This window comes from Juglans microcarpa x Juglans regia, chromosome 3D (assembly GCF_004785595.1).
Source record: "Juglans microcarpa x Juglans regia isolate MS1-56 chromosome 3D, Jm3101_v1.0, whole genome shotgun sequence".
NCBI classification, from domain to species: domain Eukaryota; kingdom Viridiplantae; phylum Streptophyta; class Magnoliopsida; order Fagales; family Juglandaceae; genus Juglans; species Juglans microcarpa x Juglans regia.
The window spans coordinates 33965505-34026452 of NC_054598.1; the positions used below are offsets into that span (position 1 = coordinate 33965505).

The 60948-nt window shown below is 35.0% G+C and overlaps 3 protein-coding genes and 1 pseudogene across 7 annotated transcripts; 1 reads left to right on the top strand and 3 right to left on the bottom strand.

The window, feature by feature from the left end:
- The window catches only part of LOC121254333, a 3431-nt pseudogene extending 1163 nt beyond the window's left edge, over positions 1–2268 (top strand).
- Positions 2269–14509: 12241 nt separating this feature from the next.
- Positions 14510–16344, bottom strand: LOC121256466. Its single transcript, XM_041157270.1, has 2 exons — positions 15936–16344; positions 14510–15045 (listed from the first exon to the last, which is right to left on the bottom strand). Exons 1-2 carry the CDS (start codon positions 16237–16239, stop codon positions 14690–14692), a joined length of 660 nt encoding a protein of 219 aa, XP_041013204.1. The 5' UTR covers positions 16240–16344; the 3' UTR covers positions 14510–14689.
- A 3149-nt stretch (positions 16345–19493) lies between these two features.
- Positions 19494–31900, bottom strand: LOC121254462 (long chain acyl-CoA synthetase 9, chloroplastic-like). 2 transcript variants are annotated; one of them, XM_041154506.1, is made up of 12 exons: positions 31580–31899; positions 29552–30040; positions 29218–29298; positions 26399–26668; positions 25126–25257; positions 24777–24950; positions 24376–24605; positions 22365–22482; positions 20690–20821; positions 20483–20617; positions 20203–20409; positions 19494–19872 (listed from the first exon to the last, which is right to left on the bottom strand). In XM_041154506.1, the coding sequence occupies exons 2-12, from the start codon at positions 29996–29998 to the stop codon at positions 19705–19707; spliced, it is 2094 nt and encodes a 697-aa protein (XP_041010440.1). In that variant the 5' UTR covers positions 29999–30040; positions 31580–31899; the 3' UTR covers positions 19494–19704. The 2 variants fall into 2 exon arrangements, with proteins under 2 accessions (XP_041010440.1, XP_041010441.1); XM_041154507.1 differs by lacking the exon at positions 25126–25257 and having other exon boundaries at positions 31580–31900.
- Positions 31901–33449: 1549 nt separating this feature from the next.
- LOC121254460 (sister chromatid cohesion protein PDS5 homolog A) lies at positions 33450–56075 on the bottom strand. 4 transcript variants are annotated; one of them, XM_041154503.1, is made up of 28 exons: positions 55795–56073; positions 53483–53713; positions 53155–53336; positions 52560–52680; positions 49588–49809; positions 49239–49455; positions 48980–49125; positions 48745–48902; positions 48511–48660; positions 48201–48249; positions 47357–47545; positions 44886–45065; positions 43984–44123; positions 43653–43779; positions 42404–42544; positions 42235–42303; positions 41494–41630; positions 40633–40750; positions 39422–39556; positions 39149–39345; positions 38880–39027; positions 38580–38693; positions 38389–38475; positions 37801–38265; positions 36341–36384; positions 35253–35362; positions 34705–34772; positions 33450–33775 (listed from the first exon to the last, which is right to left on the bottom strand). In XM_041154503.1, the coding sequence occupies exons 1-28, from the start codon at positions 55888–55890 to the stop codon at positions 33743–33745; spliced, it is 4074 nt and encodes a 1357-aa protein (XP_041010437.1). In that variant the 5' UTR covers positions 55891–56073; the 3' UTR covers positions 33450–33742. The 4 variants fall into 4 exon arrangements, 3 of the variants coding, with proteins under 3 accessions (XP_041010437.1, XP_041010439.1, XP_041010438.1); XM_041154505.1 differs by lacking the exons at positions 52560–52680; positions 53155–53336; positions 53483–53713; positions 55795–56073 and adding an exon at positions 50606–51036; XM_041154504.1 differs by lacking the exons at positions 52560–52680; positions 53155–53336; positions 53483–53713; positions 55795–56073 and adding an exon at positions 50583–51036.
- Between the last annotated feature and the right edge of the window lie 4873 nt (positions 56076–60948).

Consider the following 60948-nt stretch of genomic DNA (forward strand, 5'->3'; position numbering starts at 1 on the left):
AGATGAGTTAGGCTCATAAATCTCTTCATGGTATCAGAGCTTGCCACAGGATGAATGGGGCCCACACTACTTATCCCGTGATAAGAACCAGAAAAAAATACTGGACAGCACGTGAGGGAAGATGTTAAGGAATAATCTCACATTACCTCTAGATAAAGTCTTGGACATATTTATAAGAAATGAAGAATCTTCTTTTATAGAACCGATTTTATGAAATGAGTAAGGCTCATAAATTTCTTCACTCAAGAGAATGAGGGGCATGTATTTATTGGACATTGATTAATCCCATCAGCCGTTCTTACACGTGGACCTCACATGATACCCAGTGGAAGTAGGCCGGGCACATTGGAGTTTTGACCGAGTACTGTCCAAACTTCCAAGTCCAACAGTAGTAGTATGGACAGAATGCTGAGTACTAGATTAACTTAATTCCCATTATCTTACATGATATGAATTCTCATGGTTACAGCAATGGGTGTTGGTCTTCCATATCTGAGTGCATACCTTGATTCCTTGGGAACTAACTTCACACACGGTGCAAACTTTGCCACGGCTTCATCCACAATCAGACTACCATCCAGAATTATACCTGCAGCAGGTGGATTTAGTCCCTTCTACCTCGATATCCAATACTCACAATTTGAGCAGTTCAAAGAAAGATCACAGATTATAAGACGACAAGGTAAAATGGGTACCCCACTACTTGTTTTGTTCCTTAATCTAATTGGTTTTTTGAGAGTGCTTATAAAATATCTGCATCATATCATCAACAACTACCTTTATGCTGCTTTCTCTTGTTGTAGGAGGAATATATGCACATTTGATGCCCAAGAAGGATTATTTTCCGAAAGCTTTATACACATTTGATATTGGTCAGAATGATCTTAGTGCGGGATTCTTTGGTAACATGACTGTAGAGCAAGTCAATGCTTCTATCCCCGATATTCTTGACAAGTTCTCTCTTAATGTTAAGGTAAAAATTAAGACTATAATGGATGGTTTTATTGTATCCGTCACACTTAAAAGGTTTTACGTCAATCAATGTGATTAAGGATGACAAAATTTAATATAAAAGAATGATGCTACATACAGTCATGAGTGCGTAAACGCCGTACATTCATTTTGAAAAAGAGTAGGGTTCACTATTAAAAAATTAATTTTTTTTTATCTGAATCTCATATTTATTCATTTTTTTCAAAATCATTACACGGTGCTTGAACACTCATGACTGCAACTATCATTACTCGTAATGAGCTAGCTAAGGCTAGCCCACTACTCTCAACGGAAAATACCCACTTCCTCATCCCAAAAGAAAAGAAAGAAGAAAAACCGGTAACCTAGTTTTGTTTTTTGTTGATGCTAATCAAGTGAAGTTCATGATATTGATGCAGAATATATATAAGTTGGGAGCTAGATCATTTTGGATCCACAATAATGGACCGATTGGTTGCCTTCCTTATATTTTGACCAATTTTCCATCAGCTCAAAGGGACAGCCATGGCTGTGCAAAGCCTTATAATGATGTAGCTCAGTCTTTCAATCACAAGTTGAAGGAGGCCATTGTTCAACTCAGGATCGATCTTCCTTCAGCTGCAATCACATATGTAGATACCTACTCTGTCAGGTACTCTCTTTATAGGGAACCACAGAAATACGGTAAGCCTTATTATATTGCAAAAAGTTTATATTTCTTTATGTCATTTACTTCCCCCAAATTAAAATCTAGCTTTGGATATAATAAGAACGGTCGTTTCTGTTCTCAATGTTTATTATCTTTCAAACTACTACAAATATAAAGAGATCATACAAAATAAACTTACAAATTAATGTGATTTTATAAAATTCTTTAAATTTACTTTATAATAAAAGTAACTTCATAATCTAATGTATCATATCAAGACACATTAATTTATAAATTTATTTTTATAATTTTTTTATGATTAAAGTATTTGTCTCTTATCTTGAAGATCATCTTCATGTTTGGGTTGAAAAATGTGCATGCAGGATTTGAGCTTCCACTTGTTGCTTGTTGTGGGTATGGAGGAAAGTACAACTACAGCAGTAGTGTTGGGTGTGGAGGAACAGTGACTGTGAATGGAAGCAAAATATTTGTTGGTTCATGTGAGCGCCCTCTGTCAGAGTAAACTGGGATGGAATTCACTATACTGAGGCTGCCAACAAGTTTGTCTTTTCTCAGATTTCAACTGGAGCGTTTTCAGATCCACCTGTATCCTTGAAAATGGCATGTCACCAAGTTTAAATTTCTATTCACACAATAATTTTTATATATATATATATATATTTGTATATGTAAATAAAAGGAGAAATGTTTGTATAAGTTTCAAATAAATAAGTATGTGTAAGTATTTATAAAAAGGTAGACCCATCTTTAAAAAGTATAATTCTTTTTTTTTTTTAGTGAGATCTATCATTTTATAAAGAGTTTACGCAAGATTTATCTATTTGAAATTTATACTTAACATTACTTAAATAAAAATAAGCCTACAGGGGTGTTTCGTGGTAGGCCATATTATTTAATAAAATGACTGTTTATTATGATGTTTTTTGTTCCTAATGAGACGATGTCTTTCAATTTTCCTCTTCCTCTCCCTCTCTATTTTGTGCTCAAACTGGGATTAATGGATAACCGATTTCATATGTTCCAGTTTCCGGCTTTCGAAAACGAACGCAGCAGTCCTTGACCGCAAGCCAATACCGTCCATTTGGATGCTCTTGCTAATTAGGTTTCAACTGATCAAGGTGCTGAAATTTCTCCTTTTCCCATAGAAAATCCTAAACATGATTTTTTCGAACTCCTATATATTATTGGTCTTCGATCCCATCCAAAGTCCTCTTTCTGCCACGACAAGCACTGGGTTCTAACGTGGGTTTGGCTTTCTTGGGAGAGAAATGCTTTTCGGTGGAAGGCCACTTTTTCTTCGTCTTCTTTCTAATCTGTTTCTAGCGTAGGTTGCTAACGTGGGTGTTCGAGTTCTTTTTCAATTTTTTATAAATATATTAAAATTTATCTTAACATATAAATATATTTAAACTCATCTTAAGTAAACTTTATAAAACTCACTTTACCATCTCAACTCACTACTATTTATAAAGAGTTCAACTCAGCTCAACATCCAAACATAATCTAAGACTATGACTATATTTAATAACAGTAGTAAAAGCTCACTTCAGTCGAGATCATGGCATAGGTTTGAAATCCATTTCGTACTGGCCGATACAGTTGAAATATGTCGTATCAGCCAGGTAGCCGATACAGATAGGTACATTGTTTTGTACAGGTCAAAATTTCGGCCGTATCGACCTATACCGACCGATATATCGGTATGAACCGGCTTGTGCCATCCGATATATCGGATTTCGGTTGAGATACATATTTTGGCCTTTACACTTTTGTTTTTTTTTTTTTTTTTCATTTCTTCAAATTACAAGCTCATTTTTGGACCCCTTCAATTTAGACAAGACTATTTATAATTTATATACATTTATATATATATATATAATTTATTCATATATAGACTATTCTAAAACGGTATCGGTATCGAAATATCTTGTTTCAATATCTCGACCGAAATGGTCACCGAAACGATATTCAAAACATTGGATCATGGCCGAAACTTTGTAAAGTACACATAGCAATAGACATATATAATTACTATAATGAAGAAATCATAAACCAATTTCAGGGAAATAAGAACTTTTATTTGATGTTATGAGTTAAAGCTTCGGTATTTATAAAGAATAATGCTACTCATCATCCCAACTTGCATCATCTTCCCATCATTTCATGATGTGTCATTAGATGATTGGAGATTATTTATTAAATTTTACTTATAAATCTATTATTTAATGGTACATCATAAAATGATGGGAGGATGATAAAAGTTAAGATGATGAATAGATTTTTTCATTTATAAATGATCAATTAGAATGTATTGAATGGCAAAGAAGATAATGGAATCAATTCCTAACTCCCCATGAAAAGTTTTTTTCCTCAAGGCTCTCCAAACCTTTTGGTAAAAGTGCCTTAGAATCCATGCATCGGCCCTCGTCAAAGTTAAAGTCATCAATGATCTTTAATAAATTGATTCCATGTAAAAAGGTAATGCATATGGATTCCATAGAAATAATTGCTTTATTATATCTTTTAACGGTTCAAAAACAATCTCAACAGACTTTTCTAAAGAGGAATTATTGGTTTGCACCAAAAGTTTACACAACGGAATTTATAAATTGGTATCACTTTATGTAACGTGAGTAGCTAGATATACGTTATAATAAAAATTAGAATTTTATAATTTGACGAATAACATTAAGTCAATTTATAATTGTTTTTTTTTAGTAAAATTTCTGCTTATACCTAGCATTTCTTCTATCCCGTTTGGATATAAAAATAATTTCATCTCATCTCATCTTATCATTACAACTTTTTTCAAATTTTTACACAAAATATAATAAACAATTCAACTTTTTCAAATCTTAAAATAATAACAATATTAAAAAATAATATTTTAATAATATTTTATTCAACTTAATTTTTATCTAAAGTCATCTTATCCCACTATTCAAACGAAGCCTAAGGGTGCCTTGTTTGGTTGCAAGATTCAACTAAAATCAACTCAGTCCAATCTAACTTTAAACTGAATCTAACATCCGAACACTCAACTCTCAAATTACTAAACTCATCTCAAATCAAAATCTCATTACATGTGAGACTCATAACCTTTTTTAACTCAACACATCTTTATACATTGGACCTACAATCCTTTTTAATTTCTCATAAATAGTACTAAATTCATCTTAACATCTAAAAATATCTAAACTCATTTTAGATGGGTCTCACATAATTCACTCGACCTACTCAACTCACTGTTATTCATAAAGAGCTCAACTCAATATATAAAGGTATCCTAAATGTATGCTCTGAGTTACTTTGACTTCTCTTTACCATCTACATCCACTACAACAAATACTGATTTTTCTCAGAAGTGACAGTCGTGGAAAAAAGTATATCCTTAGTGGGAAAAAAAATTTTTCACCAATTTGTTCCATGGGAGACTTGCGGCATATAAGTGGTGAAAAAAGAGTCTTTTTCCACAAAACCATAAGTTCATGGAAAAAACATTCTTGTTCCCATGACATTTGTGGGTGTTAAATTTTTTTTTTCTTCATGGCAAATAAGGTCTCATCTGGTATAATGTGGTGGGAAATAACATCATTCTCTATAGAAAGATATTGTGGCAAAAAGTGTTTACCCATGACATATCTTTGTGGAAAAAAGTTGTCGTTGGTATTTCCGATAAAATACTTTCCTGGGAAATATATATTTTCCATAAAGTATATTGTCGGAAATACTTATATATGAAGAAATTTTATCGTGGGAAATAATTACTTCAGCCAAAAAAAAAAGTATTTGCCACGAGTTTCATTCACGACAAATGTTAAGAGATTTTAGGAAAAAAAAATTGTCAAATAAAAAAATGAGACTCAGCCAAAAATAATCATAACAAATAATCTAATATAGGCTATAATTATTATATCCGAACCAATGACAGATTATAACTAACCCAAACAACTACATTTAATTAAAAAACTTTATAATTAAAATACCTTTAATTTAATTAACCAATGAAAAAATGCATAAGTTTATTAAACTAAGCCCCATCACACAATCCATTGTTAATGCATAGCACACTCAACATAATCAAATCTGTCCAATTCTTGGACTTCAAGTTCTTCATGTAAATTCAAATCCGTAAACCATTGCATTTAAGTAAAATCTAACATATTTGCCACCCGTACACATACTCAATTCATCAATTATAAAACTTTCTAACATATTTGCTGCCCATCTACATCAATCCAACACAATTACAAATTTTAAAATTTTAATAAACTTCATTCATGGCTCCATACAATTCTCAACCTTCACATCATTTTTCTTGGTTCATTGAAACCAACACATTCAATGTATAAATCTACTCATATTATTTATACACCAACCCCAAACACAATCATAAAGATTTATAAGCTTCATTCATGGCTCAAATCAATTCCAACCTAATATAACACAACTTGCCTATGTCCAAGCATTCAAATACAAGATCATTTAATCAAGTGTGCTTATTAGTCTAAGAGATAGGAAAATAGAGGTTATACCAAAACTCTTGGGGCTAAGAATGTCTTGGATGGTTGGTGGTGAAACTGCCCATAGGCTTGAGACAGGAAAAGTAGCTGCAAGAACAATTAATCGTAAGAAAGAAAAAGTCCAGCAATGTTAAGATCTAATAAATTGAAACAATTAATCAAATTCAAAGTATGTTGGAAGATTAATAGAATGGCACAAAATTTTGTTATTGTGGCAATTCATTAATTCTCAACATCAAATCTCTAATCTTCAGAGGCCCGACATACTCTTCGAAGCACGTACATGACAAAGGCAACAATAATTATTTTTCACTCCAACAACACAAGTAAAGCCACTCCATTCCATCCACTCCATTGCAATTCAAATAGGCTATCGCCCAACCAACAAACCAAAAACATACAGCATGTTTGCTGCCCGAAGAAATTTTAATTCATTTATCACTTTGTTCAGTCCAACCTAAATCCACCACACAATCCATTGTTCATGCAGAATACACTCAACATATTTAAACCTGTCAAATTCTTGAACCTTATGGTCCTCAAATAAATTACAATTTATAAACCATTGTACTTAGTAAAATCTAACCAACTCTTCAACTAAATCAATATACACATATAAATTAAATCCATTATCCATTTAAACTCAATATCCAACAAACCCAAATAATTGCATAGCTTTACAAATCTCAAACCAATAGATTCATCAACACATATTAAAGGTGAAAGAGGCATAATAGTTTAAGATTTTCAAACAAATCATAGGTAAGGAGAAGTGAGAACAATGGAAACATAAATGTCTGTCATACCTCAGCCCATATTTGTTGTAGTGAGTGAAGCCACTCCATTCCATCAATACATAACACACTTGGCTCCTTAGCACCAAAGTCACAAATTCCTCTACACACTTCCATATACATAATTCAACCAATAAAACATACAGCATGCTTGCTGCCAATGTAATTTAATCTAGCAAAATTACACTTACTCCATCCATCTAGCACTTGAGTTCAACACAAACCCCTTATACAACAATAGCCATAAGTTTACACAACAATATCCATTAATTCATTTATTTTTTTTTCTCATTTTCAGAAAATATTGCTACCAATCAAAGTTTTATAAAACTATTTTGGGCGAGGGGGGAGGGAAAAGAATAAGTACATGAGAAAAATAGAAGGCGTGCCAAACTCCAAACAAAGAATGTGAGTTGAAATGCATTCTGCAGATCACAAAGAGAACAGAAGCAAAAGGCCAATGTTAGAATATTCTACATATAAAGACTAGTGTCATGCATCATGCATGCATATATATACGTGCAAGTTATTAAACTACCTTTGTTCAACCCAAAGCCAAGGTGGCGATGCAGTTGAGCACATGAGAAACGGCTAAGATGAAGATGAATATATGGAGCTGGTGAATCGCATATGCAGACATAAAGGCAACTGACGATGTTGAAAAAAATATAACGAATAAAGTTTAGAAAACCTTCATTCTTTTCTGTGAAAGAAATATCCTCATCAATAATAAGGGTTTAGGCTTATTGGACCACGTACATACAATAATATGACATGCACAATTAATCATTTACTCTTAATACTAACCTATGCTATAAATCTAGTGATACAAGTATAATAATTAGCTTAGTTAACATACACTATTTAATTAAACATAACATAGAGAATAGCAAGAATAACCCATTAAGTAAACTTAAAAATCTTTAAACACTAAAGTTTATAGATTAATCATTTAATACCTTTTAAAAGCAAGTTTATAGGATTACATTCAACCACAATAAATCTGTAAAACTGAACATCTCTAGCATCCTAAGACAAAACACATAGTATAACCTCAAAACAAAACACACGGCACCAACATACATACACAAAATCATACTAAAGTCACCTATGGTTAAACCAAGCTCATTAGCAAAATACCAAATTCGAAACATAGGAAATCATATAGTAAAATAACTCCATCGTCATTCGGTTAGGACCAAAATAGAGCATTTATAATATTTTGCAACATAGAGAAATAAACAAAACCCAAGACACAAGCTTTTTATCACAAAAGAATTCGGTTGGCTTCAAAATAATACTCAAATCGAATGGAGTCAAGTTAGGATTTTTACCTTAGTTCTTAGCTCCTTAAGATGTAAAATAGAGGACCAAATAATGCTATAGGCATGTAGAGGAAAGAACACATGTGATAACACTGAAAAACCCCAAACCGAAACATCAATGGGTAACCTTTCTTGAAGAAATCGAAACTCATTTGAAACCATAATAGAAAGTGAATCAAAATGGTCTTACCTTCAAGGTTTTCCTTTTGGAAAGATGAGAACAAGACTTTAAATCAAACTTAGAAAGAAACTAAAATGGGTAGAGGGATGAGGGCATCACATGGCTTGGGCGGAAGAAAACCATTTGCCTAGTTGCTATGGTCACACGGCTTGGAGGAAGAGATATGCGGGAGCTGGGGTGGAGTGATAGTTGGTGACTAGAGGAGCCGTAGGTGGCTGAGAGTGGCGATGGCCATGGTTGGAGACGGCGGAGGTGCATGGATCTACAGGGATCCGAGGGAGAGAGAGAGGGAGAGTCGGTGAGAGGGCAAGGGGCTGAGGGAGAAGACTCCCGGTGGCTTGACTGCCAAGGGAGCCTTTCGTGGTGGCGCAGTGGGGAGGAGAGCCTCGACAGTCGCAAGGAGAGAGAGAGAGAGAGAGCGAGAGAGAGAAAGAGATAGTATCGCAAGGGTTGGGGGAAAAGAAATGAAGAAGAGTTTAAAATTTTATTACTATTTGCAGCAAGTTGTTGCAAAAGGTACTTAGTCACCGCAAATACCAATACCCGAATTACAAAAAAAGTTTGGCAGGTAAGTTTATTTATGGCGATAAATAATCACCGCAAAAAACTATTAATATTGTCGCAAAAAACTATTAACTCACGAGGGCAAAATATTTCTGGTAAGATTATTTTCGGCGATACAAAGTCGTTGCAAAAAACTAAAAACCTTGTCGCAAAAACTATTTACCCACGAAAGTAAAATAATTCTAATAAATTTATTTTCAGCGACCTGTTATCGCCGCAAAAAAATGTTAATTTTGTGGCAAAAAAATTTTGTCCACAAAGTTTTACTTACCGACGTGATTTCGTGGCAAAAGACATGTCTTTTTTCTCACAAATAGTTTCCATGTCATCGGTCCACTATTTGCCACATCATATATCGTGGGAAAAGAATTCGTAGAAAAAGCTCATATTTTTTGTAGTGATCCTAATACGTGTCTTACTTTTCATACTCCTTTATTTATAAATTTATTAATTTCTTTCCCACGAAGCCATTGTAATTACTTTTCTTTCCCTATTACTAGTGTCATTTGAAAAATAACTCTATCACCAACTCTTAATTAGAAGCATATTTGACATTTGACAACCGATCAATATAAGTCATTTTTATTTTTTATTTTTCCTTAAAATTTTGAATTTTCTTAAATGAAAACTTCAAATTTGCTCTTTTCATTTAAGAAACGTCAAAATTTTGAAAAAAAAAATGAAAAATGTGATTTTTGTTAATAATTGGCAAATATGATTGTCAAATGAAGTGCTTTCTAGAAGGACGCAATAAGAAAGTGCGTACTTTATTCAGACCAGATCTCCTACAGTACGTACTGTTTTGGACTCGAATACACATACACTTAGTACTCGTTTGAAAACAGATTTCATCTCAAAATTTTTATCTCATCTTATTTTTTTTAAAACATAATTTAAATACAAAATTTTTAAACTAATTATTACAATTTTTTCAAACTAATCATTATAACTTTCCAAAACTTTTAAATAAAAATTAAAAAATAATTGAATTTTTTCAAATTCTCAAACAAAAATAATATTCAACTCAATCTATCTCACTACTATTCACAAACTTTAAATAAATTTAAATTTTTATTCAAATTTTTCTCTCTCATTTCCCAAAATTTTAAAAATATTCAACTCAAACTATCTTACGATTATTTACAAATTATCTTATTATTATTCATAAAATTCTTAACTCATCTACGGATAGTATATATGAATCCAACATGATTAAATATTGTAGAGTTCAAATTTTAGGTCTTTCTCTAAATTGTAAAAAGTAGTTAGAGAAGATAATTAATTGTATGGAATCCTCGTAAATTTTTACATATGTGTGCAAAGGATTGATTAGTCCCAAATTTTGTGAAGAATATTTAGGTCTTTCGTGGACAAGTTTATATGTTGTGTCAAATCATAGCCCTAAGACTATGGGCCAACCTTAAAACAACTTGTTTAATTAAATCCCGTTTAATTAGATTGAGAAGTGATCTCAACTCATCTTATCCCATATTATCATTACAATTTTTTTAAATTTTTACACAAAATATAATAAACAATTAAAACATTTTTTTCAAATCTCAAAACAATAATAATATTAAAAAATAATATTTTAACAATATTTTATTCAATTCATCTAAAATCATCTCATCTCATCTCTCAATCCAAACGGAGCATTAATAATCAAACTGATCCTCAATTTTATCAAGACCTATTTAAGTAACGAATGCATGACGTACATAAATGTATAATCCGTTCAATATTTAAATCATGGGGGGTTGATTTTAATACCATCGACCTAATTAACAAGTTTTCGTAGTTTTAAGAATGAATTACTAATGAAAAATGTCTTTTATAAGCATAAAATACATGAATTATACACATCATGATCCACGATTCTACAATGGCAATTTATATTTGATGCTCAATATATATAACACTCTAATTAGTAAACATATCCCGAACACTTCGTTTGATTACACAGATAAAATATAATGAGATAAAAGCTGAATAAAGTATTGTTAGAATATAATTTTTTTCATATTATTTTTGTTTTAAAATTTGAAAAAGTTGAATTATTTTTTATATTTTATTCGGAAGTTAAAAAAAATTATAATGATTAGATTAAATGAGATCATGAGATGGTTTGTGAAAACAAACCAGACAATATATATCTAATAAAAACTATCAGCTAATTATGAGTTGACCTGCAATTAACCTAATTATTTATCGTGTCTTATTTAGTGGGTTTGAAATCGATAACTTTCAATCCTATTTAAACTTATAATTTTGTGTCAAATTCATATCGGATTTGCAAATCTTATCAAACATTGCCACTCTTACCTCACTTTATTCTTTATTAAACATCATGAGTACCATAGGAAAGTGCATAGTTTCACATGGACTCTTCTTTATTCATCTTAACGCAACCGCCTTACTTCAAGTTATCTTACCCTAGGAGCTCATGCATTCATATTGCTTAATTTTAAGCTACATTTAGGTAGTGAAGTGATCTCAGATGATCTGCGATTAGTAATAAAAAGGTAGTGAAAATCAATGATAAATATTAAATAGTAGTGGAGTGTATCATATCACAACCTTGCATGTCTTCTTGTTCGAATCATGGTAATTAACTATATTTATCAATGCTAAAATTGTAATCCAATATAACATATATAGGGGCTTAGGGGGGAAGTTGGACGGAGTCATATTCCAAACACACCGATCGATCAGTGTCGAGTCCCATCATGGGTTGCAGGTCGGACGTTGGATCCTTCCACTCGAGAAAAAAATGAACTTGATCCAATGACCTTTTCCACGTCGCTAGATCTATATATGTCTCATGACTCATGTCTTTTTCTTGTTGGGAGGGCGGGAAGTTCTTAATTGGACACTTTTACAGGCTCCATTTGTTTCCCTAATATTGTCTACGCGCGTACACTGTACAGTACTAGCATTAGAGGAGGAGATTCCATTGCTTTACACACGAAAAAAATGCATAATTTTCATATATTATGGTTGCAGGACGGTGCATGAATGTGTGTCGTGTGTATTTCCTTGCAAGTTTTACGTACAGATCGGAAAAGATTGGTATTCGCCACGATTTCAACTTTTCATGGGTTATAATACCTTTTTCGGCAAGTTTTATCTCACCAGCATCCCATAACAAAATTACAAAATTTTGTGAGAATAGAATTTTTCTCGTAAAAAGTTTATTTTTTGCTACAAAACTCATTCATAGGAAATTGCAATTTTTAATATAGATATTGATATAGGGATGGCTCTACAGCCACCGCTCTCACTGTTAGTCTTAGGATTTGTTTATTTTTGTTTATTTTTATTTTTTATATATGTATTTTTTAACATTTTTAAATATTTATTTAAAAAATAAAAAATCATAATATTATTAAAAAAACACATTCTTACTTATTAAGTAAAAAAAAAATATTAAAAAAATAAAAAATAGGAGCGAGAGCTACCAGCAATAATTCCAACGGAAAGTGTATCATTTCCTATTGATATAATTTGTTTGCATAAACAAGAGGCGAAATTGGAAAGGAACACTTCTTATTAAGTGAATTACAAGATAGAGAACAGATGGATCATGTCATATGTATTTGCCGGGATTCTCTCCGAAGAAAAGAATGATGGGAAAGGAGATCATAGACGATCTGAGGAAAAAGAAGAGAGGAAAATTTTTAGTTCAGTAGTCATGAGTTATGAGGTGTGACCAAAGCAACCTGCCTCTCTCTCTCTCTCTAAGGGATCAGCTTTGACTAGATTCATGAGCTACTCAAAGAAGCTGATCATGTTTTATCTTTGAACAAAAAGCGACTAGTTAAATTAAAGCTGCTGCCCTTTATTCTTCTGACTCCATCTGTTCACTTCATTTTTGGTGGATGAGAGGTTGGCGGGGTCCTCACCCCCGCTCCTCTCTCTCTCTCTCTCTCTCTCTCTCTACATGAACATACACATAATGAAAACAAGCATTTAATGTTACATGTGAAAGAAGATGTAAACAAGCAACCACTTTTGTACTGACATGTTAAACATTATTAATCTTTCTTCTTTCTATATTGGCTTATGGTCCTCTTATCTGATTTTCCGGTTCCCTCCCATGAGGGAAAAAAATCTGTGTTAACTGTGAGAATTTAATGTCGCGCTTACATAGATATTTAAAAAAAAATAAAAAATAAAAAAACTTATAAATCTACATGGCTTAAAAGAAACAGACCTGTTTGAATTCAGAAGAATTGATGTAAGTTGAGATGATTTTAGATGAAAAAAATAAAGTATTGTTAAAATATTATTTTTAATATTATTATTATTTGAGATTTGAAAAAGTTAAATTGTTAATTATATTTTGTGTAAAAATTTAAAAAAGTTGAAATTATGAAATAAGATGAGTTAAAGTGAATTTCAAATCGGATGTAGCTGATGTATCCCCACACAATCCACCTCATGATCCCTTTGACGCCTTATCACCAACTCATGTCTAAGAATAATTCTTCTCATAAACTATTATTTACTGTACACATCACGCATCTTATAAAAAAATATAAAAAAAATTATCAGGTGTGAAGTATAGAGGTGAATAGTAACTGATGCATAGCAAAACGGAAAAATGTCAATTTATATCACCAAGAGGGTTCTTAGTAAGTTTAGACTCTTGAATGTTTGAAAGAGTAACAAATCCAGAAAATAAAAAAATAAAAAAGGAAAAAGAAAGAATTTTCTATGGTGCAATGAAACAAATGGAGAAAGACACCGGACCGTCTTGTTGTACAGTTGTTGATGAAGTTGGGTGAAGATTCATGTCCTGTCATTTTCGTTCACTCCATGAGAAGCTTTTTCCAACCTCCACTGCGGTCCTATAGCAATTCAATGGTCCCAAGGCTAGCTAAGGGCCAGGGCCATGCATGCATGCATGCATGTACTTAGGACAAACGGTCCCTGTAAGTAAGGGGTAGTGTTGCGAATTAAACAGGTTACTTTTGCCTGATTGGCTGGCCATTCGCACATGCAAGATGGCTCACACCTTTGGGGAGAATATTTAAGCCCTTGACGACCATTTAATGACACATTATCATGAGATGATGAGTAAAAAGATGATGACTAACCTTACTCTCTTTTCAATTAATTCATGAAACAGCAATTGATATTGCTCTGATCATCTGCAGTAGCAGTGCAGTTCCATTTTTAGTGTTCTGAGAAGAAGGAACAACATATTTTCCCACCAAGACAATGATACGGCAACTTTTCTGGCACTGTGTTTATGGGCCATTGTGCTTCACTGTTTCCCACTAATTTGTCACATCTAACATGATGCTTGGACATGGAAAATAAGTTACCAAGTGCTTGCTTTTTTCAATATCTATACCGTTTTGGTCATGGGATTTTGAAACCAGAGCAACATTTCCAGCAACATTTCCATTACAGACTGTATATATGCATAAAAAATTTGGAAAAAGAGAAAGTGGGAAAGTACAAGAACCCAAAGATTTCAAAGCAAATAAAGCACATTTTTGAGAGTGATAAAGCTATATTTGACTTTACCATCTCTATAATATATAGCTTTACAGTCACAATGTTAAGCACCAACCCCATTAAATTGGTATTATATATGGAAGAGTGAAAAGATTTGTGGACTTGTGTCATCACTTGGTGTATCCAACTTTAAATTATTCCATTGTGGTCTTTCTCTTTGTCAGAGTCCTTATCCAACCTTTCCTCACCTTGACTCCTTCCACCTTGCTGCTCACATGGCACACATTACCCTTGTTGGACTTTTTCAATCTCATGACCTGGAACAGATGCCCAATCCGCTTCCGCCACCTAAGCGATGCACGCGGTTTCCCATGCTCTATTACAGTCTTGTTCTCCTTTGTCTCCTTGGCTTCTTTAGTCAATTCTTGGGTCAAGCTGTTATTCCAGGACATGTTGCAGTTCTCTAGAGATACCTTGGACACTGTGTTCTTCTCCCAAGAAGCTACGCCGTTGTCTCCAAACTTGATTGATATAAATGAGTCCTCAAAGGCTAAAATATTGCGTGCCAAAATCAAAATGGGTACCAAAAAATATCAAAACATGGAAAATAAACATTAGAAAAAACTCCAATTTAATATGTACTTGATGTACCCAGATGTGGAAAATCAAAACCAGAACTGTACAAATTAATCCTATTTTTTTTTTACAAATCCAAATAAATGCATACATATTGTGCAGTATGGACACCCAAAACATCATTTATCCTTTACTCTAAATGCATTTATAGGCCTCTTAGGGCCTTGACTAGTGGAAATGAAATGATCAAAGGGATATGGGTCGTGATCCGAGGAATCCCTCATAGATTTACACTCATAATTACAGAAAATATAGAATGTTGTTGCTTCTTTATATACAATTTTGTTATGAACACTTGAGTATTTCTTTCTTGAAGTGCATGAAAGATTTCATATATGCTTGTACAGACAAGTCTATGGCCATGAGGTTTGCATTTTCGAGATATAGGATATGATAGTTTTTTCAAAGTTTGTTAAACTAACCATGATTTTTCAAATATCTTGCATAATTAATGCATGCTAACATAAATTCAAACCCAAATTAGTCTTGTCTATGACAAACACAATGTCATTCAAATAATAATAATAATAATAGAAAAAAAAAAAAGATCATATATTTCCTGTTTGCCACACTCTATGCAGCTATACTTTGACCTTAATTTTGTCATCATACCAAAAAAACAAAAAAAAAAAAAAAAAAGGAAAAGAATTATTAGCATATACAGACACAGTATATGAACAAGATGTGACATTTGAGGCTCCTTTACGGTAATGGAAATTTACGGCCACAAGTTAATAATAGCAGTAAAATGGCAATGATGTGAAGAGTAATAGTAGTAGTAACAGTAAGTAATATTATATATACCTCCTTCTGGACTGATGGAGGCAATATCATGATCGGAGTTGCCGGAATATTTCCAATGCCGGAACTCGAGACGACTGAGAAAAGAGCCTCCGAGAGCAAAGATCTTTGGAAGAGTGATGGGTGGCTTTTTGTGCTTGGAGGAGGTCTGGCCTCTTCGGACGCTGCTTCTAGAGGAGGAAAAGTGGTCTTGGTTTGAGGCCAAGATTAAGAGCCTCTCGTTCAGGCACAAGGGGCAGACCCCAACAACCATTTGTTTGGGATGGAAATGGCAGAAGGAGTTGTCTTCTGATCTGCGGCCATTCATGTTATGGGGTTGAGAAGAAGAAGAAGAAGAAGAAGAAGAAGAAAGAAGGAAAAAAGTAGTGTTGGGAAAAGAAACTTGAGAAAGTGTGGATTTATATAAAGGTGAATAATTTATATGGAGGAGGTCATTTATAGTATGGAGAATGTAGAACATAGAATGAATGCATGGCCCACAAAAACATATATCAATATCTGAATAATGTAACAGACTACTTGTATTGCTCTTAAGTCATTTCTGAAATTCTAACTGCCTCTTTATTTTCAGAATAAAAATAAAAAACTGTATGATGTACTTTCTGAAACCTTTTTCTTGTAATGATTCGAAAAACCACTTCTTCTAATCTTTGATTTTTTTTTTTTAAGTAGATAGAAAGCTTTTTGTTTACTCATCTCAAAAATATCTCCACTGTTACCTTATAAAAACAAATATGAGAAAATAAATATCACTACTCCATAGTCCATATACCTTTGCTTACCTTTGCTTGATTGGTAATTAAAAAAATAGAAAATTTTATACACTATACTATCATCTATTTGCTTACCTTTGTATACTATCATCTCCACCCCATGTTTTTGGGGTACTGGCCAGCCAGATTCTACCAGATCAGACCACATGGACATAGGATGTATCCAAATTCAACATGGGTGAGTTTTCCGACCACTACTTAGAGTGGCGGCCAAGGTCGACCGGTGGTCGGAATGGTAACTAGAAGCTTTCTTAAGAATAATTAACATTAGGAGTTTTAGAAGTTTAGAACTTATATCTTAGGGTTTTTATTTTTTGTCTTTCGAAACATTTGTGGTTTATCTCACTGTAAAATTCATAAGATAGGTCGGTTGGTAACTGTAAATTTCATTTCTTTTATAAATTAAATATTTGCATGAGAATTTCTCAAGCGGCCATCGACTTCGTAATTGGCTCCCTCTCAAGGAGGGGAGGAGGGATATTTTCAAGGAATAATGATATTATTATAAATTTTTTTAGCTAATATTCTTTTTATTTTTTTTCATAATGAGATTTTTTATATATAAAATATCAAAAATTTTATGTACAGATATTTTTACGTATTTCTTGTACATTTTATTAATGTGGTTGATGACGTTACTTTTTTTTAATATAAAATAATTATTTTGACTAATTACATCGATAAAGTAACATTAATTATAAAATATAGGGTTAAGCATTAGCATTGGATTGGCCATCTTATTCTTCAAATTTTGACTAATATATAGTTTTTTTCACTTTTAGCTAATCATTCAAAACTTGAAGTCTACATTAAATTAGCCATCACACTCTATAATAATAAAATATTTTTATTTTATTTTTATATTTTTTAATTATTTTTTATTTTATTTTCATAATCTTCAATAACCCCCAACAATCATATTCATATTCATTTTCACAATCTAACAATCTATAATATAATAATCTCATATGTATATAGATGGTAAAATCTCATATGTAAATAAAAATCTCATATCTATAATATAATAATCTCAAAAAATACTTTTAGACTTACTATAATTCTTTTCATATTTAAAAAGAAGAATAAATTTACTGTAACTTATATTTTGGATGAAAATAATTTGATTAATTTAATATAAAGTAAATATGGATGATATTTATTAAATTTAAAGATGAAAAATTATTTGACTAATTTAATGCCAATGAAAATAAAAATAAAAATAAAAAACATCTAGAAAGCCATAGTCCTATTCATGCAAGAAAAGAAAAGGTACGTATTAGTGGGCAATGGGGCATTGTTGGCTAGGTCAAAATTTTCGACTCCCACTTGATTATAAAGCTAAAAACCGTAGGCTATAATCACCATAGATAGCTATTGGAGTTTCCTGAAGCATCTGAAAAGCTGTGAGAAAGTAGCTGTTCAGGGCTGCCTGCTTTCTTCACTGTTATGTTCATGAAGCCTAGCACATGTACCTTTATGATTTTCTTTGTTATTTTAGAAAGAAAAATAATATTTTCAGTTTTAATAAAAGATAACTATTTCAAAATAATAATTTTTTTAATGAGTAAAAAGAATGTTTATTTAATAAGCTTGGCTGCTAATAGATAATTTCACAAATAGGTTTTAAAATTACAAATCTTCACCTGCGTTTAAAACATGGCATTTAAATTAGATATAAAAGAGATAATGTTTGAACAAATTCCTAGTATAAATGCATTGCTAGTACATGGAGTCAGATGGTCTCCGTTGTCTGTGGGGACAATTGTCATGGCAGAAGGGAACTGCTGTAGTCAGATACATCCTCTAATTATACCTCCACCATCCATCATTAGAGGTAGTTTGGCTTCTTGTTGGGGACTTGAATTCTATCAGAAAATATGGCAAGGGAGAGACTTGGGGGCTGGAATGAGTTGCTCATAAATAAAGCCTTGGATTCACCAGCGCTCATCGTTCATGTATCATCATACACTTGCAATCACAGGTCCAACAAATAATCTGAAATCCTGAGCTACCATTACAAGTAATTTACCCAGAGAAATTCAATCTATCATGTGGACCTATATTACAATGTAGGATTTTCTGGCAGAGTTCACCCCCACCTAAACATTTATGCTGTCTGTTGTCTCTCTACATTGGAGCATCCAAATCCATCTTACAATTCATTTGAGAATAGAACATTATCTCAATGATCCTTATACTCCCTACTGATCTCATCTGCACATCTTAAAAGTGTATCTAGTATTACTCTTTTACATTTTCCTTTCTCCTTTCAAAGCTTGTGCTCCACACAAGGTTTTCACTCGTACACACACTACCTCTCATATACACATTCTGTAAGTGTGCCTAGAGAGAGAGAGAGAGAGAGGTAATATATTATGGGAAAAGTAGAAAAGGAAGGCAAAAGGCAACGAGGGTTGTCCTTGAAACATGTAGAAAAGGCTTAAAAGGTGATGGAAACAAAGAAGCTGCGGTCACATGGGAGGAGGGCGTGGGGCTTATTACAATGGGGTTTGCTTGAAGTCAGGCTCACATGGGAGGAGGGCGTGAGGCTTTTTCATGGACCAGAGTTGGATGTGGGTCTCCTTCCTGCCACCTAATTGTGTGGTCTTCTCCAGACTCAACCCCTTTCTCCCAACCATCCCCACATCCTTGGGTCCTCTGTTTCCTTGTACCTTAATCTTCGTTCCTCTAAACTTTTTAAGTCAACAAGTGCTTGGAAAAGAAACGACTTAATTGAGCAAATGAGGGAATGTATCCAGAGCATTTAGGTGTGACCACACTTAGCAGATAATAATAATTCATCAGGAAATATATATATATATATATATATATATTTAAATGTAGACAAAAATGTTTTTTATTTCTAAGCATGCAAGATCTATACATCTCGACTTTTCCTAGCAATAATTCCCAGCAAAAGTATTAATGCAAGACATAAAACGAAAATAGAGTAGGAAAAAAAAGAGCTACAACCAAACTCGCCCAAGTTTTGCCAAGTATCAGGAAGCGTATAAATTAGAGAGTTCTTCAGAGAAAGCCTTTCTGATGATATCTCTCTTGATCTTGAAAGCTGCCGTGACTAGGCCAGATTCAGGAGTCCATGGTTCTGAAAGCAATTTGATTTTCACTGGAATCTCAAACTTCTCCAATCGTGCCCTCTTTGCTTCCTGTAATTGTACAAAAGATACCCCCCAACCCAAAAACAGAGAGGAAAGTTAAAGCAAGTTGAACCAGATGGATGTCCCAGACTAACTTTTAGTTAACAACTTAGCATCCGGTTCCCAAACTAGTGCCTTGGCCGACTCAACTTTTTCATTATCTCTTTTGATTCTTGAACACCAAAGGCATAATTCCCAAAGTTTCAAATGTCTACCTTGGATGCTGGAAGTAAATTCCATCCCAAAAGTTGATTTGAAGAATTGAATCTCAAATGCATCAAATGTAAAAATGAGAACGAAGCTCATAATAACCACAGAAATTTGATCTGCCATAGATACCTTTTGGATTGATGCAAGAACTTCTTTCTTTGTTTCTGCTTTCTCACACAAGTCTGCAAAGTCAGTAAAAGGAATTCCTTGCTTTTCAGCCCAATCTTCCACCGTATGCTGAGAAGCCACCACAAGAGCCACACAGTAACTATGAAAGGGATTAGCATGCAACATGATATTGTCGATGTAGGGGCTAACAAGGAGAGTGGCTTCAACCTGTAGGAAAAACTTTTAGTCCCCGAGGAAGATTTGATGAAAAATTTTACATTTCAGTTTGTAGCATTCAAACCTTTCCCAGGGAGACATACTCTCCATGCTGAAGTTTGACTATGTCTTTTTTGCGGTCAATTATCTCAAGGCAACCATCAGCATGAAACTGTCCTATGTCACCCGTATAGAACCACCTCATTCCTCTCTCATCAACCTTCCACAACAAAAAGGGAATTAAAATTAAAAGTATAATTACTACCAACTAACGGAAACTTGGGAACTCTACCTTGTATAATTCTTTTGTTTTTTCTTCATTTTTAAAATATCCAACTGTAACATTCGGACCACCAACTACTATTTCCCCACGTGGCTTTGGTGAATCACTGGTTAGATATCCACCTTCAGGCCAATCAATTAACTGAGATAGAGAAGACCAGATGTTAATATGATCAACTTGAAATGAGAGAGATGGCAGGGAGCGGGTGGTTGCTGATAGCAGCAATACCGCAAAGTATATAATTGAACCCCAAAGAGGGGTGAGATTGGGTAGTATTGCAGTTATTATTCTCGTCAACTTAGAAGCTTCATGATGAGTGAAAAAAAGGTTGAACCCGAATGAATGGCCATGCAAGCTACGTTAGCCATAATATATTAAGGTATCACTTCTACATGAAAATCTACAGGCGGATATTGACAAGTATTTTCTAAAAAGGGGAAAAAAGAGAGAGAGAGAGAGAGAGAGAGAGAGAGAGAGCAATTAAATCAAAGATATCATAATAAGCAGAGAAAGGTAAATCTTGAAAAAAAAACACAAAAGTGGATAAATCACATAAAACACTAGCGTATTAGAACAAAGTATTGACTTTTGAGAACTTGCCTCAGCATACGAGAGGCATATGCTCTACAGCATTGCTATAGTTAGCTTCTTCAACCTTTTATATCGTTTAATCATCCATCATGACAAAGTCAACCATAACTGTATTTGTTTAGTTTTGTTATGTCATCCACAATTGTATTATTTAGCAACAAAACTGATACACTAACTAGTAGGAGTAAGGGATATGTATTTCAACCACTTGTAAAAAAGGGTATGCGTTTCAACTGTCAGCAACAGACGAACTCCATTCCAAAGCCTCGATCCTTTTCATCAATAGAGCTCTGAACTTCAGGAACCAGGCACGCCCATTTCAAGGGTTGTTTCCAAAAACTTTCCAGGGCATTTCTCAGTTTGCGAGTTTATAAAGTTGGTTCTGTTCATCTGTGCATCTCTAGGGTAAGTAATTCCCAATGAAAAAGGGGCAACTTTCTTATAGTCCGTAATTAGATGTAACTGTTAAGATTTTTTCCACCAAACAAATTTTCCTTATTTGCGTGTTTATGAAGTTCATTTTGTTCCTCTGTGCATCTCTGTGAAAGGTAAATCCCCATGAGAAGGGTAAACTTATGTGCAGGTTATGATTGAATGTAACTTCATCATTTTCTCTCAGAAAAATCTTTTTCTCAATAGATTTCTTTTGTTCCTCAAACTTCAGAGAATGTGGCTTGTGTAATTGTAAGTTCTCTCTTCCTAACATTTTCTGACAGTAGAGAACCCAAAAATATTGACTGAATTCCTAATTTCCTTGCCCCACCACGAGTTGAGAGGGAAGGTTGTTTTTAATCAAGTCTTAATCCTAGACGCAAGTACACACTGACAGTCATTCTAAAAGAATAAAAATGAGAAAAGACAAGTATTATAGGCTTCCATGCATCGAGGCTCATGTCTCGGAGTCTTGGGCTGCAAAGCTTCTGTCCAGTATTTGCTACTAAAAACATGAAAGGCGGATACCAACACTAGATGGAAATGAATAAATGAATTTGTCTAGCATATCAGTAGCCACAGCTGGAATTCACACAAACTTATGAAAAAGTTGCAAGCTCATTTATGCAGATATGGTAAAGTACTTTCAGTCATTCATTACCTTAATGAATGAGCAAGGCAGTGGAGCTCCAACACGACCGACAGATGTATCATCGACCTCGGAGAATGTTGAACCAGCAGAAGTCTCAGTAAGACCATAACCTTGACCTATTGGAGCACTGTAAATAGTCATCTAATTAGAATGTTATATTAAACGTAAAAATAAGACAGATGTCCGAGAGCAGATCTAGTGTTACTAGCTTTTCCTTGAAAGAATTAGAGTGGGCGAGTATTCTTAAATGATCAAATATAAACCTTCCAAGCAAAGTATCTAATAGCATACAATGCATTCTTTTACTACACCTTTTCCCCCATTGAGGATGTGAATAGGGATTCTTTCTGCATAAATCTTTCCTATGTATAAAATACATAGTTGGTAAAATCCTAAAAAAATATCCAACATAGCTGAAACCTCTATTCACAAGTATCAATACCAAGATGGATCTTAGCAAATGTCCTGTGAGATCCGTAAGCAAGGATAGGAAACCATTTGCCTTAGCTTTAACATTTAGGCATCCCATTTAGATGTCATCTCCTCATGGAAAAAATCCACAGGAATCCAATCACAAGATGCAATGATCGCTGATTACTATAGGCATCAAAGGAGTGGACAAAGGAACTGAGCTCTAGTATATTCAAGCCAGGAGAATCAAACATCTTTTTCTTTTACACTCACCTAGATAGTCAAATTGCACAAAACTCAAAAGAAGGGGAGCAGCCCAAGTACAAAGGAGGAGATCCAAAAAAGAGGCCCTCTAAGCTGCACCCCATCAACACCTATATATAAAATCCATATAAGAAAAGCAGAGACAAACGATTCAAGGTACCATGCAAAAAACTCGGGAAAAGCCAGTATAAGCTTATTTAGTGGAATTCAAGACCTTCAGCTGTACAAGATATTCACTTACTCCATCCAAAGTATGACATCATTAATCATTAAGTTCCAGAAGTATAACAGCATTAAGCCATCTAGTTGCTGGAAAAGTGACCGAGCAGGGCCCTATTGATAAATGAAAGAGAAAAACACACTTTTCCATCAACAAATTGAGGGGCTTCACATGACACAATCGGGAAGCTCAAGATTTAGACACTTTCCCCATTCAGAGTTGATAAGTGCTACAGGACGTTCCATTATCAACTACTCTGTCTTAAAAAGTCTAAGTGACAAGAATTAAGAATGAGGAACTACCTTAAATAGAATTTTGTTTACTTATTAAAGCATGAGGATAGTTCAGGAAAATATCAGAGCAATTGTTCCCACTTGTAAAAAGTAAACATTTGCTTTGGGTTATCATAAAAGGAAAGAAAAATATTTAAATCACCACGATGGAGTATAAACATTAATATATAATAAAAATATACAAATTATAGATCTTGTTTTCTATCATTCTTATATAAAGTGGCATTAACCATGATGGGTTAATCTTGATCTCAAACAATCTTACGTAAAATGGTCATACATGGAGCTAACAATTAAAAAGGTCAACCTGATGGTCTAATTCCAATAAGGACAACTACAGGTTCTTCCAGCAGCTTCAAGTAATAATGAGAAAGTCTGTAAATATGCATTTATGATGTGTTTATAACCATCAGATAGAACATGTATTATCACATCCTCTTCTTATTCGAACCCAGAAATTAGTCCTGTTCCAAGATTTTCAAGTATTTTGGAGGATCAAATCGAAGCAAATGAGGGGCCCAAGATCTAAGCTGTGTGCAATAATCAACTATGTGGCCAACTAGAAATGAAGGTTTAACCAATTCTATGGTGATTTACTTATGTTTGTGAGATGTGCTCCTCTATGCCTATGTGTAGTGCATGAAAAAGAGAGTGCTTAGCCTAATACCCTGGAAGGAAGTAGCAAGTTCTACAACTAAGTTGATATCAAAATTACTTTTGCGCTTGTTAATTTGTGGCAAGTTTTAATATTAGCAGCATGATATACAATTTATACAGAGGTTCATGACTTAAATTATATGTAATGATAACTTGACCTTGGTAGGATACTCACCCAAGACAAATGTTGATGAATCTCTGAGTATCACCAGAGAGAGGAGCACCTCCAGACAGCACAAAGCGTATACGACCTCCCAGAATTGCTCGGACCTTTCTGAACACAAGAAAATTCCAAAGAGCCTTTTCCAGGCCCCAAGCCCCAAACCAATTGCCATTAACCGCAGACAACCTACGAGCATATGCCAAGTCAAACAATTTCTTCGATAATCCGCCTTTTGTATTCACCTAAAGTATTGGGAAGATCAGTACTGGCAGAAGTCACCTAAAGTTTGCAAAGGTTTCACCAAATCTAACAAGCAGATATGCAGATGCATACAAACACACACAAGCACAAGTTTATTCTTTGTATATGCATATATTCATCTAGGTACCATACGCACGTCAAAATTGACAAACCTTCCTCAGCACCCCATCACGAACACGATCTAAAATTGCTGGGACAGCTGTCATTAAAGTTGGCAACAGCACCGTGGCATCCCCCTTTGTTCCCTTTTTTATCTTGCTTGATGTATCAGTAAGCGTCAAAGGTGATCCATATCCTATAGCACTTCCCACGGCAGCGATCACATTCTACACCAAAAAAAGCAAAGTAGTTGAAAGACACGTTAGAAAAGAAAAGTAAGAATATAATAACCTTTGTTTTTTTGGTAAAGTAGAATGTGATAACCTATTGTAACAATTGGATATAAAATGCCAATTGAGCTACAGTAGTAATTAATAAAACCATTTTATAGAATCACTGAACCTCAGCTGCTAATTCAAGGATATGGGCCATGGGTAGGTATGCCATGTAAACATCCTTGCTTCCCAGGTCAGGAACAATTGTCATGACAGCGGAAACTGTAGCTAGTACATTGGCATGTGTCATCATTACACCCTATATAAAGTGAAAAGGCCAAGGTGAATTAGTACTACATAAAACTCTGATCTGGCTCAATTAACCACACTTAAAGTGTTGAGCTTGTAACTATCATGTAAATAGGAATTTCTGAACATGAGCAAGTTTAAGAAAACTATGCATCTATTGTAAATAGAATTCTTTAAAAGACAAGAATATATGTGACCAAAGCACACAAGAAGTACATGAGGAACACGATTTACAAAGACACAAAAAAAGGGAAAGACGAAAGAAGAGAAAACTAGAAATGCAAGGCCTAAATAATATAAGGAGAGAAATCAACCCTACAAAGATATAGGGAGAACATATAAGTAGCTTTTGAATTCATAGTATAATGGAGAATTCTCCAATCCAAACTAAGTTATATGAGGATCAGCAAAAATGTTCACCAGCAAGTTGTTTAGAACCACCACCACATTAAAATATTAACAAAGACCACCATTGCCCTCTAATATCTTAAAACACATTTTCTGTGGACCAGCCACTTGAATTGTGAAAACCAGCAAACTGCCTCAGATTAACCGGTTTTACCACCAGTTATGTGGCATGTGTCTTTTACACTTCATTTAATAGAACACCTAAAACATTTTGATCAGTAATAGAACACCTAAAACTTATCAAGAATGTTCATTATTTTCTAGTTACAAACGTTTAATTCATAATCTACATTGCCTATTTCTATGAATACAATATCTTTGATTACCTATCAAAAAAAAAATTCATTATCTACATTCTATCTTAGGTTTTGTACTACTTCTATTCTATATTATACTGCTGGCACTAGCATGGTGGGCCATGCCACATTTATAATCAACCGCTCAAACTCGCAAATACAGAACCGGCCCCACTTGTGAGGGGATTCTTATTGTATTGAATTTAACTATAAACCATACTGAGGAAAGTCATAATCCCCCATACACCTGGAGATAGATGATATATGGAGAGAGAGAGAGGGGGAAAAGTGCAATAGACAGAACAATGTTGCTATAAAATGCTACCTACGCCCAACGTCCTGCTGAAAATAAACCATTCAGAAACCGACTGGGATAATTAATGAGGTGTGGAGGTGAACAAACTTTCCAGAAACTACGAGAACTATGACTCATCAGACACTTCTGACCTTAGGCAATCCAGTACTCCCACTTGTGTACATGATAACTGCAATATCAGCTGAAAGAGGTAAGTCGGTATCAACGGGTTTTTCACTGCCAAGTCTCTCCACATCTGCAAATGAGGTAATTGTCCAGCTTTTGCTATTCTCAACATATGAGGCATTAGAAGGGATCTCATCATCCATACATATTACACATCGCACCGTGTCAAGTTGTCCACTTATCTCTATGATTTTCTTGAGTTCTTTGTGCCCACATATCACGGTAGTAACCTCTGTCTGGATCAAACAAATAAAAGTTAAATCAAAAACAGTATTGAGCAACAATGAGAGCAAGAGGCAAGAAACTGGAACTTAAACTAGCATATTAACTCCAGATATATTTTTTTCTAGTGAATACAATTTGCTTTAAAAAGCAGAGGGGCACAATCAAAGTATACAAAAGGAAAAATTTAACAAGCAACAAGAAGAAAAAAAGAAAAAAGCAAAGTTATTCATTGTATCAGGTATGCAATAGCCAACCATATAAAATTGGAAGATAAACTAATTGATTAGTAACTTGTTAATTGCCTAACCCATCTTCTAAGTTGTTGATCACCAATCTCCACTTTTTTTTTTATTAGTAAGATAAAATTTTATTCATAGCAAACAAAAAGAAGCAAACACAACATCAGGGTATACAGGGAGTATATACCAACTCCGACATAGGGACACTACCTAGGACACCACTACAAAATAAAGTACTCAAACGATCATGAGACAGATGACCCTAAACCAGAAACCAGAATGCATGCGAAGCCAAAGATTGCATAGCTTGTTCTGATTCCAATTGATCCATTTGGAGCTTACATTTTCCTACTAAAGATTCATTTTATCAGGTTAGGTTATTTATCTAAGGCTCAAGGGCTAAAAATGACGCTACCTACTATACTAATGGAGCAAAGCTATTTCCATACACTATCATTTAACTCAGAATGGTTTTGGATCAAGTTCCACATGCACTTAGAACGAGTGCTAGTCAATGTTCCTAACAAGAGCGGGAAAAGAGCTCGGAAAACTCCTGAATACTAAAGTTAGAAATGCAAAGGTGGGGCTGCCATCCAATGGTAAAGGGTAATAAAACTAAACCTCAAGCTCTTCCACTCTCCTCGAGTTATCTTAAAAGATGCAATAATTTATTTCCCTGCATACACCAAATCACACAAATTGGGATCATTTTCCATAATGTTTCCTTGTGAGGATTCTCAATCCGTCCTTTCCAGCACGTTAATAGATCCACCACCAGTCGCGGCATCACTCACATTAGCCCATGTTGGTTAAGAACTGCTTGCCCCAAAGCAGTGGCTACCTCACAGTGAAGTAAGAGGTGATCCGCCGAATCCGCATCCCTCTTACACATACAGCACCATGTAACCACCATAATATGTCTTCCTCATTGTTCAAGTAGGGATCTTCCCCAATGCAGTCATCCATACAAAGAAAGCTGCTTTTGGGGGAGCCTTACTTCTCCAGATTGTCTTCCATGGAAAAGACATGATCACGGGGGACTTGCACTCTACAAAACGACTAGATATTAAACACCCCTTGTTTGGATAAGCTCCGCCGTAGTTTATTTCCACCATTCTGTCTCTTCAGGAACCCATATAGCTGAGCATAGAAAGAGGCACAAAATTGTGATACCCCATATGATTAAGAGGATATGATAGGCAGTGTGTGGGATCCCACATTGCTTGGGAAGGAAAAGTTTTTGCTCTTTATAATGTTCCAATGGGGCTCTAATTATATTATTAACTAGTCCTTTTATAATATAGGCCGTGTGGCTTGGGCCTTCCATTAAGGTGTTACAACAATCCACATCCGAATCTTGTGCCGCACGTGTAAACTCTTCTTCCCACTGGGAAGAATCATTTGGCTTTAATTTGCCTCTCAATGATGCTTCCTCCACCATAGACACTCTTTTAAGTAGGTATGCACAAAAGAAAGTACAACTTAACAAAGGGATTTGCAGAACTTTCTACAAAAATGTTTGAAATGCATCTTTGGAATAAATTAGGCCGACAAAACTTACCTATCTTCTTCATAAGAACAGAACAGTACCACCTTCAGATATGTTGTCAGTAACAAGTTACGTGATGGTGTCTTTGGATAGAGAGAAATGGTTGGTGTTTAAAATACCGGGAGCATTCCTTGGATGAGGTTAAGAGATTTTTTTTCAACCGCTATTATCTTGGGCTTTTGGCATTGATTGTAACGGGACTAGTTTTCATGATTTGCTTGTATCAATTTCTAGTTCCTATTTACTTGGGCTACACCTACTTTTCTATCAATAAAACTTTATTTTACCTATAAAAATAAAACAAGTTTTATGACAATCAGTGCTTGGACACAGAAAAGAAAGTAATTTTTTTGCTTCTTCTGGGATGATTAAGAAAGGAAAATCAAAAGTGAAAACATATAGCATCTCTATTAATCTGGGAGACATACTTTGCACAAAGAGAAGTGCATAGGCCGTGAGATTAATTTTCAACTAAAGATCCACTTAGTTTACAATTAAACTCCTGAAATTCCCATAATCTTCTCAAGGAAGATCTACTCTTGTAAAATGCCAAATATGAGACATAGTATTAGGAATATGAAGAAATCTAACATTTAAAATATAAAGTTAAAGTATTACACGAGGAATGAGACCACGCAAAGGTTAGTCTTTTAAATAAACTAAAATTCTCTGATGGAAATACAAGCAGGGACTTGATGTGCCTAAAAAGGCATTCCACCTAGGTAACACAATATAATAAACTAGCAGGATGAGAGAGAGAAAGAGAGAGAACCTCGTTTAATGAGTGACATAAAGCCTCCTCCCCCAAAGATGCATATATAGTCACAACAGTGACATTACACCTAAAGCAGCCCTGATATAGAGAACTATATCAGTTATATCAAACAACTGCAAAAGCATAGGGACTCTAAAAAGTTAAAACTCAGATAAATTAAAACCCAATCATATGTGCAATAGAGCATAATTTTCATTCTTACATCCAGAAAATATAGTCAGGAAGAGATACATAAATCATTGGAGAGAAGGGAAATACATTTTGAATGGTGAAAATAAGGACCATTAAGTTTGATCTGTTTTAAATGTTACCGGACACATAAGAAGAGTACCTGTAATGCAATGAACCATTCTTCTCTTGTGTCTGCAAAGATTGCAGCACGTTCTTCCTTTTTGTGCCCAAGTTGAGCCAATCCAGAAGCAAAGTTGCACACAGCTTCAAATGCTCTCCCATAGGTTAGCCACTCATAGTCTCCCAAATGAAGCTTCTCGAAAGACCTTCCATCTTCAGTCACTTCAATCTCCCTTGAAATCAACTTCCTAGTTCCAAGGAAGTTTCTATCTTGGTGCTGCTTGCATGAATGCTCAAAAAGTTCTGCAATAGTTGAGATGCCATCCCATGCTGTTTGCACTGGCGAAGTGAACCGACAATTCCGAATAGCATACCCTGGTTCCCCACCGACATCAACAAGCAACCCCCGTTTCTTTGAATTCTTGGAATTCCGAAGTAGAAGAGTAACAACAATAGGAACAAGTACACCAACAATATAGGCACTCATCTTCAACCACTAAATGCCCCCAACAGACTATCAATTTAAATTCTGCAACACAGTTATATCCACTCAATGATAACTTCAACACAAAAAGCAAAGTCCAGGGCAGAAATAAAACCAAGTCTCACAAGTAGAGTACCTAACCGATCTGTGCAATCAGAAATTATATATGTGGTACACTATACAGCCTTTCATACGAACTAATGAGCATTTCCTTTCAAATATACTAAATCATGTCAAACTGATTTAGTCATAGAAAGGGAATATCTTAATTATGGAACTCGTAATTAAAGCAACTATTAGATTAAATCGAAAGTCATTTGGAGGAACAATGTGCTGTTAGGGGTAGCATTCTTCGTATATATGGCAGCCTTAGGGAAGATATTAATGGTGGATAAATTGAGGAAGAGAAAAGTCGTGGTATTACATTGGTGTTGTATTTGTAAGCACGATGGATGGAAAAGCGTAGATCATCTGTTACTTCACTGTGAGATGGCTAAGGAGTTCTGGGCATTGGTATTCCATACCTTTGGGATTAAGTAGGTCATGTGCCAGCAGGTAATGGACTTGATGGTTTTTGGGCAAAATCAACTAGGTAATCATAGCAATTTAGAGGTTTGGATGATGGTTATTTGGTGGGAACATGATGCTCGTACCTTCAAAAGAGGGAGAGGACGGTGTTCAAATCAAGAGTCATTATGATAAATTCTCTTCAAGTTTGGATGACTAGGTACAATACCGTTTCTCTACTTTTCTAGATATTGTGCAATTTTGTTCTTTCCCTTTTTCCCCTTAGTTGGGTTTTTTCTATCGTATATTCCCTATGTACTTGGGTTAAATCCTTCTACACTTTAATTAAGGTTGCCTTATCAAACTAATAATAATTGATAAGTCATGAATCAATGTTGAGAGGGAGACGTATTCAGATGTCACAATTAACTAATGAATGGTAAGTCAACTACGGAAAATCAATATGCTTTGATGCACTCGTTATAGAGATATACAAAGGTCCACATAAGGACAGAGGGACTGACGTAAAAGAAAATCAGTTGGACATTTGGTTAACTTAGACTCCACTTTTCTTTAGTTCAATGGTTTGCTGCTATTGTATTAAAGGGATGGAATGTTCATGAGTTCTTGCTTTCTTTTCAGCTTTCTAGAATGTAATTAGGTGTCTCTTTTGTATACTTTTTGTGTACATGGGCAGTGCCTAGTTTCATTCAATCAATAACGTTTCTTACTTATAAAAAAAAAAAAAAAAAAAAAAAAAAAAAAAAAACAACCGTAGACTCCACAATATCAGGTGAAAATCACCAAGTACTCCAAGATTCCATTGGGTACTGAATGAACTTAATAACAAAGAAAACGGATAATCAAAGCAAGCAATACCATAGAAAAAATCACATTTTCACACACTAATCAATTACAACATTAACTTGAAATTAAAAACGATAATCAACTTCAATACACGAAAATTAAATGTAACGCTTAAAAAACAGCCAAAATTAAAGAAGCGCGAGTTACATGAAACGAAGAAAAAAAATGACAAGCCCATTTCAGAAAACGGATTAGCTAACCAGAAAGTACCTTCGGTTTTCGGACTCTGAATTAAGCGGAAGAGCTGAAAACGAAAACGGATTTCAAGTGATCAGCATTGCGAGGATTCAAGCAATGAACCGGAAACCAGGACTTGGTTTAGAATTATAAAGGTCCGGAGAATAGAAAAAGGTGAGGTTCAGCTCTTGGACTTGGACTAGGGCTGGTAACGGGTAGCTGAGGCGGACAGATCAAGAGGAAGAAGGTTTGGAGTTTCAGAAGGCGTTTTGTGTTGACAGTTTTCGTTTCCAACATTCAACACGCACATACATACGGCACATACATTCGGATGCATGTAAGCTTGAGAGAGAGTGGCAAAAGTGTAAAGAGTAATATTATATACAAGTTTTAAAGAGATAAATTTTATATAAATTTTTTATAAAATAATAGATCTCATTAATAAAGAATAATTTCTTTTATATTTTTTTAAAGTGAAGTTTATTTTTTTACAAAAATTTATATAAAATTTATCTATTTGAAATATGTACAAATCATTTCTCAAGTGTAAATTAGGGATTTTGTTTTGGGTCCGAAGGATGCATGCATACGTGGCGATTGGGCTATGTATTGGAGGATCTGGACCGTCCATCCAATCAGGGTGATGGGAAGTGTAGGACGTGGTGCATGTGGCCCAGATGGCATGTAGATTTCAATCATAGCCGTTCAGTTTTAGATAATTTGAAAATATAATAAAAGAATGCAAATTGTGGAATTTTTTCATGTGTTTTATTGTGAGTGTAATAAAGACAAAAACGTATAAATGTCTTTAGTTTGGAAGAGTTTTCTTTTAATACAATGGGGAAGAAATTTTCAAAGATGGCTTAGATAAAATAATGAAAGTATTTGAAAGAATGGATTATTTATTACTATAAAATATAAAGAGAAATATTTTAATCACAAAAATAAACTCACAAACTGATGTAACTTGATATAATACTTTAAATTATAATGTTATTTTTATTATAATGTAAATCTAAAGAATTACATGAATCTATGTCAATTTGTAAGTATATTTTTATAAAAAATACTAGTCTTCTCGTTGGGGTCCCGCTAGGTATTTTTTTTTATTTTGTGATTAAAAAAATATTTTTTAATGAAGTTATGAACTTTTTTAAAAAATATTTAAAAGTATTAAAAAATATGTGAAGAAAAAAAACATACAAAGGTTGCATAACGGTGACAGTAGAACCATCCTATTTTTATATAATATCTTTACGTACGGAGAACTTTTCAAAATATAAATGAAAATAGGTAGTAGGTGGATGATATGCGTTGAAAATTGAAATAGATAAAGCTGTTGAGCTATACCTACAATGGGCAACGGAGGAATGGAAACTTGAGATTCAAGGAAATCAAATTAATCATTTTTTATTTTAGGATATCATATTGAAGGAAACTTTGAGATTGAAGAAACTTTCACAATATTGATATCTGAATTTCAAAAGTCTTGGCAATTAACTATCATTTGGAAGAAAACTAAAAGAGAAGCCATTTGGATGAGGAGCTCTGCCATTGGCCAAAATTTTTTTTAATGGTTTCTTGATTTTTCGTCTCTTCAAAAGGCATTTTCGAGCCATTCTGCTTCTTGTGAGTTAAGATAATCAAAAGTCAAATCTAAATTCGGTCTCAAAAGCAAATTCTCGTAATAAATGACAATATGATTTCAGGTTGATTGGAGGAAGTTACCCAATCTACCATCAAATCTCTATAGCATTGCTTGTCTTATGCAAAGTAGCCCAACCAGTGAATCAGTGATCCAGCGAAACAACTTAATTAGTGCATTTATCTCCTCACTTTAACAATAAAGGCTCTCCATTTTTCGCCTCCAAAATATTTCATACCCTTTCAACAAGACTGATAATAGTAATAAAAATAATGCTGACCCACTCTTTCTTCATTTTCCGGTAACTTTGTCATAAAACTCTTCCTATAATTCACAGCATTTTGTTCTGAAGTTGATGACTCAGAGAATATACACATCAATATATACATTTGAAGAGATTTCTTCTTCTTTTTCGCAACCATTAGACCTTGCTAATCCGGCGAAGTGAGAGTCCTCGCGAGTAATTTTACTAATCTAGTCATTATCTTAAGTGACAGAATCCATTGTTTTCCAAACACTATCTATTATTTGCCTGCAACAAGTAGGAAAAGTTAAAATTTTCGCCTCCTAGCTCCTTTGACAACCTGAAACAAGCAAAACCAACCATTCAAAGAACTAAGATCTACATCTGCAAAGGCACAATTAACGCATTCTTATACCCTTAAGAAAGAGAGGGAAAAAAAACAAGTAAATAACCTAAAAAGATAGATTTCATATCCTTCTTTCATACCCTTAAGTCATTTGTGGCTCTTTCTAGATAATCATCCTTTTCTAACTTCAAATCCTGTATACTTGGAGTTCACATATATACTTGATTCAATAAATATTTATTTTACCCATCAAAAAATGATTATTCATAAATTGAAACCCACATATGTACAAAACGCGATGTAGTAAAACATTAATGATTTAAAAATAAAATGAATACAGTTCTTTCTAGCTATGTTTTCTTGCAAAATTAAAGCAATACATTTTTTGTAAGTAATCAAAAGATTTTATCAATAACCGCTAAAAGCGTAGCCCAAACTCATGATAAGTATAAAAAAATGCAATAATTATAACTGTTACAACATCTAATTTAAATGATTAAATTCAAATTTTCTAATCAGCATAACATTTTGAGATAAACAATGATTTAAAATGGTATCAGAGTGATTAACCTAAGTTCAAACCCTTTTGGAATGGTATCGGGTCCCGCAACCTCCTGTGGATTTTTAGGACCTTGTTCCATTTCATTTTTGCAAAATTACGCAGTGCAAATCTTGCTAATGATACCCAATAATACCCAGCCAAGATGGCATATTAAGTTGCAACTTATTGTCGTTCGAGTAGCACCCCAATAAATCCAAAAATTCTTGGGACTTTTCAGATTAATGTGTTTGGGAAGAAATTCCCATTCTCATTAAGCTGCTCTTTAGATTATATGCGGATATAGTAGCCATCTTGATTTTGTCATTGATTCCATCAATTAATAAGAGCACAATGTGAAGAGGAAAAGAGTGGTAAGGCTTACGGCATCCTCGTTCAGATTGGTAACTTCTGATGTATCTATAGAAGCTTTCTGTCCCTTCCTTGCCTTCACTGCATCCAGATTATACAAAATGTTAATATTTGTAACAGGTGTGTGTGAAGGATATAGAGTGCAACTTCTGATGCTCAAAACAAAAACAAAAAAGGAGGGGAGGGGGGCATCACAATTTCTGTCCAGCTAATAATTTCTATACAACTTAATATAAGCTAAATTGGTGGAGATTTAAACATATATATAATAAAATGAGGTGATTATTAGAACGAGGGAAGAATATTTTAAACTAGAGTTGAAAAAGTGCAGCAAGTAAAACCAAAAAACAAGGGTGTTACTTCAACTTCCAACATAATCTCCACTCGACACCAACTGAATTTGCAAGCTAACAACATAGGATTCATTCACATACTACAACAGTTTGAAATGTGGCACGATATATGTGATGATAAGTCGGAAGTGTAAAAAAAGAAAAGACAAACCAAAAGAAAGAAAAATTCAAGAACTTGCAACACTTGGACAAAATTATGGAACATTACCACCCGGGAGAGTAGTTCTCTTAGGAAACTTTTGACATTTCTCAATTGGTAGGACTTTTTGTTGTTGGGCAGCAACATCTCCGATTGTATCAACATTTCTCTTTAGATTGCTGTGAGAAGAATGAATGACATATAAGCTTCACAGATCTATATGGTCAAGTGCTAACTTTTATTCATGCATTATATAACAGCATCATTCTGTTAGGTAAGAAACTATACCAAGCATGGCAAAAAAGACCCAGAGTTTTTGTTGGAGGAAAGAGAAGCGCTCCAGGCCACAGGAACTTGTATGGCAAGAGGCACTAGTTTCCATTAAGATATTGTGATAATTTATACAAAAGCTACAGATGTCTTCCATTAAGATATTGTGATAATTTATACAAAAGCTACAAATGTCAACTGGTCATTGGTCTATAAGCTGACAATGCTCATTACTTCAAAAGTGTTAGGGGAGCTAATATTGCAATCTTGAGAGTAACTGGTTGATTCCTTAATAGGCACTTTATTGTCCATGACATAAAGCATAAAGTTCTGCATTTCCTCGTGTATCTAGATCGACTTGAAACCAATTGATATAATGCCAAAAACTCTGCCAACCACACATTACATATGCAACAACAAACATTATCCTACATATGCACACATTACATATGCAACAACAAACATTATCCTACATATGCAAGAACGGGCAATATTAACAAAAAGTATCCCACAAACATGGAAAGTGCTTTTTTATCTTTCATTTGGCAGATCATTCCATGAACATATTGAAACTCCTTCCATTTTCCTTCATCATAAGTTAGATTCAAACCAACGATGTTCTCCATGGTGTTATATATGCAAGCTTTTTGCTTTTTTCTTTTTTTAAATCAAACTAAAATCTCACATATGTATAGACTTGAACAAAGTTAATGCTTACAATTACTCAACAATAAAAAAAGAATGAATAAAAAGCTTAATTAAGAATCACACCGGATTCCATGGAGGGTCACAGCTTGCATGAAAATATTCCCCCCTTAAGAATGCAATGACAATGTAAACTTTACTACCACACCAAACACATAAATTTAAAACTATTAGCGACTCACTTGTGCTGCAACTGAAAGGTGTTTGACTCCTCAGGCAAGACAACCTCCTTGTAGGGAAAAGTCAACATAACAAATCCATAAGGAACATAATTAACAAGGAAAAAATAAATCAGGATAAGCAGCAATATCAGACATTGTGAAAGAAAAGGGACATTTTCAAAACAGTATACTCTGTGGACACATGTTAAAACAAAGGACTTGGGTTAAAAATAAATGACTGACTTAATGAAGGATTTTTGTAATTATACAGAATGGTGTACTGCCATCTTTAACTTTTAGCAGATTGAAGTTTAGGGCATAAATTTCATTTATAGTCCATAGGATAAAAGGATATCAAACAAAAGGACACGGTTCTTAGAAGTCGAAATATAAAGAAATAAGTATGCCTAGATATTTAATCGATGGATAAAGAAAGGATCTAAATTGATAGAATATGCATCGTAAAGATCAATTAGTGAGGTTTTGGGCGACTCAAGTCCAAACCATTAGGACCCCTTAGGGGTTCTAACCAAGGAGCATGCAAATCCCAAAAAACGCATAGTTTCTCCCCAAAAGATGACTTCTCCAGTTGGCAAACGTATTAGATATTTACCTAAACTGGTAGGTCCTTGGGCAGATCCCACGTTATTTCTAGATACTTGCACCAAATCAATGGATTTTTTTTATTACATAGAAACGGTATTGCACTCTCCAGCTTCTAGCAGATTGAATTTCAGCAAGGGCCACAAGGTCATGTCCAAATACAGTCATCCAAAAATTAAGAATAGGTTTTCCAATCAAACAATTTTCATTTTCCTTCAACCTTCAACCTTCAACCTTCAACCTTCAAAACAAACATGTCATCACCCCAAAGTACCTTTTCATCTCCAACTAAAATCATCTAATCATTAGTGAACCCCACCACATTCACGAAAAATCAAAAAATCAAAACCACTTTTACAAAAAATTAAACACTCACAACTTTTATACTTTCAAGTGGACCCCACCACTTTCACAAACACCAAAAACATACATCTCAATCATTTTCTTCCCAAATATCTTTTCGACGGACACCACATGTCTCACAAATGCAAACAAACACACCAAAACTTTTTAAATTCTCATTTTTTTATTTTTTTTTAAACAGAATATAAGCATCAATTCACCTTATGAATAAAGTTTTGAGAACCATGATTCATAACCGTCCACCAAGCAGGGATAGGAACTGACAAATAAAAGACCAATATTGCAATAAAGAGCTACAAAAGATACACCGCAATTTATGTACTTTAAGTGAAATCCTCATTGTCTACTGATTGATTTGATTTACTGCCCAGTTAAAACCACATTCCTACTATTAGTTTCCAACACAATTCATCAAATCTGATTACTTAGAATATTTATCATGAGTAAGAATGAGACTGAAGTGAAGATGAGTTAAACAACATCAAGGTACATTCTCACTTTCGTTTCATACTTACATTTAAGCTGCACGGGTCTTTGAGCTTGGCTCTGGAATATTTGGAATGTTCAGCAGTAATTGTGCCACCAGCTCTGACATTTTCTTTAAAAGACGAGGAATTTCTTTCTGGAATTTGAATCGAAACATGTGATTCAGCCAGAGAGGATCTCAGAGTAACAGAATCACAAGAAGATGAAAATTGTTTATTCTCTAGAATTTTTTCAGACTTTTTAGATGCCCCGTGTTGGTTATTGATAGTTGAACACTCGTGCAATCCAACTGATTCAGAAGCAGGTGACACTGCCTGTCTTCGTCTCTGTCCCACACTAATATCCTGCCTCACATTTGTTTGAGTTTCTGTTCCAGTTCTAGAAAAATCAACTTTCTTATGAGGTGCCAAGATCAATGTGTGGTTCTTAATAATATCCAACTGCGTGTTATCCTCTTGGCACTTCCGACCACGTTTTGGAAGAGAGGTAACAGGCTGAACACGATTAGGAAAGTTCCAACCCAAAAAATACATAAACAAGAAAACTCATTAAGATAATAAACAAATGAAGCACATCATCAAAAGAAAAACAGTGAAAGGCACCCTTTAGACTCGTACCACACAGATCTGAGATTTAAATGCATAAATAATCCTACTAATAAAAGAGTCATCAACAGAGGAGCAAGTAAGACATCGGGAATTTGCCTGCACATAACAAAGATATTAGAACTGATACAATGATTTGCATGTATTTAAGAGCTTAAAACAACTTAAGAACTGCTCCTCTTGCTCTCCCCAATAAAACTTACCCTATATAATGATGATGGTAACAAGACCAATGCAGGGGCATGTGACGAGGAGACACCATTATAATTTAATGCAGCAACAAAGGAGAATCCAATGTTTGCTATTATGTGCAGCTTCTGCATTTAAAACAACACCATCTATCAATTGCAAGTATAACATAAAGCAAAGATCGAAAAGGAAATATATCCTCCAAGGAACATAATTCTTTTTATTGATATTAATAAAAAAAAAATTATTAGAAAAACTTGAAAGTCACCCAAGTAATAGAGGTATAGAAGAGACTATGCAAACACAATTCTTACTGGAGTATTCTGAGCATCAGCAGCATCCTCAGCTTTCTTAACAGCACGAAAAATACTGAGTAGAAGCAAACGTGCATCATTAACAAGATCCATGTCCCCATCAACAATTGTAGCATTGACTAATGCCTCCAGTAAATTAAAAAGCGGACTGCAAAGAGGATATGTATCAAGCAACATCGCCATAATTCAATTTGCTTAAACTGTACTGCAAGAAATATTAGATTCAATCACAACCTTTTTTAAATATGTATGGGCAGGAAAACAATTACCTGCAAAATTGGGCATATATTTGTTCATCCCGAAGGTTTTCATGAGGGAAGCCTGTATCGTGAGCAAGAAGATATATCAAGAAGACCACTATGTATGCCGGATAATCAGTGACTGATCCTCCTTGCCCAGCAGAAGCTTGACAGATTCGGGCTTCTCTACTATACTCCTTGATAAATTCTGCCATATATTTAAATGACTAAAATGAACTGAGTCAGAAGATATACAGCAAATCAGAATTATAATAAGTACATGGATGCAAAAAATTAACGTACGTCATCCTGCAGATCTTTGAGGCAGTCTGAAGTGGCTAAGGCAAAAACGCATGCATATCTAATAGGTATAGCATGCTCCTTCAATAAGTTGTGTGTTTTATTCAAAAATAATCTCCGAACAAGAGAAGAAGAGTCCTGGAATGTGATAGAAGAAAACAGAACTCAGCAAAAAGAGTAGAACAAAGATCAAATTAAAGAGTAATAATCAAATTAGATAGAAATAAGCTGGAGCTACTATGATTCATAAAAGGTGCAATTTTTTCTTTTTTCAGGGAAGAACTACCAGTGTATTCTGATTAGTAGCTTCACCTGATGGATGATGGCTGTTAATTGCATATTTTGGTCCCATTCAGAAAATAATTACTTTTAGTAGGGTCTTGATGTCTGAATGTATTTTTCTACAATACTTACAAGAAAACGAATGTATTTTTTGAGATGATGGGATAACAATGATAACTAAAAAATGCATAACTAATGACTGACAACAATAAGTAACAACAAAATTGAATTGGTCATTGCAACCCTTCTTGCCAGTTGCAAACGGAGAACCAGATACCATCGTACTTTTCTCCAAACAATTTCTAGCGTAATATTTAATTGCTGTCTATTTCCTTCTCAACTGGTAAAAATCTCATGCCCAAACATCTATTTGTCATTTATTATTTCCATTTGTAAAAATAAGATTTCCCCTTCTCCATGGTAATAATTCATATCATATGTATCAAATAAAATACAGTTGAAACTACAGAATTACTATTTAAACATCCAAGATATGGTGGTGAGCATTTTCTTCATCTCCCATGATGAGAGTGGGTGAGTCTCCAACTAAAGTATGTGTCATGCATAATCCTAAAATAGGCAAATCTAGGAAGACTACAAAAATGATAATTAAAAAAACTAATTGTGCCATTCAAATAAGCACATTTTCATATAAGATGTCAAAAGGAAAATAAACAGATTAAATTTGAGTGGTGTAGAAAATAAATAACAAAACCAGAGCAACTGGAAGCTATTTCAAAAAACCAACTCATTCATTTCTTTGATCTGTTATCCTCTTATCTTGAAAAGCTTAAGATTACAATTTTATTTCTTCAAACAAAAAGTAGAGTTATAGACTCACCTTCAACTGTTAATCCATTCTGGAAACAATTTATCAAAAAGCCCTTGAAAACTATGTTTTCTGTTTTCAGTATCTGTTGAGTCCAGCATACCTTTGCCATAAAAAGTGTAAAGCAAAAAATCTCTGGTGAAATATGCAAATCCCATCTTCTAGAAAGCTGAAGAACAGACTTCGCAGCAGCTAATCTGATGTGAGCCCTATCACTTTCACTGCATAACCCAATAACCACAAGAAAATAACAATTAACAAAGCCCACTGGCATGTATATGAGGAGTGTACAGAAGATTCTAACCCAGCAAAGGAAATACCAATGTTACACAACATAAATGTGGGAACTGCAGCTTAGTTAGAAAAACCATCGATATTCTAAATTAACATGCACAGTGACAGTTGCTGGTCAAACAGATCATATTTTTGTCCTATGCTCCCAGAGCAGTATAATATGTGTTCATATCTTTTATGCATGCATGAATGTGTATATATTTATATATTCACATGGACGCTTCTATATTTGTATGGGTATGCTTGGAAAGTCTAAGCAAAAAACTTCATGATTCGTGAAAAAGGGCAAAATTAACTCTGCAGTGAAGGTTCTTAATTCAATTTCTCTTTCGAACCTTTTTATTGTGAACAGTTTTGATATGGTATGAATACCAACAAAAGATTTTCATATCTTGGCAACGAAAGAGTTTCATATGATATTACATAATTTGAAGATAAGGGTTTATTACATTTTTGCCCTCCAAACAACCACCCCAATGTTGCTTTAACTTCTTAAACTTTGACTTGGTGCAACACAGATGATATGGCTATAATGCTATATATATATAGCTATATGAATCTATGATATATGATTTTTTTTTTTTTTTTTTTTTACTTATCAAAGAAAAAAGAGGGAAAACTTAAATTAAGTAATGGCATCCAAAATCACCAATAATTTTATGTCTCATACCATGAGATGATACCATCAAAAGCATCACCCTTTTGCAGCATTTTTGACAAAATGTCCAACACTCCATTAATTTGTCGTCTGACATGAGTTCCTCGATGTGGCAAAAAACTCTTGACAAGTGTTTTCAGCCCATAGATCTGCAAAGGACACGAGAAGTAAACATGAGTAATTTACGGGGATAGTTGCATACAGGTAATCAGAAATTTCAAGCAGCTACCACCGCCTCTCATAAGGGTCAGACCTGAGATTTTTAATTTTGTATGAACAAAACATTTTTTGGGAGAATTTTCTATTAGTATTTTTGTTCTTTAGTGGGCTTGTTAAACTACCTATCAATCAACATTCCTACAAAAAACAAAACTTCTGGAAGCAAAAGCCTTAGACCAAAGCCTTAATCTGACTACCAGCATAAGGTCACAAAAAAATTAAAAAGGCCCACTTAATGTCCAACAGAGTTTTAATTTTAACCAGCTACTAGTGCTTCGCAGACAGAAAATTTCAACACAATGACCACTTATGAATAAAGCCTCCAATCTTTTCTTGCGACCACTCTTGTAAGCCTGAGATAGGTCTATATTGTCATAATGCACATTCCAAAAATTTCGCTCCTGTCACCACTAAACACTTAATGTCCTGTGTCATTGACTGGGAAAAGCAAATCAGAATTGAAAGAAATAGTTATATTAACAGCTGAAACTGAGCCTATTGATTCAAATGAAACTTCACCAATCCAAAACCTACCTTTAATTGGCAAGAATTACAACAACCAGAAGTAGCATCAGGTGATTTCAGATCATCTGTAGCACCTGCCTACACACAACAAAGTTCACACTGCTCAGCAAATAGTTTCTCATGACAAGTGAAGTAGAAATAACAAATAAGAAAAACACATTACAGCCCAATATATTACTTGAAATATATTCTCCTTAATAAATGACACTATCTCTCCATTTTGAGCCTCAAATGTTGAAACAGAGTATTGAGCAACACAACCCAAAGACTGCAAGATTGTTGGAATGTTCCGCCTACTATGAAGAGAATCCACAAGTTCCTGGACAGATGCATAGAACGAAGTTTTGATTGTCATGAGAAAGAAGCTGTAACTATTACAAGGATAAATCAAATCCAAATGAGCTATAATATAAATATTAACATGCAGACAACATAACTTATGATTTATGTTATAACTGACAAGCAGAAACTTCAGAATCAGAAAAAAATATCCTAGTTGGGTTGAGATTTGTAGAGGTGCTTATGGTATTGGTGCTTATATATGAACTGAAAAGTTTGTGAACTGGGTATTGGTTAAAGGAGGTTGTTTTTCCTGCTTCTCTCAACTGATTAGCCTCATGGGTTGAGATTTTTGCCTCCATTGATAAAATTAATCAGTTCGCAGGTAAAGTTTTGATTGATCTTTACTAGGATTAAAAGGTGAGTGCATAAGCACCTCTACCATAGCAGGAGGTCAACAATATCTGAGCACAAATCCAAAAAATAAATAATCACACCTCTACCATCCCCAAAGATTGATGCAGGAAGAGTTGACAAAAAGTACATGATAAATGAATTCATAAGAAGAATGGAGATTTGATGCACTAATGCAGAACCAGATATGAACATTATCACTTTTTCATTCAAAAATATGAAAATAAAGCAAAAAGAACAAATGAGGTAGTCACAATGCTGGAGATGAAAGTCCACTCAACTCACATTTCTTTAAAGTTCAAGTGAGGAGTTGCGTAGAATACTAGAAGTAGAGAATTGTAACTCAAAAGTTGCCTGGGGGTCAAGAAATTAACTTTGGTTAAATATAGGCCATGAGTTACCACCCTATACGAGTTTTTTTTAAGGGGGGAGGAGGACCTCAAACGAAGGTTCGCCCATGTCTAGGGCTACTAATTCAAGAAACAAAGTTGGGTCTAAAAAAAAACTGATTACTTATAATTATGCCTTATTAAGGATGGCTTAAGAAATTTGGGGCATAACATGATCATTGGGACAAAATAGAAAGAGGGTTGTAAGTCATCAAACTTCTGCAGTAGTAATGGGGGTCACAAGAATCAAATTTGTGGAAGTGCTCAAATGCGGTTGGGACCTCTTTTCATACTTCATGGTGTATACAGAACTTGTAACACTAACTCCAAAATAGACAGGTGTACCTTGCATAATTCTGAAAAGAAAAATTGCTCAGAAGCACCGGCTAATGCCGCAATTGCAGCAACAGCAAATTTGGCCTGAGTGCGACTTCCCTCAAGACACACTCTCTGCAAGATTGGGTATATATCACTACAGAAAAAGGCAATAACATTGTGATATGCCTGTTAGCAAAGCGAAAGAATCCAATACAATTAAGACAAATCCATTTTTAGGCATGCCTCAATTCATATGAACCTATTTAAGCATAGAAAAAAATCCTCCCCATCTCCTTTTAATCATGTATATTACTGTCTATCAATATGACCACCAGTATAAAACAGACTGCAGAATTACCTGAGTTGTACACATATATGAGGACCTGCTTTCGCCAACACTTCAATCAGCCTATCATTGATTTGGTGATTCTCCTCTATCAACATTTGAAGTTGTACTTCTGAACCTCTCAGGAGTGAGGGGAAAATGCTAATGATAGCCTAAGTCAAGTGAGATAGCAGTAATTTAAGTAAATAGAATATATAATAAGCAATTCTTAAGCTTACAATTATGTGTGGAAATATGCAATTGGTCAAGATAGCAAAACTATCCTATTAAAAAATGAAAAATAAGCCCGCGAAAAGATTCTGTTACAAAACTGCTTCTCCATCGACTAAATCATTTCCTTTTTGTCCATTGTTCTCCTCTTCTAAATTCAAAGCATTAAAAAAGAAATAAGATCAAATTAAACTAACATTCCAAATTGATTGACTTCCTCACCATCTTCTTAGAGGTTGTTTAATCAACAGTACGAGAAATCAGTTTAGGTTGATTCAGTTAATTCCACCAAAAGGTAACAGAAGCTGTGCTGACAACTATCTTAATGTGAAGCACAAGGATAATTGCCTGAAGTCAGCCTCAAGTGATAAGGCCAACATCAATTGTGAGACACATAAATCATATATTTGACACAGTTGATCCCTCTGCAGCCAGCTATCATTCATAACTTATCTCTCTTCTGAATCACTGTGTAGACTGTAGTTGAACTGTCTACTTACCAGGCATAGAAGTAATCAAGTACACACCCACTAAATGTTGTAACTGAATCAATATGTGGATTGTAACTAAATCAGTGTGTGGAGTGTAGCTGAGTTTTCTCAAAGAGTTTATTCTCTCAGTAGTTGAATATTTCAATATGCCATCCCGTGCAGTCAGATAGAAACGGATTATTTCATACCCATGTAGCAGCAATATTTTCTTACCAGAAGAAGTTTGGCAGAAGAAGCCTCCAAGAGTCTATTTCCAGATCTGTTACAGGAAAGATGATCTAAAATGCATTGGACATGCTCTGAACCAAATATGTTATACGAGCATTTTGAGGAGAGTGAGCGCAGAAACTCAAATAGTGGGTGCCTATCACCTAGGGTTTTCAAAAATTTATCCTGAAAAAAAATGTAACATCATGAAATCCATGTATACACTTGCTCAGTCTATTTGGAATAAAGTACAGATTAATTAAATAAAAAAACAATTCCAGAATAGCATATTGCCTCTCCAAAGTACGGAGATTTCAGCAACTTTATATGCACATTTTGAAACATACAGATAAAAATTCTTTTCTTTCCACTTATCACAGCCAGAAACAGAAGAAAATTTACCAACAAGAGGCCAACCATGGAGGTAAAACAGATCTCAAGAATGAAAAGCCTTATCAATTATCATGGCTCTGACCTAAGGGAGCTAAGGGAAAGAGGAAGCATGGGATGCTATGTGGCACATGAATAAACTAACTCCATTAACATCCAAGCAGAAGAAAATTCAGTGCCAAATATGATGACATGAAATATACAGCTAGAAAAACTTCCAGACACTGAATGTTTTGGCTTCCCAGAACTCACGCTAAATGTGAAAATCTCATGTGATTCCTTATCTTTCAGAACATAATTAGCTTCCCATTAACTCACATAAGAATAGATATGCCAATAAAAGGCCACATACGATAGATGTCAATGAACTTCTATGAGGTAAGAAGAAAAATAAAATAAGGATCAATGTCAAATTTCTGAAGTCTTTTTCCAAAGCCAATCCATATTATGTGAGGAAATTAACTCCAGCTCCTCCACTGCTAGCCAATACTTTGTTTGTCTGCAACCAATTTAAAAATCAAAGCATTCATTCCCGATGAATCTTTCTAATAACTCCAAGTCTGATGTCATGGTGTAGGTAGGAAATTTATTTGCTTCCCAAATCACATAGGCAAAGTAACAAATTAGTGGTAATCCAAAAGTTTTTCTTGTTTCATTATTATAATTTGCATAGGTATTCCAATAAAATTATAAAGATTTGATTACCCTATTCTTTCCTAAAAAATATTAGGCAACCAACAGAAACAAGTTCAATCAGAGACTCTTGCTCAATATCTTGCTTAAATGATATAATGAAAGCCAGATAGAATGTGATCTTCAGATCATCAAGCTTGACCAGAAGCCTAAAACAGGTAGTCAAGCCACAAAACCCATGCTGTTGAAAACAATGTCCAAACCCACTCAACCAGAGGTCCAACAGCGCCACTGGTTGGACTGTTGGCAGTTCGCATGATTTCGACAAGCTTAGGCTCCTCTTAAACACGCTGAATAAAACCCAACCCCTCCCTCCTTTTGCAGTCATGTACGCAGGCCCTCTTCGAAGACCCAAGTCCCCTCCACCTCACATATAAATGATCGAAGACGAGATTCTGCTGCCAACCACAACCCACAGCTAAGGCAGATAAATCAAGGCCACCACCACCAAAAACAGATCAATCTAAGGGCTGGTTTAGATTTAGAGATGAGATGAGATAGTTTTAGATGAAAGATGAAAGTAAAACATATTGTTAGAATATTATCTTTTAATATTATTATTGTTTTGGGATTTGAAAATTTTGAATTGTTTATTATATTTTGTGTGAAAATTTGGAAAAGTTGTAATGATGAAATGAGATGAAACACTTTCTGAATCCAAACGGGGCCTAAAGATTCTGCAAGTAATACCCTCTCGTTCTAAGCTATTATTGTGGTGCTGTTCAGATACCAGTAGAAGAGGGGCTGTGAATGATGGAGACACTACTGTTTCTATTAATGTGCAGGAGAAACATTGCAATGCAGTACTGCTTCTGACTTTGTGTTTTGTGTCAAAGCAGCACATATCCGTTTCTTCTCTTTCTTTCTTTCTTCTCTTCTTCCACTTTTTCTATCTCAGACTTCCTGGGCACCTTTGTTGTTTTCTTCTTACCACATTTGTTGGATTTTTACTGCATCAAGGGTTCCAAATACATACAATCATGTGCTTCATGAATTTCTAATTTTTACAAACTTCCATGACTTTGTCACCTTTTGATTTTTTAATTAACTACTGGTCATTTTTAAAACAATCAAATTCTTGAATTATTTATGATTTCACAATCTAAGTCTGGTCCAACCGGCAGTCAGAACCCTAAACATTGAATATTTCACTTTTCTATTCCCTTCATCACTTTTCTGAATTTAAAACATTGTAAAAGACCCAAGATATGAAAGAAGCCTATTAACCAGCCGCCAATTTACATTAATTTAGCAAATCTCACAAAAGCATTTGTAACAGATAATCCAATGTGACAATCTTAATGCACTCTAAAGCCAATAGAGCTCTCTAAGGAGGCAAAATGGGGAAACGTGAAATCTTTGGTTAAAAGTAAGAAAGAAAAAAGTAAACTTACTCTGTTGTTCAGAGCATCTCTGAATTTCACATCATCCAATAATAGTGCCAATGAGTTGAAAATGCTATTATCTTTCATTTGGCTCAATTTATTAAAGGAGTCTTCTGCTTTGGAAGGATCTGGAAAAAATGCCACCATTTTTATAATTGTAGTTTTCATTCTCTTCTGCATCTCTTCTGAGCTATTCTCCTGCACAATATCTCCAATGTTTCAGTAATTCAAAGCTTTCAAAATATAACCAAGAACACATAGCCGAGTCTCAAACATGCTGACACCACACTGATTCTTACACAATTGCAACAGCTTTTAAGAAAAGAAGGAATACTAAACATATAAAATAAGGCTCATATGCAATGTCTTGCATGTCTAAAACCAAGGCTCATATACATATGATTAATTATAAGATCTATTGGAAAAACTAGAAACTTCAAAATTAGATATTGCCAGATAATTTAATTCTACAAAATCACACAACCTAAAGATATAATATCATATACAAATCTACTCAAAAAACTTAACGTATGTATGCCTTGAGTTGCTTATTAAAGCATGGTTCTAGCAAATGATGAACCATGCACATGGGCTATTGACTAATTTTGATTAACACCTCGTTTGGTTACACAAATTATCTCATCTCATCTCATCTTATCTCATCTAATAATTACAATTTTACCAAAATCGCACACAAAATATAATAAACAATTCAATTTTTTCAAATACCAAACAAAAATAATTAAAAAATTATATTCTAACAATATTCTATTCAACTTTCATCTTATCTTATCTCATCTGTGTAACCAAACGAGGCCTAATAGTTCGCAACTAGTATGCTCATGAACAGTACCTTCTCTTTGTTTCGTAGCGCTAAATAGATCTGCATCTCTTTTTGCAACCTGAAAACATACAGAACTTGTCAATATTTCCTTTTAGAGTAATGCTACAAATTACACTCCTATCCCACGTTTATCCCATTATATAAAATATGGCACTTTTATCTCCATTAAATCTTCCGTTATATTTTTAGAAGAAAATTTTAAAGGTTGTTGGGCTATGCCACCTCATCATAATGGGATAGGAGTAGGATGAAAGTGTAGTTTGTAGACTTTCCCTTCCTTTTATCACTCAGAATCATACCATCAAGTTAGTAGTGATACCTTCGTTTCTGGGATAAGATAGAGTTCAATGCCCTTATGTGAAGAGGGGTAAAAATAGAAAACAAATGGATCCAGTGCCTTGTTCTCTCCTCAACTGAAAGGTGAGCTGGAAACAAATCCTCTGCAAGCACAATCTCCATATTTTGGGACCTGAGGAATGTTGATAATTGTTACAATTGATAGTGTAATTACAACATTTTGGTTCGAAAAACCATGTGGTCCAAAAAAGCATACCTGAACTCCTTGCAATCTTTATCATAGCACAGCATCAAAACTTTACACAAAATCTGTTCAAAGTGGTCACTTATTGCCATGTGGCCTTCAGAACATTTCTTACAATAATCTTGATAAACTTCCATTAACTTGTGCAAGGCCTTCTTTCTAACAGATATCTACATTAAGATAAAAGTATTATCTGAGTGTCGGTAACTGTATTCAGGCACAGAAAAGAAAATTACCATAGAAGTACCTTCTTATCCCGAAGTCTTTCTATAGCTTGAGATATTAATTTGGGGGGAACGGATTTCAGATTAGATTGGGCAAGATCGCAGGCAACAATCACCGCTTGCATTCTCACTCTATCATCAAAGTCTAACAATCGATCTTCCAGGGCAGCTGCTCATAAAATAAGCATTCAACAAATGAGGTGTAGACTAGATTTAAAATACTGTAAAACATTCAGGAGACATGCCACAATGGAAGTACAAGTTTGATTGCTCATAACTTACTGAGAACTTCATGCAACGCTGTCCCAGAGGGATTGGCCAGGTAGAAAGCCTTAACACATTGTAGAGCACTAACTCTAACTTCCACAGATTTATCTGAAAATCTTTTCAAGAACTCTAAGAAAAGATCACGATAGTGTTTTGCAACATGCTGTTCGGGAAGTCCAAAAAGTTTTCCAATTAAATTAACAGCTTTTATTCGAACATCAACCTGATCAGTCTACAAATAGAACCCTGTGGTTAATAAGTGGGGTACATGGTGCATTAAAGAGTAGAAACATGGTAATATGATAACTGACCAACTGCACAAAAAAAAGAACAGTGGCCCAGCGCACACACACACAGTTTGTACCAGTAACTCTTGAGTCAAGTTTGGAATGACAGCAAGAAGCATCTGAGGAGCACACTGGAAAAGTTTAAAAATAATTTCATGGTAAAATTCTTTGAGTTCATTCTCTACAGCATCTCTATCCAGAATACAAGCGGTTAGAAACCCACGGACAAAGGGCTCAAGCTTTTCTGCACAATGTTGGCTGATGGAAACAGCAAGCTGGTAAGAGGCAGAAGGTGCACCCTGTAAAACATACATGAAATATAAAAGCATTTAGGTGGAAGTGAAGGAAATGAGAAATCCGCTGTGGCTCGTGAAAAAGCATAAAAGTGAAAACATAACAACCCAAACCATTGCACAATATGTTAAAGTTCAATTTTAAAAATTTTCCTGGTATTCCTGTTCTCTAGGAAATTTGAAACTTTTATTTGAAATTTTTCTTGGGGGATAACTTTTATTTAAAACTCTTTACCCCCAAATTACACTTAGAAAAAATCTACTTCCTGGTTTCATGCATGCAGATGCTGCAGAATTAAAGGCAACCTAGATAATAATTGAGAAGGCATGTAGGATTTTATAATTAGCTCGGTTTGGATTGAGAGGGGCTCTCAACCCATCTCATCTCATCTCAACATTACAACTTTCACAAATTCCCACACAAAATACAATAAACAATTCCACTTTTTCAAATCCCAAAAAAATAATAATATTAAAAAATAATATTATAACAATATTTTATTTAACTTTTATCTCAGTTCATCTCATCTCAACTCACTATCCAAACCTAACCTTCAAGGAAACATTTAAGTTTAACAAGACTGTAGCTCATGGATTTTCTCTTTGGAAATGAAGCAGAAACTCATCAATAAGTTGGGTAAGATGCAGAGCATGTCGAAAACATGCAACCTAAAAATGTGAAGCAGAACCAGAAAAGTTAATATAAACAGGACACAGGAGACTCTAGACTAAAGAATAAGAAGAACCAGAAACGTAATTAAAAACAGAACACGGGGAACCTCTAGACTAATAACACAATTACCCAGCAAGGTAACCCCAATAACACCGGTAATCAACTCTTCCACTATGAAAATGGTCCAGGGCCCACATCAATGTCTCCAGGCAGAAGAGATATACAGAGCATTGATCCAATAAATAATCTGCATAATGGCAGCATCGCATCTACAAAAACACCTCTCCTTGTCCTAGGCTACCGAGGCATGTGAGGAATATCCCTCCACTCACAGCATCTTGAACAAAATTATTCTGCTTCCTGAAGGCCTCAAACACCCAGTCATTCAACCTTCAGAGCAACCCTTAACCAGCCAAATTATGTTGTATTAATATAACATTAATGGCCCCAAGAAAGCACCTTCTCGAGTTAGTAATAATTTCTAAGAGAGAGACCATCAACCATATATGTCGAAAGCCTCCACAGAGAGGTTTTTGCATTTCCATGTGAAATCTTGACTCCAAGCACAAGAAACTGCTTTTATACCCTATGAATGAGCAAGGGAGCAATCCTTTTCAAAAACCTAGGAAGCCAACACCCATAAAGAAGCAAAAACTTTGGTAAATCCCACAAAAATTAATACCCTTAGACATATAGAATTAGCAACATGATTCTATTCAACAGCATGACGGTTCAACCACAAAAGCATTTGCCTCTCCAACATAGAAGGTGATTATTTGTAATTAACGTGAATTAACACATCTATGTAGCAACGATATCCACAGCATTAAAAAGATCGTTTTCTTAAGTCCAATTTACAAAATAGTTAAAGAAACGGTCACTCAGATCTCCCTGCTCGCTTAAAACACCATACAACATGAAAAAAGCAATGTCACGGTCTTATCATTTGAAGTATGAAACAGTTCCTGGTGTCAACCTCTTCATGTTCAGCTGTCAAAATCAAAGTATAAACTTAAAAGTTACCCTTCACATTCAAAAAAATTTTAAGGGATGAGAATTACCTAGACAAGTTACCAATTATAAAGGAAAAACTGGCATATGTAATGGGGTCAACGATTCAACATATCTTGTCCAGCTAATAGGAGAAGGATAAACATAACTGGGAGCAGAATGACAAAATCAGGGAGAAAAAGAAACAAGAAGGGCCATTGCTATATTTTTGTAAAATAATCCCTTGAAAATGAAAAACTGATGGACCACTCTCCAACCAGAAATCCCCCCAAAAACCTTTATCATCCAGTGGAAGAAAAAAACTGACATCCTGGAAAAAAAAAAATGCATTTCTCAGAGGGAATGAAAAATTATTATTCCTGTCTGCCACTGTACAGTGTTTCCTTCCTGGAGTAATAGAAAAACAATATATGAACCCTTTCTCAACTCTCCAGAAACAAAAATGAGGTTAATCAAGTAATTAATGTGGCCAAACTCACGCGTAATATATGAAGAACAGACAAATTTTAGTTATCATCATCTCTTAGTTCCCTGTCATTGAATTCAAAACTCTGTGGATGTGTAGGCCCAAAACACACTCAAATATGGTTCTTAATTAGTTTATACTGAGTATATATGTACGTGCTCATATAGCATGGTGTTTCCCTGTCATTACAATGCTTTAACTGGAATCATGCAATATTACCCTTTCCAAGCAAAGAAAAGAAACACCATATATTTGACAAGAAAAACCACACATCAGACTCTCTTATAGCTAGAAAAGATTAAATAATGTAAAAAAACAAAAAGAAAAGAAAAGTAAAACCTCTTTCCACCTTGACTGAACCTGACAATAAAATGTATCATTGAGACTTGACAAGAAAAGAAACAAATATGCATTGCACAGAGCACATTTTGCTTCCGTCCAGTGACATACTACCACAGAACAACTTTTCGACTTGAACCATGCGACAGATATTACTTCTAAATTGAGCTGTGTAAAGTATAATAATATTAAATTAAAGCAGTCTATTCTGCAAAACAATCTATAACAATGACCAACATAAAGCCGATACCAACACAATCCACTTACCTTTCCCTCATTTACAAGATTTCGCAAAATCACATCCACGACTGTCTGAGAAGTTTCCTCGGTTAGAATATGTGTCATTATAGACACAATGTGATTAATCAAACTCTGCTGGTGATTGTCTCTATATTAAAAACAAAAAACAATTAATGGAATCACCGTTGATAATATCAAAATTAAGCCAACAAAATATGCTCAAATCCAAAACAATTAACTAGCATTTAACTATTCTTTTATAAGCTAGAATTTATCAAGAAAAAATTAAATTACTAAAAAGTACATGAATATACATGGTGAATTCAAAGATGTATCATTTTGAACATATAAACCATAAAAATTGCGAATAATGCAACTAGGCAGGTTCTTTATATTTGAGCTGTCTGACAATAATCTTAATGAGTGTTATTTTTTTGGAGACTCATAGTTTGTCATATATATTGTATTTAAAGTTATCAATGGTGAAAAAAACGTATTCATCAAAAGGCACAATACTTTTCAAGAGGAGCATAATTTGAAAAAAAAATAATAATTTCAAAGGGGACAAATTTCAATACAAGAGGTGGACACAGAGAGAGAGAGAGAGAGAGAGGATCTTGACCTCACAACTAAGAAAAATATATTGAACATCTCAAGAACTAGATCATCACAGTCAATATCCAGCATTATAACACAGCATTTACATCGTGCAACAGTCTCTAATATTTTAACTCTTCTTGAAAAGAATGGGCTCGTGGTATCAGCTAGCTCGGCAAAGGTGCTGATGACAAGCTTAAAAATCTCCTGAAATGAAGGAATTGGATTAACTTGCCTTAACCAGTATACAGAAGAGAAATCTGGCAGAAGTACCAAGATATGTACACAAATACACACAGAGAGACTTACGAAGAAATAAAAATCAAGCTCTACATTTATAGACTACTCATTACCCTAAGATATTTGTCCTCAAAAGGTGGTTCAGGTGCCATGACCCGAAAAATTTCACTGAGACATATGGCCACTAGAAGTCTAACTTCCTTATCTTTATGCTGAATAAGGCCATTTACAATTGCTTTCCTCAGAGGATTTATGGCAACTTCAATCTTTTTAGCAGCTCCTAACTTTTTGTCAGCTTCCTGGGATGAAGGCTGTTCTATTTCTGACAAAGCATTTGCAGCTTGCTGCAAAAAAAATATACCAAGCGAAAAAAGGAAATGGTATAATATAATTCTGCCTGTACACATTCAGAAATAGTTAATTATAAAATGACCTTAATTTATTCAAAACTGGCATAATAAGAAATGCAAAACCACTGAACGTTAAGTCCTAAACCAAAATGTGATGCATACAAATTAGGGCTCGTTTGGGAAGTGAGATGAGATAAGAATTCTATAAATAGTAGTGAAATGGTTTAAGCTAAGATGTTTTATTGGGTTTCAGGAAAGACTAGAGAAAAAGTTGAACAAAAATATTATAAAGTTAAAATATTGTAAGAATATAATTTTTTAATATTACTTCTGTTTTGAAATTTGAAAAAGTAGTATTATTTTTTGTATTTTTTTTTTAAGTTTAGGAAAGTTGTAATGATTAGGTAATAATTAGATGAAAAAGTTAGAGATAGGAAATTAAAAGGTGTTTGTGTTTGAGTATGTTTGGGAAGGAAATTATGAGATGAGATGAAATGAGATGGCTTCCCAAACAAGCCCTAAGTGTATGGAATGATCCTGGACACCACCAGTCTTCCCAGACTCCAAATGTTTTTAAGGAAAAAAAGCAACATAGAAATAAACCCAGTTTGTCCTTCAAATATATATTTCCGAGAAACTACGCACATCTATATATAGATGATTGAACTAAGATAACCTCCCAGATCAGCCAATGGCTATGTTGCTTCAGGGATGCACCTTAGACACGTTTAATACACATGAGAATACCAACGGGTTAAATATAGAGCAAAACCAAAGGGTGGTTACATGGATATCTTAATACTCTATCCATCTTCATGTATAATTATATTATTCCAATGTCAAAGCACACATGCCTACGTCTGTGGTATGTGAGCTATGTCTACATCATAAGAATAGCATATAGACACTTGGGCGTATTCAAGGAAAGTACAACAGATTTCTTGCCACATTGAAGAAGTCTCGTGTATTACAGAGATGCAATTAGACTCGACTCCACTGAATAAAACCCTCATGTTCTCCATAGCCAGAAAGAATCAAAGCCAATGACCATATTCAGCAACATATTTATCTTAATCGCAGATTAACCAGAAATATATATGAATAAATTTCCCAAACCTTAATTACAGACAACCAAAAGAAGTTCAGTTGATTTCACAGCACCGTTTACTTGGAACCTGGGAAGTAACTTCTCAATTTTCCAACTTCAAAAAGCAGGACCGACTATGCTTTCAAAAGCAAGAAAAAGTATGTTAGGAACCCAGCTAGGGAAGGGATCGTGTGAAGTGAAGTGAAGACAAGTTGAACAAGAAACGGCACCGTTTGATTCAGTGAAGGGGCTAAGCAAAATGGGGACGTTTGAGGAACTGAAGATTGAAGAAGCTGTGCAACTGGGAGCAATACACAGTGTTTTATAATTAAGTCTGGAGTCAATAAGGGTCCATGTAGTGCACAACGTTTGGGAATTAAAGACACCAAACAGTGCGTTTAGTGTTAGTGAGGATCAGTAGTTATGATGTGTTAAACACAGCATTTGGAAGTTAAACACCAAACGGTGCGTCTTGATGACTGTGAGTTTTCTTCTAGTTAGTCTGGATCAGTTTAGCAAAAGTTAGAGTTAGTTACAAATTTGTAGTGGAGGTCTTGAATATAGTGGGGATGCAGAATCAGAAATGGGGTATCTGAAGAATATTGTAGAAGACTGAATTTCATGGAGGTTTAGGGATCCCTCGAAGAACCCTATTATCAATACAAGTTATGACTCTTTGAGTCTTTTTCACAAACACTTGCGTTCATCTCTGATTCCCATTTATGTGTTCACCACTACAATTTCAACCCAATCCCTTGTTTACAATCTCAACCAAGAACAGGAACATAACAAAGTACTTCCGAAAGGTTAGCAAGAAAATGCCTCAGAAGAAAACGCAAAAAGAAAAGAAAAATCAAACATCATCAACTAAATAAAGACGTGATTAATCCAACGCCTGCACGGAACAATTCATTGCATATACAATGAATATACGTATACATACGTGAATAACATATTTATAAATAATAACAGTAATAATAATGCTTACTTTGAGCGATTTGAGTATGGAATCTTTGCCGGAGCGAGTTTGGCGGCCGAGTTGGGCGCCGATTTCGGAGATGAGTTGCAAAGATGACTCGGCCATTGCTGAGAAGGCTGTCGAAACCCTAGATCTATGGTGGAGTAAGAGTGGGAGTAAGGGTTTTGGTGGTTCGGAACGGGCATTCGCTCCGACGCGAGAATTGCGCTGCTTTAAAACGTATGGGAGTGGTAGTTGTTTTCAAGGGAGAGCAGCTCCCGCTCTTGAAGCGCGTGTATACAGTCGCCGATTTTGAACGCTGTAACGCAGTGATGGAGATCCAACCGTAAAAAAAGAAACAACTTAACGCGGGTTATCGGTAAGAATAAATATAGATAGAAGCCACTATTAGGAATAATTATTTTGCACATATAATATGGCATCATCTAAACTACACATCTCCTAAGTCTAAAATAAAAAAGTAGAGAACTAAAAGTAGTCATGTAGTGAGTGCAAAGTGTACACTGCTACAGTAGCTTCTCTCTAGCATTACTCTATCGGTAATAATACGCTTAGATCCCGTTTGTGATTGCGGTATGATTTTTTTTTTTTTTATAAACAATCAATTTCATTTGAGATCAACAATTATAGACATTTATCAAATCAAATGGTTTGACAACGAAAGTCTGAAATACAATCTCACCACATTTATAAATTATCTACTCTCCAAGCATTTCTTGCAAGCTGATGAGCTGTCATATTCTCTTTCCCATACACATGATGAAAAGAATAGCTCCCAAAACAAACTTTTAGCCTTTGAACTTCTGCAAACAGAATCCCAAGAATGGAATTCCCCATATCATTTTGATGTAAGGAATCCATTAGTAATAAACTATCACTCTCAACCAATGGACTCGGGATACCCAATGTAGAACACAATTGAAGACCTCGAAAAATTGCCTACAGCTCAATAGCTTCTGGTCTTCAACTTCATTTTCAATACAACTTGCAGCCATTACCACATTTCCTGAAGCATCTCACAAAATTACTCAAATCCCAACTTTTTCGAGATCCCAAACATAACCCTATCTGTGTTAAGCTTTAGTACACCTGCCGGGGGAGGCTTCCATATTACATGTTTTTTTATCTGAACCTATGACTTGACAGAAACTGCTTTGAAGTTATGTAGTAATCCCGCCCCATGATTAGCCACTTGTTTAGGACTCAATATAATCTTCTCAAATTCCAACTTATTTCTCCTAAACCAAAATCCACATGCTAAGTAGAAAAACTGGGCGAGCTTGTCATTATCCTACTCCTCAATCAACTGCAAAGCCAGTTCAAAAACATTATGAAAAGCCTTCTGAATTAATGAAGGAAAAAACTGCTTCCATAAATCTCTGAGATGACTGCAGTAGAAAATAGCATGGATTGCATCTTCCAATGGATGACAACAAAACCTACACTGAGCTTCAGTACTCATATGTTTCCTTAACAAATTATCTTTTGAAGGAAGGATATCTAAGCATGTAAGCCATGCACCTAATCTTGTAAGGCGTCTGCATCTTCTACAATACCTTCCATAACCTCTGTTGCCTATCCCTTGAGGATGATTCTGCTATAACCATACTTTTTTTAGAATCAATAAATTTGTAGCAATTTTTAACAGAAAATGTACCATGTCTTTCATGATTCCACACCCATTTATCTACTCCTGCTTCAGAATAGATCCTGATTTTCATAAATCAGCTACTATACTCAGATTGAAGAGAGTTCTAAGCTTTTGAAAACTCCACCATCATGTTTCTTCATCAAAAACAGAAGCCACCACATCACCTCTGTTTTCTATCTGTAAACCAGATTCCTTTTCCAGAGGTTTATGCCTAGGGATCCATTGATCAGTCCACAATTGTGTTGTTTTTCCATCCCTAATCCTCCATCTACATCCATCCCTTAAACTCTTCTTAGCCTCTCATATGCTCCTCCATGTATATGATGGATAGAATCCCAAACTAGAATACATAAAATCAGTCTTGGAAAAATATCTAGCTTTAAGGATCTTACGTAACATTGAGTTTTCATTCTGTAATAGCCTCCAACCTTGCTTAGCAAGAATGGCAATGTTAAAAGTTCGAAGATCCTTAAAACCCATACCTCCGCTAGGCTTCCTTTCGCACAGGTTCCTCCAACTAACTCATTGAATCATTCTTTCTTCCCTTTTTGCCCCACCAAAATTTGGACATTAATCCCTCTAATTCTGAACAAAACCCAGATAAAAAACAATTCATAGAGTAAGTTGGGATAGAAAGGGCCACTGCTTTCAATAAAATCTTCTTTCTCCCTTGACATAACAACTTTTCCTTCCAACTTTGTAATTTTTGCCAAGCTCTTTGCTTAATAGATTGGAAAGACTGTGACTTCGATCTACCTACTATTGGAGGTAGTTCCAAGTACTTATTATATTGTTGTATCTCACTATTTCCCCATAACAATCTTATTTCCTTTCTAACCTCCATACCCACATTGCTACTAAAAACCATTGATTTTTTTCTTTATTAATTTTTTGCCCTGACACACTCTCATAAACATCCAAGACAGCCTGAACTCTTTTGTTTTCCTCCACATCCGCTTTACAAAAAAAGACATTAACATCCACAAACAGCAGATGACTTATATTTAGAGCACCCTTACAAATTTTGATCCCAAGAATTTCCTGTTTAATTCCTGCTTCATTTAATAATGCAATGAGCCCTTCAGTGCATAAGTCAAAAAGTATGTTTGAGGAAAGAGTTCTTCTACCGCCACCACTTAATCCTCTCGATTGCCCCACCCGCTTGACGTGGCATACCACGTGTCATTGTCTTTTAAAAAAAAAGAAAGGTATGAAAGGAACAAAAGCGTAAATGGAGACTATTTCACTGCATCGTGAGACCCATTTCTATGTGAGTTCCCCAGTCCAACATCGGCCTCCAAGCGTAGCGATCTTCTAACACGCAGCTACAATCAGCAGTTCCATTTCCGGCGTCCGCAGCTGCCACAAATCCAAGGCTCCCCAACTATTATTTATGTGGATATTTCCATTAACATTCCATCATTTCCTTTTACATTAGGGTTTTGTGTATATGATTATTTTATCAAATTTGACTGTATATTGAGTGTAACACCCCGTATTTTAGTGTATTTTTACTGAAGAAATTATTTTTATGTAATTAAAATAATTTCTCTTATTTTAAATTGGTTGGATTTTTAGTGAGTTTATTTCTATGATTTTTATTTGGTGGAAATTATTTTTATATGCTTTCTTAATATTTATTTATTGTTATGCATTTAAATTGCTTTTAATATTTAAATTAATTACCGTGGAATTTAATTATTTCAATTTGACTTTACCATTACGTTTAAATTATTTTATTTAACTTGTGGTTTTAAAATCGTTTCCGTTGGATCATTTTTGTGACCCAAGTTATGAGGATTGGACCTCATTTCTTTTCCCTCTATTTTTTTCTTTTCCTTTTCTTTTTTCTTTTCTTCTTTTCTTTTTCTTTTTCCTTATTTTTTTCTTTCTTCCCGTGCGGACGTTTCTCTCTCCTTTTCTCTCTCTCCCCGCGTCCGTTTCTCCCCCCACCAGCTGCGCCGCCGTCCGCCGGCGGTGGTCGACACCGCCCGGCTCCACCTCTTCCCCAGCCGCCGGCCGTCCTACCCCACCAATATCACCGCCGTTCGTGCCGCCGTTAGCCTCCACGAAGCCCACGAAACCCACGACGCCGCGGCACATTTTCCTCCATTGCGCCGCCGTCGCGCCACCTCCGGCCACCATCTTCCTACCACTTCATCCCCGGCCTCTTGGCAACCCATTGGACCCAACCCCAGCTCCGATCCGTCACCGGTGAAGCCCCACCAAGTCCATCTCCGATTTGTACTTTTTTGGCCTAAAACCACCCCTTGCGCCGCCACCCACGGCAAACCACCACCACCACTAGCTTCACCGACCTCCCTAGGCCCTACCCTATCAATCTTGGGTCTTCGTTTGTCCTCGTTGAAAAGTTGGTATTTGTGACCCACGGCCACAGTGTATTTTACACTGTGGTGTTGCTCAAACGTCGCCTTTTTCAACTTCGCGATCCTCGGAAAATTATTATATTGCACTGTAAGTATTTCTCCAAAGAACTTTCGTAATTTAAATGTATTTTTGCACTAACCCATTTCACTGTGTTTTTGGCATGCCGGACTGAGTCCGAGGAGTTCGGGGGTCGGATGGATTTGTGATTGGAGTTGTTTGGTTGGATTTGATTGGATTGGTATCTGTTGGTTTGGACTTTGTGTTGGTACATGTGCTTTGAAAAGCTATGATTTTATGTGTTAATATTTTTGGTGCATGTGTATCACGACCCCAAGCCGAGATGGGGCATTAACTCGGTGGAGCTCCTCTGGTTACTCGGGAGCGGAATATACTGAGTAACGTCCCCTGGATTGTCGCTGGGTGACAATGGGATCGGACGAGATGGTCTCGTGCCGACTCCGTGGTCCTTCTGCTGGCGGGGACTAGAGGATGTCTGGCCACGTACGCGCTGGGCGCGGAACTGGGCATCGCTCGTTGCGTAGTGTGAGTGCTTGGCCACGTACGCGCTGGGGGCGGAACTGAGCACCGCTGCGAAGCCAGGACGTGCGGATGGTCCATAGGGGAGACCATGGTGCATATGGAAATAATGCATGGTGCATTTGGGATTAATGCACTATTTTCTGGAAAAATAGTGCGAGTTGATTTTTGGGTAAATCATTTTCTGGGAAAATGATTTACGGATAATTTGGACCAAAATGAGATTTTGGTGTGTGTTGGAAATTTATCATTTTCGGGGAAAATGATGTTTTGTGGAAAAATGCATGTTTTCATGTGCATGCATGTTAGTTGCGTTTAATGCATTTTATATTACGTTGTTGTTTGGGTTATACTTACCTGCGAGACCATTTTGTGGTGTCGCAGATTTTGATGCTGATGAGGAGGAGGAGGGCGAGCCTGAGGAGACGGCTCCGCCTGACGAGTGATCTGGGATCACTCGTTTGAACATTTAAAACTATTGTAAATTATTTTATGGATGACTGTATAACTGCTATTTAAATCTTTACTGATGTTTGATTGTAATTAAATTCTGGTACTTAGTTGACTATCCGCTGCGTTATTTTATT

What these genes read in the sequence shown, in the direction of transcription:
- LOC121256466 (XM_041157270.1), bottom strand. Translation starts at nt 16,239, where the DNA reads ATGAATGGCCGCAGATCAGAAGACAACTCCTTCTGCCATTTCCATCCC. An exon ending in CTCCATCAGTCCAGAAGGAG is followed by an intron (nt 15,046 to 15,935) that starts GTATATATAATA and finishes GCAATATTTTAG; the next exon opens with CCTTTGAGGACTCATTTATA.
- LOC121254462 (XM_041154506.1), bottom strand. Translation starts at nt 29,998, where the DNA reads ATGAGTGCCTATATTGTTGGTGTACTTGTTCCTATTGTTGTTACTCTT. An exon ending in GTGATGGGGTGCTGAGGAAG is followed by an intron (nt 24,606 to 24,776) that starts GTTTGTCAATTT and finishes CCAATACTTTAG; the next exon opens with GTGAATACAAAAGGCGGATT. An exon ending in TTCTTGCATCAATCCAAAAG is followed by an intron (nt 19,873 to 20,202) that starts GTATCTATGGCA and finishes GTACAATTACAG; the next exon opens with GAAGCAAAGAGGGCACGATT.
- LOC121254460 (XM_041154503.1), bottom strand. Translation starts at nt 55,890, where the DNA reads ATGGCCGAGTCATCTTTGCAACTCATCTCCGAAATCGGCGCCCAACTC. An exon ending in ACTTGACTCAAGAGTTACTG is followed by an intron (nt 49,456 to 49,587) that starts GTACAAACTGTG and finishes TTCTATTTGTAG; the next exon opens with ACTGATCAGGTTGATGTTCG. An exon ending in CGCTACGAAACAAAGAGAAG is followed by an intron (nt 47,546 to 48,200) that starts GTACTGTTCATG and finishes GATATTGTGCAG; the next exon opens with GAGAATAGCTCAGAAGAGAT.